This window comes from Hordeum vulgare, chromosome 5H (genome assembly GCF_904849725.1).
Source record: "Hordeum vulgare subsp. vulgare chromosome 5H, MorexV3_pseudomolecules_assembly, whole genome shotgun sequence".
Lineage (NCBI taxonomy): Eukaryota > Viridiplantae > Streptophyta > Magnoliopsida > Poales > Poaceae > Hordeum > Hordeum vulgare.
This window is the reverse complement of record NC_058522.1, coordinates 139313934-139386022: the sequence shown is the minus strand read 5'-3', so window position 1 is coordinate 139386022 and position 72089 is coordinate 139313934. Positions and strand designations below refer to the sequence as shown.

Genomic DNA, 72089 nt, shown 5'->3' with positions numbered 1-72089 from the left:
AATGTATTTGTCATACCTACTTGTTTATGTATACAGCTTGATTTAAAAGCATCGATTCTTGCCATTTTATGCATCAATTTGACTTAATATTTTAGCAATGTTGGGTTGCCTCGCTCCTGTGCTTACTCTCTATGTTCCAGATATGTTCGGCTAGAGGGTAAAGGCAGCACCGCTACGATTGTTACGACCGGTTCACCCAGATACGTACCTCAAATTGGTAAAGCCAAAAGCTAGCATTTCTTGAGATACAACTTGATTGGCTAAAATGATGCCCATCAACTTGGCAATTTCGCGTCGTAAAACTATTGGCTGTGTTGCACGGAGAAACAGAACTACCGACTAAAATATGTAGCAACCCAAAAAAAGGAACCCATCAAGGAACTATTTTTTCCGGAATATGTTTCTTACGTCTCGTCATAATATAACATAACCTATCTGTATATTTTTTCTATTAGTACCATATGGCCGGATTGCCTAGTTATCAGAAATTAATTCCTACCTTTATAGGATACAAAGTACGAGACACTGCCCAGTTGATAACAGGGGAGGTAGAAGTTGATGGCCGGTTAAAGACATAATTTTCAAAATATGGAGGAAGTGCCTTAACGCACAAATATCATTACATATGATCACACGCTTGGCGATTGGTCTAGTTGATCTATTATAGCATCTAACGTGCAGTCCTCCTGCGACAGGCATGCAACGGGCATCACTTGATCGTACACCGGGTGTAGCGGAATCTCCTTCCCATCTGGCCCCGCTAGTCCAACCCAGGCCATGTGCTCGGGATCTAGACGAGTAAAGCGGGACTTCACCATAGCCCACGCCTCCCGAGCTCCTTCTTGGCAGGATGAGGTCTTCCACAATTCAAAGCGACTTCAAGCTCCTTTAAAATGATCGGCAAGCTCGACCATCCCTTGTAGAGGGTTTTGGTTCGGCCATAAAGCTCGGACCATACTCCACATAGCCTTCTGAGCCTGCTCATGCACAATGGACAGTTCCTTCAATAGGCCCCCAAAGGAATTGACCTCCTCTTCAGGATGCCCAGTCAGGAGACCCGATAAAAAAGAAGCGCACATTTTCATGATCAGCACAATAAAACTTGGATCAGTTACAGGTCACAGGTTTACTTACAGAATAGACCACCTTTTAATTTCTAGTTCTCTTCTCGAATTTGCACCAACTAAGTTTTCAAAATCTCAACTTCCTCAACTTGTTGTTTATTCTCTTACTCGAGATTGTTGTTTTCCTCGCGACATCGCTTCAATACGCGATGACCGCCTTCAAGCTGAGATTCGGCATACCACTGAGACTCTCGAGAGGCATCCAGATCCTTTTGCATTGGGCCTATTGATTCACCTCCTATAGCAAAAAAATTGGTTATTAAAAAAATATTTCACAAAAAATAGTATATCACAAATAAACTCCCTTACCATGGGCTTCTCTGGTGAATTTCTTCACATCTTCAAGCTTGGCCCTACTAGCTTTTAAATCGGCCTCGCTCTATTCAAAATCTTTGGATAATCTTTCATTTTCCTGCTTTAAAGCCTGCAGATTAAAAGGTAATTATAGTCGACCCTTAATTCAGCTGCCCTACCCAAATTAAGGCTCGGGGGCTACTGGGTCCGAACAGTTGTTTGGATATAATGATGTCGATGACACACGTGTAGATGGGCAGACACCTGCCCGGTTACTTCTTTAAGGCTGACTCACGTGGCTCCGAGGTATACATCGGCCGAGTTGAGAGCATTAAACCCTTGCTCGGAAAATACAGGATGACGCAGTGACTCCTTCTGATGCCGGTGATTCATTGCACTCTCGTATTCGGAGTTAGTTACTGATAGTCCGTCTGAACCCTCTAGGAGCGGGACCGTGTTCGGGACTCCGGCGTCAGCCGACGCTCTTGGGTTTGGTTTACTACCCAATACCTCGACACCGTCCTCGGGCGAGGAGGGTTTCGCGCGTCTCCTACATCGGTCGGTCAAGGGTCATAAAAGTATAGAAGGACAGTTATTATCGTAAGGGATATAAATTGATTCGTGTACCTTTTGGGTGAAGGAGCGGTGGATGAGGTTTTTCTCACCACCTCTGGCTTGGGAATTCTATCCTTGCTTGACAGTACCCTGCCCGGTCTAGCCCGAGGAGTGGTCTGACGTGCACTCCAACGACCCCTAGGCACGACCCTCATCAAGCAGCCATTTTTCTCTTACTCCTTGAAGAGGGAAGGGACCTGGGGTTGTCGGCTATATGGGCCACCTTCTTCTCGTAGACGCCCTCTTGATAAAACACCCCATCCTCAAATATGATCAAAAGCTCCGGGTCTTCATGAAACTGAGGATCATCATTACGGGTAAAGTCTTCGGGCTAAGGCGCGGGACAGTTTACCGTCTCGATCCAGCGCTTCCATGGTTGCGAGGAAGGGGTAGGAGTTATAAATCAAACAATAATGGGCATGAACGCCCGAAAATTTGAACATGAATACACTTACCCATTCGACGGGGTTGTATGCCGAATAGCCGTCCTTGGGGATGAGGCGGGTAAAATCTTCTTTCCCCCTTGAAGAAATTGGCTAGAATGGTCGTTAAGGCCTTCTAGTCGTCTGGTCCTTGCCTTCTAAATCGGGTGGAAATGCTCGTCCCGCTATAATACCATAAAGGATGTGTGCAATGTTGGAGCGGTTGGATGCACCGGGTAATCACCGCGGCCATCACATTGTTGATAGTTAGCCCACTGTGAGTAAGCAGCCTAACCTTGGCGGATAGACGCTTCACTTCAGAGCTCTCCTCTTGGGAAGAGCTCTTCGGCCTCCAGCTGAATCACTTCTTTGAAGGATCCATAGAGTATTCGGAAAAGCCTCTCCGAATTGGCTCGAATAGTGGGAGATCCTCAATAGTAAACCACTCTGAGGGCCATTCATCAAGCTCCTTCTTCGGTGTCCCGATTAGGTATCGTGTGGCAGCTATGCGCCATACTTCGGCTTCGCCCACTTCCCAAACTATTGTTCATCTAGTTCAGGGGAAAATGCAGAAGTACTTTCTCCAAAGATCAAAGTGGGGCTCTCAACCCAAGAACATCTCGCATAAGCCCATGAAGCCTGAGATATGAAGGATGGAACCGGGGATGAGATTGTGGAGCTGCAACCCGTAAAACTCCAATAACCCCCTTAAGAAAGGGTGAATGGGGAATTCCACTCCCCGTAATAGGAAGGAAACGAAGCAAATACGTTCTCCCCTTTGTGGGGAAGGGAAGCTTTCCGCGAAGGCTTTCCCATCGATGGAAGTCACACTCGCGTGAGTAAGTGCAACATCCGATTGGGGAAGATATCCCTGCATTTCAAGCTCACGCAGGCGGAGTAGGGAAACGGGGCAACTGGCCCAGTCCCCCGGGAGGGGGTAGAGAGGGCGTGAGGAGGAACTTGCCATGACCCTTGAGGTGTTGAGAGCTCTAGGGTTTCTTGGCGGGGCTGAGAGGTGATGGAGCCTTGATACGTCTCCATCGTATCTATAATTTTTGATTGTTGCATGCCAATATTCTACAGCTTTCATATACTTTTGGCAACTTTTTATACTATTTTTGGGACTAACATATTGATCCAGTGCCCAGTGCCAGTTCCTGTTTATTGCATGTTTTTTGTTTCACAGATTATCTATACCAAACGAAGTCCAAACGCAAATAAAAACCTACGGGGATTTTTTGGAATATTTATGATTTTTGGGAAGAAGAATCAACGCGAAACGATGCCCGAGGGGGTCACAAGCCTAGGAGGCGCCCCCCCTAGGGCGCGGCTGGCAGGCTTGTGACCAATCCCTAAGGCGGTTGGGGTCCTTCTTTCTCTGCAAGAAAGCTAATATCCGGAAGAAAATCGTGTTAAAATTTCAGCCCAATCGGAGTTATGGATCTCCGGGAATTTAAGAAACGGTGAAAGCCAGAATCTGGAAGAGCAGAAACAGAAGGACACACAGAGAGAGATCCAATCTCGGAGGGGCTCTCGCCCCTCCGTGCCATGGAGACCATGGACCAGAGGGGAAACCCTTCTCCCATCTAGGGAGGAGGTCAAGGAAGAAGAAGAAGGGGGGCTCTCTCCCCCTCTCTGCCGGCGGCGCCGGAACGCCGCCCGGGACATCATCGTGTGACGGCGATCTACACCAACACCTCCGTCATCTTCACCAACACCTCCATAACCTTCCCCCATCTATATTCAGCAGTCCACTCTCCCGCAACCCATGTACCCTCTACTTGAACATGGTGCTTTATGCTTCATATTATTATCCAATGATGTGTTTCCATCCTATGATGTCTGAGTAGATTTTCGTTGTCCTATCGGTGATTGATGAATTGCTATGATTGGTTTAATTTGCTTGTGGTTAAGTTGCTATCCTTTGGTGTCCATCATATGAGCGCGCGCGTGGATCACACCATAGGGTTAGTAGTATGTTGATAGGACTATGTATTGGAGGGCAAGGGTGACAGAAGCTTCAGCCTAGTATAGAAATTGATGCATACGGGATTGAAGGGGGACCAATATATCTTATTCTATGGTTGGATTTTACCTTAATGAGCGTTAGTAGTTGCGGATGCTTGCTAATAGTTCCAATCATAAGTGCATAGAATTCCAAGTAAGGGATGACATGCTAGCAGTGGCCTCTCCCACATAAAACTTGTTATCGGTCTAGTAACATAGTCAATTGCTTAGGGACAATTCCGCAACTCCTAGCACCACTTTTCCACACTCGTTAAACTAACGTAATTGTTTCTTTATCTAACCAGCCCCTAGTTTTTATTTACTTGTTCTTTATTTTCTTGCAAACCTATCCTATCACACCTACAAAGTACTTCTAGTTTCATACTTGTTCTAGGTAAAGCGAACGTAAAGTGTGCGTAGAGTTGTATCGGTGGTCGATAGAACTTGAGGGAATATTTGTCCTGCCTGTAGCTCCTCGTTGGGTTCGACACTCTTACTTATCGAGAAAGGCTACAATTGATCCCCTATACTTGTGGGTTATGAAGACCTTTTTCTGGCGCCGTTGCCGGGGAGCAATAGCGTGGGGTGAATATTCTCATGTGTGCTTGTTTGCTTTATCACTAAATAGATTTATTTCATGTTCTAAGTTGTTCTCTATCTTTAGTTATGGATATGGAACACGAAAATACCAAAAAAATTAGGTGTACTTGCTACTCATGGAGATGGGGAACCTCCTAAAACCCTTGATGCTCGTTATGTGAAAAATATTATGCACTTCTTTAATAATCCTGAGAAAACTCGATTCAGTTATATAATGGGATACACGTTGGATCAACGTGAATACTTTAGGGATTATCGCTTGACTCAAAAAGGAAAACTATTATGGGATCAAATTCATATGTTGAAATGGTATGCTTGGGAGCTATGCTTGAGATATGATATTACTTATTGATCTAGGATGAAGGCTAAACACCTTCCCTTTTCTTGTAAATTTAATGCTAATGAAACATTGGCTTCTTATGCTAATGGTATATATGATTACTATGATGTGGAACAAATTGAAGAGTTTGTTGCTTTTATGGGTGCTTATGAAATTGAAGCTCTATTAAAGGGTGTGAAGATAATGATGATGTTGCTTACCGATCTGAAAATTTGGTTATGCTTCGTTATTGTTATACTAATTATGAATATAATGCCCATATTTATCGATTTATGGAGAAATTCTATGCTGCCCAAGAAGAGACTAATATTTTGCAGGAAACTATGGAAGAAGAAAATGCTGAAACTATGAGCTCATTAGATGAAAAAGATGACGAGGAGAGCGAAGAACAAAAGGAGGAAGAGCGGACTAGCTACCCGTGCCCACCTTCTAATGAGAGTAACTCTTCAACTCATACATTGTTTAATTTCCCTTCGTTCTTACCGAAGGATGAATGCTATGTTGATTGATATAATCCCTTGGATTCGTTTGAAATATCCCTTTTTGATGAACTTGATGCTTGCTATGCTTGTGGCCATGATGCCAATATGAATGATGCTTATGAAGATGAACTTGCTATAGTTCCTTATGTTAAACATGAAATTGTTGCTATCGCACCCACTTATGATAGTCCTATTATCTTTTTGAACTCTCCCAACTACACTATATCGGAGAAGTTTGCTCTTATTAGGGATTACATAGATGGGTTGCCTTCTACTATTACACATGATGATTTTGATGAATATAATATGCATGTGCTTGCTGCTCCTACTTGCAATTATTATGAGAGAGGAACTACATCTCCACCTCTCTATGTTTCCAATACGATAAAATTGCAAGAAACTGCTTATGCTATGTATTGGCCTTTACTTGATGTGCATGAATTGTTCTTTTATGACATGCCAATGCATAGGAAGAGAGTTAGACTTTGTCATTGCATGATATATGTTACCTTGTGCTCACTACTAAATTACAAATCCTTGTTAATTAAAATTGGCTTTGATATACCTTTCGATCCGGGTGGATCCATTAGTTGAGCACTTTATGCCTAGCTTAATGGCTTTAAAGAAAGCGCTCCCTCGAAGACAACCCAGAAGTTTTAGAGAGTCATTTATTTCTGTTGAGTTCTTTTATATAGTTTAAAAACAAAAAAATATAGAGGGGAACTCAAAACTTTTTCAAAAAGAGAAGCAATTGAAAGATGATGCATTGCGGAAGTGAGGGTCGACCTTGAACACTTGTGTTCATGCTCATGGAAACAATGTAGAATTTTTGATGGAAGTTTCTCGCAAAACTAATTATCCCCTTGTACAATTCCATTGTATTATAAAAATAATGTGCCAAGTAAAGCCTTTATGATTAGTTTGGGTGATAGTTGTTTGATCATGCTGAAAAAGACAGAAACTTTGCACTCACAAAATCATTTCTTATTTCTATGCAGAGAGTGATATTGAGTTGATTCTTCTTGCTGCTGATTGATATACAAATTGCCTTAATTATCATAATTGTTTCAGAATTTTTGGAGTATCAGAAGTATTGTATGTGTTCAGATTACTACAGACTGTTCTGTTTTTGACAGATTCTGTTTTCTATGCATTGTTCTCTTACTTTGATGAATCTATGGGTAGTATCGGGGGGTATGAACCATGGTGAAGTTGAATTACAGTAGATATAATGCTAATATGAATTTTTAATGAGTTCACAACAGTACTTAAAGTGGTGATTTACTTTATTATACTAACGGATCTCACGAAGGTTTTGTTGAGTTTTGTGTGATTGAAGTTTTCAAGTTTTGGATGAGACCATGCTGGATGAAGGAATAAGGAGAGGCAAGAGCCTAAGCTTGGGGATGCCCAAGGAACCCCAAGATAATATTCAAGGAAGACTCAAGCGTCTAAGCTCGGGGATGCCCCGGAAGGCATCCCCTCTTTCGTCTACAATCTATCGGTAATTTTACTCGGAGCTATATTTTTATTCGTCACATGATATGTGCAAATGCTTGGAGCGTCTTTTCTGTTTATTTTCCCTTTTTATTTAACGCATCATGCTGGTATGATTTAGTCCTTGGTGGCTTTATATAATGCTTCATGTGCTTCACTTATATCATTTGAAGTTTGGATTGCCTGTTTCCCTACACATAGAAAACCGCCATTTGTAGAATGCTCTTTTGCTTCACTTATATTTGTTAGAGCGGGGCATATATTTTGTAGAAAGAATTAAACTCTCATGCTTCACTTATACCTATTTAGAGAGTTAACAGGAGTTGGTCATTCACATGGTTAGTCATAAAATCCTACATAGAACTTGTAGATCACTGAATATGATATGTTTGATTCCTTGCAATAGTTTTGCGACATGAAGATGTGATATTAGAGTCATGCTAGTGAGTAATTGTGTATTCGTAGAAATACTTGTGTTAAGGTTTGTGATTCCCGTAGCATGCACGTATGGTGAACCGTTATGTGACGAAGTCGGAGCATGATTTATTTATTGATTGTCATCCTTCGTGTGGAGGTCGGGATCGCGCGATGATTAACTCCTACCAACCCTTCCCCTAGGAGCATGCGTGTAGTACCTTGTTTCGATGACTAATAGACTTTTGCAATAAGCATGTGAGTTCTTTATGACTAATGTTGAGTCCATGGATTATACACACTCTCACCCTTCCACCATTGCTAGCCTCTCTAGTACCGCGCAACTTTCGCCGGTGCATTACACCCACCATATACCCTTCCTCAAAACAGCCACCATACCTACCTATTATGGCATTTCCATAGCCATTCCGAGATATATTGCCATGCAACTTCCATCGTTCCGTTTATTATGACACGCACCATCATTGTCATATTGCTTTGCATGATCGTAAGATAGCTAGCATGATGTTTTCATGGCTTGTCCGTTTTTTGATGTCATTGCTACGCTAGATCATTGCACATCCCGGTACACCGCCGGAGGCATTCATATAGAGTCATATTTTGTTCTAAATATCGAGTTGTAAGTAAATAAAAGTGTGATGATCATCATTATTAGAGCATTGTCCCATGTGTGGAAGTAATAAAAGAGGCCAATGAAGCCCAAATAAAAAAAAGAGGCCAAAGAAGCCCACCAAAAAAAGGGAAAATAATAAAATAAATGGGAGAAAAGAGAGAAGGAACAATGCTACTATCCTTTACCACACTTGTGCTTCAAAGTAGCACCATGATCTTCATGATAGAGAGTCTCCTATGTTGTCACTTTCATATACTAGCGGGAAATTTTCATTATAGAACTTGGCTTGTATATTCCAATGATGGGCTTCCTCAAATTGCCCTAGGTCTTTGTGAGCAAGCGAGTTGGATGCACACCCACTAGTTTCTTTTTGAGCTTTCATACACTTATAGCTCTTGTGCATCTGTTGCATGGCAATCCCTACTCACTCACATTGATATCTATTGATGGGCATCTCCATAGCCCGTTGATACGCCTAGTTGATGTGAGACTATCTCCTCCTTTTTGTCTTCTCCACATCCACCATATTCTATTCCACCTATAGTGCCATGTCCATGGCTCACGCTCATGTATTGCGTAAAAGTTGAAAAAGTTTGAGAACACTAAAGTATGAAATAATTGCTTGGCTAAAACCGGGGTTGTGCATGATTTAAATATGTTGTGTGGGGAAGATGGAGCATAGCCAGACTATATGATTTTGTAGGGATAACTTTCTTTGGCCATGATATTTTGAGAAGACATGATTGCTTTGATAGTATGCTTGAAATATTATTGTCTTTATGTCAAATGATAGACTATTGCTTCGAATCACTCGTGTTTTAGTATTCATGCCATGATTAGATTATATGATCGAGATTATGCTAGGTAGCATTCCACATCAAAAATTATCTTTTTTACCATTTACCTACTCGAGGACGAGCAGGAATTGAGCTTGGGGATGCTAATACGTCTCCGTCCTATCTATAATTTTTGATTTTTTCATGCCAATATTCTACAACTTTCATATACTTTTGGCAACTTTTTATACTATTTTTGGGACTAACATATTGATCCAGTGCCCAGTGTCAGTTCCTGTTTGTTGCATGTTTTTTGTTTCATAGATTATCCATACCAAACGAAGACCAGCAATAAAAAACCTACAGGGATTTTTTTGGAATATTTAAGATTTTTGGGAAGAAGAATCAACGCGAAACGATGCCCGAAGGGGTCACAAGCCCAGGAGGCGCGCCCCCCCTAGGGCGCGGCTGGCAGGCTTGTGACCAATCCCTAAGGCGGTTGGGGCCCTTCTTTCGCCGCAAGAAAGCTAATATCCGGAAGAAAATCGTGTTAAAATTTCAGCCCAATCGTAGTTACAGATCTCCGGGAATTGAAGAAACGGTGAAAGCCAGAATTTGGAAGAACATAAACAGAAGGACACAGAGAGAGATCCAATCTCGGAGGGGCTCTCGCCCCTCCGCCGCCATGGAGACCATGGACCAGAGGGGAAACCCTTCTCCCATCTAGGGATGAGGTCAAGGAAGAAGAAGAAGAAGAAGAAGGGGGCTCTCTCCCCCTCTCTCACGGCGGCGCCGGAACGCCGCCCAGGACATCATCGTGTGACGGTGATCTACACCAACACCTCTGTCATCTTCACCAACACCTCCATCACCTTCCCCCATCTATATTCAGCGGTCCACTCTCCCGCAACCCGCTGTACCCTCTACTTGAACATGGTGCTTTATGCTTCATATTATTATCCAATGATGTGTTTCCATCCTATGATGTCTGGGTAGATTTTCGTTGTCCTGTCGGTGATTGATGAATTGCTATGATTGGTTTAATTTGCTTGTGGTTATGTTGTTGTCCTTTGGTGCCCATCATATGAGCGCGCGCGTGGATCACACCATAGGGTTAGTAGTATGTTGATAGGACTATGTATTGGAGGGCAAGAGTGACAGAAGCTTCAGCCTAGCATAGAAATTGATGCATACGGGATTGAAGGGGGGCCAATATATCTTATTGCTATGGTTGGGTTTTACCTTAATGAACGTTAGTAGTTGCGGATGCTTGCTAATAGTTCCAATCATAAGTGCATAGAATTCCAAGTAAGGGATGACATGCTAGGAGTGGCCTCTCCCACATAAAACTTGTTATCGGTCTAGTAACGTAGTCAATTGCTTAGGGACAATTCCGCAACTCCTACCACCACTTTTCCACACTCGTTAAACTAAAGTAATTGTTTCTTTATCTAACCAGCCCCTAGTTTTTATTTACTTATTCTTTATTTTCTTGCAAACCTATCCTATCACACCTACAAAGTACTTCTAGTTTCATACTTGTTCTAGGTAAAGCGAACGTAAAGTGTGCGTAGAGTTGTATCGGTGGTCGATAGAACTTGAGGGAATATTTGTCCTACCTTTAGCTCCTCGTTGGGTTCGACACTCTTACTTATCGAGAAAGGCTACAATTGGTCCCCTATACTTGTGGGTTATCAAGCCTCAGAACAAATTTTGATCTGGTTATAAAGGGTGTTACCCCCTCTTGCTATAGGGAACAGTTCGGTTAGGGATTGCTAAAGGTGTCTGCCTCTACAAAGTCATGTGAGAATCGAGAATTATTATTAATCTTTGTGCAGAGTTAAAAGTTGTGGCCCCCGCGATGTTTCGGTAATCGAGAATTGGCCAAGGACGAAATCATCATTTCTTGCTCGGAGGAAACAAAGGAACTTGCCTTGCAAACTGAACACTTTGGGCGTGATCACCCAAAGACCCTACACATCGGCATTGAAGGCTAGTTCGGGGGCTACTGAGGGAGTCTGGGATTAAGGGGTCCTCAGGTAGTCGGCTTACTATGAAAAGGTCGGCCTCATAGGCCGTGCTTGTGGGAGGTCGGGCTGTGCGGTCATCTCGTGTTCAAGGAGGAAAGCACCGAAGACCAGCATGATGTCCAAGTAAAGTAGTCTAGGTCGGTTGTGTGTAACCCTAGGTCCCTCGATGACTATATAAACCGGGGGTCCCCGTCCGTGTAGGCAGGTTGATTCACCTAAGGTTTAGTATACACAATCTCGAGGTAGACTCTGTAATCACTAACATCAATATAATCAAGCAGGGCATAGGGTTTTACCTCCTCGAGAGGGCTCGAACCCGGGTAAACATTGTCTCCCCCTCTTTCCTGCAACCCATCGATCTGATGTCCACAGTTCGGGACCCCCTACACAAAATCTCCCGGTTTTGACGCCGACACCTGCCTAACATCAACAACTTACCTTATCCTTTGTTTTTGTTCATGCAACAACAAGGTTCCTGACTTAACAAGAAACAAAGCTTCAACATTTAATAATACAAAATATGAACTTTTGCAACTTCTCCATTTCTGAAAAAGCATATTAATGTTCTCACATGGAAACAATAACACGAGATATTAAAATAGTCCATGTTATGAACAATGCAAATTGGTCGAAGGGTAAAATTAAAATGAACATGTAGGATTTTTAAGTCTAGAAGGTATGAAAATCTAGAGAGCAACACACAACATAGTACTTCACTGGATGCACGACCACACATATTTACGAACTTAGCTAGTGAATTGCATGATTAGATTCGTCCATGTAGGATCCTATTAAGTGTCAACAACCATTGGGCTACTCACATGTCTTGTGTTTTTCCAGAATACATGTATGATAGAACGATGGAGAGCTACATTTCGACCAAATTATTTCAATGTCAAAAATAATGTGAACAAGTTTTTGTCCTTGCAAATCGCAAGCACCTTACAAGAAACATATTGTTAGCTGGCCTACTCAAGCAATGCATCAATTTTTCAGCAAGCTAATCAACCAAGTAGCCCAAGTAGATAGCATTTCTCTACGGGTCATCATAGTTAACAATGCTAAGACACTTTCATGTTTAGAGTTCATACCAACAACACAAATTCCATATTCCATTATTTTAATATTCACATGGGGGACAAAATGGAGAACCACTAACAAAAAGGAGTATTTTCTAAACTCTACAAACAAGATTTTGGTCAACTATTCCTCATGACGGATGCTATCAAACATAAATAATAACACACATAGTTTAGTAAATCTATCTTGGTAGCTTCATCAAGTAAGAATCACAAATATTAATTGTTATCTACATAAATTTTGTGTTTGCGTAAGTGAAACTAGAGCTACAAGAACAACACCATAGGGTTGGCTATTGTAGCTACTATAAAGTCTCTGTTTTAGAGTTTTAGAAAAGATATACGAGTGATATATAACATAACTAGAGAGTGGATACTCTCCTATATGTCTAGTAAAGATAGGGATATAATATCATCATTTTCCTTTGTAAATAGGCCATCTAATATATTGGAAATTAAACTATAGTTCAGAGTTCCCCCTATACTTATGCCCCTGCCAACAACGCTAAGATTGTATCTTACTACACCAAAACCGTTCATTTCCTATACTATATCTACCGTCTCCTTGTATTACTGTTTGGTAATACCCTGGCTAAAGGAAACAATTATAACTCAACGGAAATATCACTAAATCCGCGATGTTGGACTAAAGTTCCCAGCTACAACTTACATGTAGCAACCGACTGACGTCTGCTCCTGCTCCACTGAGAGTCATGTTTCTGCCCGCCATCCCGGCACTCATCTCATGCGTAGGGAATGACGATGGTGCATTGATGTGCCCCACTCCTCCTTCTTCTCCTACACTTGTCGGCGTCGGTCGTGTCATTCCTGCTCATGAACCTCGACTTGAACTGATCCTACACCGGCAGGAGGGCGTGACGAGATTGAAGGAAGGAGAAAGAAAGGAATGCGGCCGAGCAGGATGCATTCTCGCAAGGGATTTGGGGGATGAGACGATCGAATTCAGATCGATGCACCTCGCCTCAGAAGTGTACTCGATGTGTCGAACTCCTATTTGGTGCCCTCACCGCTAGTAATATGCTCACCCACAAACTGGTGCACTCGCCCTCTCCGTTTTGGCCTTGACCCTTTTAACTTACTTTTTCATTTTATTAAAGTTCAAATATAATGCACGAGTTTAGATTCAAAATCCAAACCTCATGTTTTATTTCCAACGACGGGAGACCCGATACATATCACTTGTTGTGCCTACTTCTACTTTTTTTATCTTCTTGTTGTGCACATTATCGGTTCACGTACCCACTGTTTTCTGGGTCTTTTTTTTATTCGGTTTTTTCATTTTTCATTTTTTTTCACGAACTTTCTTTTGAATTTGTTCTCTTTTTTACTTGTGAACTTTTTTAAAATTCTTGAACCATTTTTCGATCCGCAAACCTTTTGCAAATTTCTGAACATTTTTCAAACTTGTACTTTTTTAATACTCATAAACATTTTAAAATTTGAATGGAGCAAATACTCACACATTTTAAAACTCGAATGCAGAAACAATTTTCAAGTTCACAAACATTTTTTCAAACTCGTGGACTTTTTTAATATTCATGAACATTTTAAAATCCAAATACAGAAATAATTTTCAAGTTCACAAACAATTTTTCAAACTCGTGAATTTTTTTCAATTTTGTGATTTTTTTGCAAATTTGTGATATGTTTTCTAAAATTCACTAACCTCCTCCAAATTTCATGGAGTTTTTTCCTATTTATGAACCTATTTTCTTTTTTTTTGTGATATTTTCATTTTTGTGAAGTTCTTTCAAATAACGAACTTTTTCAAGTTTTCCACTTTTTTCAATTCATTGATGTTTTTCATGTCCATGAACTTTTTGAAATCAATGATTTTTTTTCAAAATCGATGAACTTTTTTCGTAGCCGCAAACTTTCTTTCAAAATATGTGAACTTTTTTCATTTTTCATAAACTGCTATAAAAATTGTTTTTATAAATTCATGAACTTTTTCAAATTTCACAAACTTTTTCATAAATTCGTAATATTTTATATCTTTTTATGTACTTTATCAAATTTATATTTTTTTCTCAAATTCACGAAATAATACAATATACTATAGATACTAAGCAGGCTCTCCTCTCGTGCAATTTCAGCGGTAAGCGATGGACCCCTCCGCGTTGACACGTGTTTGCCTATTTTTCTTTTTTCCTTTGTTTTCATTATTTCATCTGACTCGGAGATATTACGGTTAGAGGCCATCAAAATATTTTCAGCCGGGCCCCATTATCCACCGTCAATCTTTCGTTCTTTCCTTATTCTTCTAGAGAGGGAGAGAGACAGGGACGTGGTGTTTCTGCAAGCGAGCGCACATGTGCTCGCTATCCGGGCGGCTCGTTCACGTCTTGAGATGTGGCGCATTCAATAACGCAGGAATATTCGAGAGACCAAATATTGATGGGAAATAGAGAATACGTACAGTTACCGTTACCTCGTCGGAGTTGATCCGTGGCTCGGGACGACCGCCGCCGTCCTGATCCGTGGAACAGGAAAAACTGTTTCCGTCTGCCGTCTGAGCAGCGGGCTTGGTTGCTGCCTTCGATCCATTCGCTCGAGGCCGCCGTGCCAAGGATCCGTGCCGGCGTGCGAAGGAGCATCTCGAAATCTGGCTCCTGGAGCTCGTGATGCAGCCAGTAAAAAGGTATGCGCCAAAAACATTGATGTGTTCCATCAATCTTGTTGACGTATTCACTGATTAGATCAGCGCTCCATTGCCATCGGAAAATCCCAATGCAGCCCGTCGATTGGATTTTTTTTTGTTTATCTGCTATTCGTCCGTCCTCGATCTTTCTTCATTTTGGTTGGATTGTTTCTTGTCGACACCAGATCCACTTTTGACGAAGGAGGCCGATGAAAGTACAACGCTGAAAGGACGTGTATGTCGCCTAGAGGGGGTGAATAGGGGCTTTAAAATAATTACGGTTTAGGTTTGAATAAATGCGGAATAAAACTAACGTTTAATTTGTCAAGCACAAAACCTAAAATAACTAGGCTCACCTATGTGCACCAACAACTTATGCTAAGCAAGATAAACAACTAAGTGATAGCAAGATATATGATAATACACAATATAGCTATCACAAAGTAAAGTGCATAAGTAAAGGGTTCGTGTAAGAGATAACCGAGCACGCGGAGACGATGATGTATCCCGAAGTTCACACCCTTGCGGATGCTAATCTCCGTTGGAGCGGTGTGGAGGCACAATGCTCCCCAAGATGCCACTAAGGCCACCGTAATCTCCTCACGCTCTCGCACAATGCAAGATGCCGTGATTCCACTAAGGGACCCTTGAGGGCGGTCACCGAACCCGTACAAATGGAAAACCTTGGGGGCGGTCACCGATACCCGTACAAATTGCTCGGGGCAATCTCCACAACCTAATTGGAGACCCCGACGCTTGCCCGGAGCTTCACACCACAATGATTGAGCTCCGAGACACCACCAAGCTTCTAGGACGCCAAAGCATCCACGAAGAACAATATCTAGGGTACTAAGTACCAAAGGTAATAAGCTTCTCAACTTCTCACTTCCACGTATCACCGTGGAGAACTCAAACCGATGCAACTAATGCAATGACAACAACACATGAAGTGGTCAAGTCCCTCACACTCAAAACCCTCCACAACAACAAAAGCTATGGAGAGATATGAGAGGAAGAACAAGGAGCTCACAAAGAACTCCAAGATCTAGATCCAAGGGGTTCCCCTCACATAGAGGAGAAAGTGATTGGTGGAGATGTGGATCTAGATCTCCTCTCTCTTTTCCCTCAAGGACAAGCAAGAATCATTGGAGGGATTGAGAGTAAGCAAGCTCTAAGAATGTCCACAATGGAGGTAGAACATTAGCTCAACGGATGGATAAGGCCAAGGGGAAGAAGACCCCCTTTATATAGTGGGGGAAGGAATCAGACCGTTACCCCCACTTACAGCCCGAGTCCAGCGGTACTACCGCTGACCCTCCAACGGTACTACCGCTGGCTGCTGCGGTACTACCGCTGAGCCCATGGTAGCGCAAAGATACTACCGGGCCAACCACCGCCAAGAAAGTCTTCGCAAAAAGTCCGACGTAGTACAACCGCAAAGATGACGGTACTAAAGTTCTGGAGCGGTTCTACCGCTGACCAGGGGCGGTAGTACCGCTGGGACAGCGGTACTACCGCCAGCTCTAGCGGTACTACCGCTAGGGTCAGCGGTACTACCGCCAGCTCTAGCGATACTACCGCTAGGGCCAGCGGTACTAGGTCCAGCGGTACTACCGCTCGCCACTGAAACAACCATAACTTTCGCATACGAGCTCCGAATCGAGCAAACCCATACTTGTTGGATTCAGGACGACAAGAGCTATCCAAACAGCGACTGAAAATCTTAAGACCATGCTGATATGAAAATGCCAATGATCTAGAGATGTGAGACCTCTATGAATGAAGAACCGGCAAAAGCTCCAACATCGAAAACATTATAGTAGATGCATATGGACTCCGTTTTCGATGAACTCGAGCTTGTCATGAAGATGACCATAAGCTCTAAAACTCACAAAGAGAAACACCAAATAAGAATCAAGAAGTATGATGCAAGGATGCACATGGTTTGAGCTCTCAACGAACGATACGATCAAGCTAATCACTTGAGAGCCCCTTTGACAGTACAAATTCTATCCTAAACAGAAAACCTATCAAGGGCAAACCTATACCTTGCACCTCGACCTCTTGAGCTAGATGATGATGATCTTGGCTTCCTCAAGATGGACCACCTTTCTTGATTGCGTTGGCTTGATGAGGACTAGTTGATTGCTCCCCCATACTCACTATGGGTGAGCCACTCTTCAGCATACCTTCACAAGTCCATTGCCACCACAATGGACGGCAAGTTTTAAGCACGATATATTCGTGCTGATCCTCTTGAACCTGCACACCGCAATCTTGATGACTATCACCACTTGACGTCATCCTTCATGGGTTGTATGAGATCTTCCTTTTGACGCAAGCCCATGGAAACACACCTAACCCACACATATAACTCTCACGAAGACCATGGGTTAGTACACAAACACGTAATGGACAATGCTTACCATACCATGGGATCACTTGATCCCTCTCGGTACATCTTGCACGCTTTGTGTGTTGCATCTTGATTTACTCTTTGTCTGAGATCTTGATCAACCTTGTGTCTCTATGACCATTCTTTGAATAATACCTTGAATACCATCTTGGTCATCATATAAACTCCTTGAACCAACAGATGGACTTCAAGAAGTGCCTATGGACAAATCCTATAAATATAACTTAAGGCAACCATTAGTCCATAGGAATTGTCATCAATTACCAAAACCACATATGGAGATATATGCTCTAACAAGCGCTGACGGCTCTGCCGGCTTTCGGGACGGCAGGCTCTGTGCGGGAACGTGATGAGACGACGGCCGTAGCCTTGACCGAAGGCCCACTAATCTGTGAAGAAGAAACAGGCGTGGACTCAAGATGGGAGGGCTGGCCACAGGTGCTGGAGATGTCGACCGACAAGATGAAACCAGCCACAAGCGCCAGGGGTGGGGGTGGTGCTCTGAACCAAAGAATACATTATGAGTTTCACAATCAGCGTAAATTACAAAATACTTGCATAGAACTATCATATTCTTCGTTACAATAGAGGTGTGAGTGAACTGATTTGTACAATTTAGTCATGAAATGGTGAACATGACCAACTTATAAGTGTGGATTATGGGTTAGTGAAGTGTTGGAAAAAACTAGTTGGGCTAATTGTAAATCTATGCCTTGATCTAATTTCACTCTATGTAATTTATGTGCAGTACGTAAAAAAATGTTTAATTGTTTGCACTGGTAATTTGCAGGCCAATCGAGTGCAGAACACACGTTCCTGTCGTTCGGAAGGTCCTGCTCTGATTCGGTTGCTAAGATCAGAGGACAATGGCTGGTACATCACAGAACATAGAGAGCCACAATTGTTCAATGTTCCAGGTGAGTCGTGGCTCATCATGTCGCGTAGCGTTACGAGCCGTGGAGCAGGAAAACCACTTTTCGGTTAGTGGGAGTTATTGCTTTGAGCAATGAGGGTGGTGGATGTTGTCGATTCGTTGGTGTAGCCGCTTGATTCTTTGATTGGTGACACAAAGGAGCTTGCAGCACAACTGTCTTGGGTAGGCGACTACGTCATAAAGGCGATGGAGTTCTTGATGCAACTAATTAAGAGGTAAGCCTTGGTTTCTCTTATCTGCAGTTGGGTCTAATGTGGTGTGACCTTCTCTGAGATCAATTTCCCCTGCGTGCACCTGTCATAGTAGATTCACTGTGTTGGAGGAGGTCAATGAAAGTGTGCCTCGATCTCGATGGCTCCGCTACATTTCTCTGTGGCTGCGTCCGTTGGCAAAGCTGGACCAAGCACCGGTGTCAGCCATTTGTAGGCATAAGCGGTGGTGGCTGCAGAAAGTGAAAGCTCGCCTCAATCGTCCAAGCAGTCCACCGACAAGATGAACCTGCAGGCACCTGGATAGACTCTTGGTATGTTCGTAATTACAAAATCCATTTTATGTCTTTTCAAAAGATGAACCTGCATGCACCTGGATAGACTCGTAGGTATGTTCGTAATTACAAAATCCATTTTATGTCTTTTCAGATGGTTAATTGGTGCTAGTTGCAACTGTGCTATTGGGTAGCGGTGATTCATTTAAAATAGAGTCTCCTTGTCCAAGATTTAGGATGCCAGGAGTTTGTTTTATGTTAGTCATTGGATCTTGGGTGGCTATTGCCCGATGATCGTTTCTCCACAATCTCACTCGTCTGTTGAAATTTGGTGCGGCTGGATGTTCTTTGTGTCGCTCTTTATCTGTTTCCGAGTCTTTAGTGTGTCGAGTTTGTGGGGGATATGTGTTCTTGGCCATACGATCCAGCACGGTTCTTGGAATTAGCATAATTATTGGTGGATTGTTGCATACTCGTGGACCCTTCTTCCTGCCTCATGTAATTACGGAGTTTCTCATTGAGGGCAAAAGGGGGATTTTCTAGTATATACTCCCTCCGTTCCTAAATATAAGACCTTTTAAAGATTACACTATATATTACATATGGATGCGTATAGACATATTTTAGAATATAGATTTACCCATTTTACTTTGTATGTAATCTATAGTGCAATCTCTAAAAGGTCTTATATTTAGGAACGAAGGGAGTAGAAAATTGTGTTGTGCTTGTTCTTGGTATAATCGGTTGACTTGGTAATGTAAAAAGAATATTCATGGCAAGAGAACCGACTGAGGCCCTGTTTGGAACCATAATAGATTATGATAATCTGGATTATGAAGATAGATTATATAATCTGGTTTATAAAAATAATCTAGGTGGACATGTTTGGAGGCCAGATTATATAAACTGTAATCCAGGTTTTACATTGCATAATGACTTGTATGCCCTCTGTTTTTTTTAAAGAGGAGGGTGGCGGTGGTAGGAATGTAATTATCTCCAATTTTACAAGGGTAATGGGTCATTAGCAATTCATAATCTAATTTTAGCTGATGTAGAGTAGATTATGAGTTTTTAATAATCTATCTATCTAGTTTTTATAATCTACATCATAATCTGTCCTGTTTGGAGACAAAATAGATTGTAAAAACTGGATTATATAATCTGGGTGGTTCCAAACAGGGCCTGAATATGTCTCGCCATTTTGTTGGATCTCACTCTGTAGTCGGGTGTTCTGATTTTCGCTGCACATTTTTCTTGTTTCCCTGTTCATTTTCTGCTATGTTAAATTAAATGGTGTCTGCTGAGTTGGTCAGCCTGATAAGCCATACTATGTGGGCTTAAAGAATGTTTCATTTTAATTAAAATGGAGCCGGACGTGAGCCTTTTGATCAAAAAAAGAAAATCTCAAAGATTATCAATATCTCATAACATGCGCATTTAAAATATCCTTTCAGGGATAGGATTTGTTATGCCGCACCACGACGAACATCTCGTTCTGAGGGGAGTTTGTCGGAGTTGGGGAGAGTTTGGCGACAGGGAAGGAGGAAGATTGATGGTGTGGTGGTGGTCCTGGTCGGTGCGCAGCACTAACGACGCTCGGGAGACAGCCCAGTAAGTTACATGGACGTCCCTCCTCGTCAGGTGTGATTTGAGCCGGTACGGGCGTGATGGAATCTGGGGCATTAAATGGGTTGTGGATGTGGGCCATGAGATGGGAATATGAGCATTTACGATGCTATATACAAACTGTAATACGGGAGGGAGCACGAATCTTGTAGAGAACGAGTGGGATGGATAAAGAGAGCATCTGTGATCGGGCTCATAAGAGCACTTTCCGAGAGACAGAGACGTACACAGAAAAAAGGGAGAACGCCATCCGTCGCCGCCTCCGGCACATCCCTCGCAGGCGAGCATCACCCATTAGTCGCCGACGTCCCTCGCTGTCCGTCGTCGACTCACCACCTCTCGGCTGCCCCCCGTCATCTATTGGTCTCCTCGGCCCCGACGGCGATGTGGTGTGTCGCTGCTTTCCTGGAGATGGCCGAGACGCGACAGTCACCGGAAGTGTCAGGCTTGAAGATGCAGTGCAAGGGCGGGAACATCTTCAGTTATCGGACGGCTCACGTTAACGCATCGGACGGCTCGCGTGGCTGGCCGTTACTATACCTTTTCCGTTGTCGTTACCATAGCGAAACCTGCCCTATTACCGTTGCCGGCGTGTGTGCCGTTTTCCTCTGTTAAGCTGCGGGCTTTAAAGCCGCTAGCACCTGGTCTGTAATCGGCATTGATTGATTATTATGCCTTAGCACTTTACTCAACACTTTACAGCAATACAACCCTAGTCGGGGCTACTTTCCCCTCCTTCCTCCCGATTTGAGATCGAGTTCTTCGCTGTTCTTGTTGATTTTTAGCTAGGGTGTGACAATTGGTATCATGAGCACAGTCTTTCCTCGAAGAAGAGATAGATCGGAGCTGCTGCAGTAGTTCCCACCCTTCCCTCCCTTTTTCTCTGGTGACGATGGTGGCGGGGTAGTTGAGCGCGACGGCGGTAGAAAATTCGACGGCAGCTCGTTGAGCGCGACTGGTTGGGGGAGCACCTCGCTCTTCCAGTAAAATCCCAGGTCAAGCGGCGGGTGGTGTTGTATCGGCGGCGACCTCGCAGGCGGCGGTGATATTCCAGGCCAAATCGGGTTACGGAGCAGTCCGGCAGTAAAATTCCCCTATGAGGTCTTTGCACCACGATGGGGCGCTCTAAGTCCAACTTGGAGGAGTCTGATGTCGCGGATCTACTCGCGATGAAGGGCGATTTCTTACTGCATCGTGAGGAGACAGCAGATCTGCGAGGAGAAGTAGATGACCTGCGAAAGGATGTCCACAGTATCAATCTGAAGCAAGACACCATGGTAACGGTCCTTGATGGAGTACAGAAGGTTGTGTCGACTCTCAGCTCGCAACTGTCTACCATGGCAGATGTGCTCAAATCTCTCCGATCCAGAGAAGCATCAAGCTCAGCACAACCGGGCAAGTCTTCACCTGATCAACCACAGCATGAAGTTGTAACTGGGGAGAGAGCCATGTCGGAAGAAACTCGCAGACGCCTCGTTACTGAACAGGAGAAAACAAGGATGGCCGCAGCTCAGATTCCAAACCACTTAGCTCCCATCCATGTACCTAGACCTGTGATTCCAACAGGCTTTGGAGCAAACCAAACAGCGGAACCACATTCGGGCAACTTTAGTTTTTTCTCTATCTAGAAGTGGAATAGAATAACCCGGTTGAAGGGTAATGATCATACGTCTGTAATGCATTGTATGGCCCAGAATAGGTCCTATTCTTCTACCTTTTCCAGGTAGTCGATGGCTATTCACAGCTACCACCTTAACACCAAAGAAGAGTTCGACCCAATGCTTTATTTCTGTCTTAGTGAATCCCGATTCGACATTAAAAGTATGTCACTCCTATGGCAGCATACAAAACTGCCCGCACTCCTGGATTCCATGGGTTTCAACCACCAGTAATATGTCAGAGTTAGTAATATGTCAGAGTTGGGACGATTTTCAGAAGCAGTATGATCAGGAAATGTGCACCCAATTTTTGAAGAGCATCACCAAAGGCCCACGCATTGATTTTCCTCGCTTTGATGGTGATAACCCTGCTGGATGGATCCGACAGTGTGAGAAGTATTTCCAAATGGCTGGAGCTCCTACTGAATTCAAAGTTAACCTGGCACAGTTATATGTAACAGGAAGAGCTGATGTGTGGCTGAGACGCTCTGGCATTTTAAAGAAGCAGTTAACATGGGCACAATTCTGTGAAGAAATATTGCGCAGATTTTCCTCAGCTAGTTCATATGAGCTCACTGATAGATTTAACACCCTCAAACAGGGCACTCTCTCTGTGTCAGAATACACTGATCAGTTTGAAGAGCTAATGGCTAAGGTGCAAACAGATAATCCTATAATGTATGAAATCTGGTTTGTAAGGTGCTATGTGAATGGCTTACGTTCTCAGATCAAATTTTAGGTGAGGGCTCTTAGACCCTCTGGTTTGACAGAAGCATATTGGCTAGCAGTAGACTTGGAAAAAGGAGCAGCTGAGAAGAAAGCTTCCACTAGCTATTCTGGCAATGCCAAATTTTCTTGTGGTTACCAGAAGTCCACTACTACCACATATGAGAAACCTGCTGAGTACAAACCTGCTCCAGCAAACCAAAGAGCTAGAGAACCTCGTAAATGCTGGAGGTGTGGTGATGCATGGTTCCATGATCACAAATGTAAGTTGGCTCCCGTTTTGAATGTCCTCACTCGAGAAGATCCCAATGAACAAGCAAAAGAGCATGAGGAAATGAAGGAACAAGAGGAGGCAGAACAACCACCTCAAGAGGAACTTTGTATGACACTTTCTTCCCAAGCCATGAAATCTGATAATGCTAATACAATTTCTATTCTAGTTCAGATTGGGGGAAAGCAAGGAATTGCCTTAGTTGACTCTGGAAGTAACTCCACTTTCATCAGCCTCAAATTTGCCTTGTCTACTAACTGCACTATATTAAAAGACACTTCAAGAGCAGTCACTGTTGCAGGAGGAGGAACACTTTGGTCAGGCTCTTATGTCCCACCCACAACTTTTACTGCAGGCAACACCAAGTTCACACAACAGTTCAGAGTTCTAGACCTGCCTGGACATGATATAGTACTTGGTAATGATTGGATGGAACAACATAGTCCTGTGGCTTTTCACTACAACCCAAGACAAATATCAGTTATGTTAGATCAGCAGACTCCAGTGACAATCAAAGCATGTAATACTCTAGCTGATGCCACTCAGATAGAAGCACCTGAAGTGGACAAACTTTTAGCTCTGGGAGCACCTGGGTATGTCCTGCATCTTATCAGAGATACTGCAGTAAAACAACCAACCCCAGAGGAAGTTCCACCACCTGTTCAAGAGGTTCTCCAACAATTCCCTGAAGTCTTCCAAGAACCAAAAGGGCTACCTCCAAAAAGAGCACATGACCATAAGATTCCTCTCAAAGAACAAGCAACCCCACCTGATTCCAGGCCCTACAGAGTACCACATATGCAAAGAAATGAACTGGAGAGGCAAATTGATGCTATGCTCAGGGACAAGATCATTAGAGCTAGTGGAAGTCCATATTCTTCCCCTGCTATTTTGGTCATGAAGAAGGATGGCACTTGGAGAATGTGCATTGATTACAGAAAACTAAATGCTGCAACTATCAAGAATAAATTTCCAATACCTGTGATTGAGGATTTGCTGGATGAACTACAGGGAGCTACCTATTTCACTAAGTTGGACCTGAGATCTGGTTACCATCAAGTGAGAATGGATGAACAAGACATTCCTAAAACTGCATTTAGAACATATTTTGGACACTATGAATTCCTGGTTATGCCTTTTGGGCTTGCTAATGCACCTGGGACTTTCCAAGCTCTCATGAACAGCATTTTTGGCCCTTACCTAAGGAAGTCTGTGCTGGTATTCTTTGATGGCATCCTCATATTCAGCAAAAATCTCTGTGAGCACTTGGAGCACATACAGATTGTTCTTCAGATTTTAAAGGAACACCAGCTCTTTGTTAAGCTCTCTAAGTGTATGTTTGCTTCCACACAAGTGGACTACTTGGGCCACATCATCACTGGGGAGGGAGTGTCAACTGACCCTGCAAAAATCACTGCTGTTACTGATTGGCCCATACCTACTACAATTAAACAACTCAGGGGTTTCTTGGGTCTTTGTGGTTACTACAGGAGGTTCATCCAGAACTTTGGCACTATTGCTAGGCCATTACATGACATCCTAAAGAAAGACAGTTTCTGTTGGACTGAACTTCAAACCACTGCTTTTAACAATTTGAAACAGGCTATGATTAAAGCACGAGTGTTAGCATTACCAGATTTTTCTGAACCCTTCACCTTGGAAACAGATGCCTCTAGAGTGGGACTAGGAGCAGTTATGATGCAGAAGGGTAGACCTCTAGCTTACTACAGCTCCACCCTATGTCCAAAAAATGCTGCACTTTCAACATATGAAAAAGAAGCTCTTGCTATCATTGCTGCTCTCAACAGATGGAGACACTATTTTCTGGGGAATGATCTTATTATTAAGACTGATCACCAAAGCTTGCAGTTCATGACTGACCAAAAGATCACCACCAGCATCCAGCACAAACTCATGCTCAAACTGCTGGAGTTCAACTTTACATTGCAGTACAAGAAAGGCAAAGAGAATATTGTTGTTGATGCTCTTTCTAGGAGGAATTCTCTCATGGCCATGTCTGTAGTGACACCCCAATGGATCTCTGTAGTGGAGCAATCTTATGCTCAAGACAGTACTTGTCAGTCATTATTAGAAAGGCTCTTACTATCACCAACACATGCTGAGAACCAAAACACTTTACATTCTGGAATTATCAGGCACAAAGGAAAAATCTATGTGGGGAAAGACTTGGAGTTAAGAACAAGGTTGTTAACAACTCTTCACTCCTCTGCTATTGGGGGCCATTCTGGAAGAAAAGCAACTTACCATAGAATCAAGCAAATCTTTTACTGGCCAGGGCTTAAACAAGCAGTGGACAATTTTGTAGCTACATGCCCAGTATGTCAGAAAAACAAGGGTGAGAACTGTTCCTATCCAGGATACTTGGATCCACTACAACTCCCAGATATGGTGTGGACACATTTGAGCATGGATTTCATTGAGGGACTACCAAAGTCAAATGGATATGATGTGATCTTAGTGGTAGTGGACAGACTCTCAAAATTTGCCCATTTTATTACCATGTCTCATCCTTACACTGTCCAGACTGTAGCACAAGCATTCATTGATAATGTCATCAAACTTCATGGCCCTCCACTGGCCATTGTTTCTGACAGAGATCGTATCTTCACCAGTCAGCTATGGCAGGATATTTTCATGGGCATGGGAATCCAGTTGCGTTACAGCTCTGCTTATCACCCTGAATCAGATGGTCAAACAGAACGAGTCAACCAGTGCTTGGAGAATTACCTTCGATGTCTCAGCTCCATGCAACCCAAACGATGGGCTAAACATTTGGCCATGACAGAGTATTGGTACAATACAGCCTACCACAGCTCTCTCCAGAAGACACCATTTGAAGCAGCATATGGATATCCACCTCCCAATATTTGCGAGAATATCTTGCCTGACAACATGACTGAAGATGCCCAAAAAAAATTCACTGATCGAGACGCACTTCTCCAGCATTTGAAGGAAAACCTCACTGCTGCCCAAGCTCGCATGAAGAAGTATGCGGACAGAAAGCGTACAGAGAGAATTCTGGAAGTTGGAGATATGGTGTACCTCAAAATGCAGCCGTATCGTCTGAATGCCTTTGGATTGCGCACCCACATCAAGCTCCAAAGCAAATTTTATGGTCCTTTTCGCATCATCGCCAGAATAGGGCAAGTTGCTTACAAACTCCTTCTCCCAGAGAGCACCGGCATCCATCCTGTCTTCCATGTTAGTCAATTGAAAAAGCACGTGGGACCTAAAGCTATCCCCTGTTCGGATCTTCCTTTGGTATGATCGGATGGGCTGATCCTCACTGAGCCAGTCATGGTGTTGGAGACACGACAGATTCCTCACAACAACTTGCCGGTTGTCCAATGGCTTGTGCAATGGGCTAATCTACCTCCTGACGAAGCTTCCTGGGAAGACGCCGCGTTCATGAAGAAGACGTTTCTCGCTTTCTTTACGGCAACCATCGATCGGTGGTTTGGTCATTGATCTCCTTGAGGACAAGTTCGATTGATCTCCTTGAGGACAAGTTTGATTTCTCCAGGGGGCATTGTCAGCCTGAAGATGCAGTGCAAGGGCGGGAACATCTTCAGTTATCGGACGGCTCACGTTAACGCATCGGACGGCTCGCGTGGCTCGCCGTTACTATACCTTTTCCGTTGTCGTCACTGTAGTGAAACCTTCCCCGTTACCGTTGCCGGCTTGTGTGCCATTTTCCTCTGTTACGGGCTTTAAAGCCGCTAGCACCTGGTCTGTAATCGGCATTGATTGATTATTATGCCTTAGCACTTTACTCAACACTTTACAGCAATACAACCCTAGCCGGGGCTACTTTCCCCTCCTTCCTCCCGACTTGAGATCGAGTTCTTCGCTATTCTTGCTGATTTCTTAGCTAGGGTGTGACAGGAAGTCGGACCGTACATGGAAGCAGCTCCCTACCGGCGGTGTGAGCACCCACGAGGTATGCGTCTTAGGGCCCCATCCGTTGTACTGCGCCAGTGGCCGTCTCGCGCGAAACCCGTCAAGTCTTGTGCAGGGGTCGCCCCCGGCGTCCACATACAAGAACACATCATACGGGTCTGCGGTAATGGGCTAATGGCAGACTTGAAGTCCAGCAGGATCCGTTTCCAAAGCCTATTGTGGCGATGCATCCGGAGGGTTTCTTCCATGGCGCTCGAGCACACACAACGAGTGGCAGCTTGAGGTGCGTGAAGTTTGTCTGTGGCTTTATTTGTGTTCATCTCATGCCCCCCTGCTCTTTGGTATAATGCTGAAAATCAGTGCACTCTAATTTAACTTACCAACATGTATGCTATTTCAAAATTTCTCTAAGTTTGGTGAATTTCGGTCTGTGTTTCTAAGATTCTCCAGGGTATGTTGGTGTGTATCGCAGGAAATAGCAGTTTCGTATTTCATTAATGCTCTGATCAAAATTAGGTGCAACCAAGATGGGTTTCCCCAGTGGATAGTAGATTGCAATTTCCTGGTATCATCTAGAATGCTTTTGTTTAGAATGTTCTGATCTAGAGTAGTTCAATAATCTATTTAAGAAGCTGGAGTTGAGGAATTATTGACCACATTTGCAAAACTAGATGATTATATGTGTACGCTTATGTTTTAGTTTTGTAATAACAATATATATGGCAAGGCAATGGGCTATACCAGGTCGTCTGAGATGTCTATGATATGTATATATCTGCAAAGATAAAAGCGTGTAAGCTCTTCTTTTGCACGCAACTTACCGAGGCAAGATCCGATGTTTTTTGCTTTGCACTTAGTTTTTAAATTCCTCTTTTTTGGTCGAGTTGGGCATGGGTGCGGCGACTATATAATGGAGTGTTAGTCGACTCCATACATTTGGTGGTCGTTAGTGACTTGGTTCAACCTGGTCAGCTTGTGTGTGGGACGGATGGGACGATTATTAATTAGGGTTTAGGGGACTATTTGTGGATTAGGCATGTGGTCGACTTAGTGATTGGATTTGGCTGAGTTGGATGTGCGTGTGTTGACTATATTGTGGGATGGTAGGCGACTCTTGTATGTGAGGTGGTCGTGGGCGAGTTAGTTCAAACCGGTCGGCTCATTTTCTAGGATGGGCGGGCGACTATGTATTGGGGTTTAGGAGACTTCATCTTTGGATTAGGCATGTGGAAGACCTAGTGTATTGGATTTATTCGTGTTGGGCGTGGATGATAGGTGACTCCGTCCGTACGGTGGTCATGGGTGACTAAGTTCAACACGGTCTGCTTGGTTTGTGGGATGGGTGGGGCGACTATGAATTGAGGTTTAGGCGACTTTGTCCGTGTATTAGACATGTGGGCGACTTAGTGTATTAGATTTATTTGTGTTGGGCGTGGATGATAGGTGACTCCGTCCGTTCGGTGGTCGTGGGTGACTAAGTTCAACACGGTCTGCTTGGTTTGTGGGATGGGTGGGGCGACTATGAATTGAGGTTTAGGCGACTTTGTCCGTGTATTAGACATGTGGGCGACTTAGTGTATTAGATTTGATCAAGTTGGGCGTGGGTGGTAGGCGATTCCTCATGGGTGCATTGGCCGTGGGCGGCTTAGTTCAACCCGGTCGGCTCAGTTTGTAGGAAGTGCAAGTCAACTATGAATTGGGGTTTAAGCAACTTCATCTCTGGATTAGCATGTGGGCGACTTAGTGTATTGGATTTGGTCGAGTTGGGTGTGGGGTGTGGCGACTATATAATGGGTTGGTAGTCGACTCCATGCATTTGGTGGTCGCGGGCGACTTGGTTTAACCCGGTTAGCTTGGTGTGTGGGACGGGCGTGACCACTATTAATTAGGGTTTAGGGGACTCCATTAGTGGACTAAGCGTGTGGTCGACTTAGTGATTGGATTTGGCTGAGTTGGGCGTGGTTGTGGTGACTATATGGTGGGATGGTAGGTGACTCCCATGTGTATGGTGGTCGTGGGCGTCTTAGTTCAACCTGGTTGGCTTGGTTTGTGGGAAGTGCGGGGCAACTATGAATCAGGAGTTTAGGCGACTCCATCTATGGATTAGGCATGTGGACAACCTAGTGTAGTGGATTTGGTAGGGTTGGGTACGGATGCAGTGACTACATAATGGGATGATAGACGACTTTGGCGTTCGGTGGCCAAACTAGCCCAATATTAAGCGAAAAATGCCCGAGAGACATCCTTCCTCCCTTTCCCGTCACCACTATGGTCTCCCTAAACAACATTAACACATGGCCAAAAACTAGTGAAAAAGATCCCGCATCCACTAGCCGAAACCATGGAGGTGACTCACCTTGTGATATCCAAGATCTGAATCCTTTTGCTCCATAGTTTTTTTGTGCACACGGTCGACCATCACGCCGTGCACGCATTTGTTTCCTCTGTTGCGCCTGTCGATGCATACAGAGCAGAAGTGATGCATAGAGAACATAATGGTTCACGTTTTTACCTCGGTGTTTCAGTTTGCCTCCTTGGGCGACTGCTCGTATTGGCTGTCCCATCTGGATTCATTCATGCCTCAGGCGAGTGCATCTCCTCCCCCCCCCCCCCCCCCCCCCTCCCAATCACCCGAATGGAGTCAGTCATCTGTGCAGAGAAAGGAAAACAGGCATTCTGGTGTAGAAAGCATCTAATGTCTAGTTTTGAAAATAAGAAAAAACAGTAGAAAATGTCTTCTCTGTCTAGCGCATAATTGCCTGACTGATGCATGTAAGATTGCAAGCAAATTTCAAATAATTTTTTTTCCCGTATGATGACTGAAAATGCTCCTGCTCTATTACCCCTGGACTGATTAGCTGATATGTCATTTACAAAGTCATCTCACCTGTGTACTACTAGTATATAACCGGTGAAATTTACATTGCATGATCAACCAATATCATGCACTTAAAAATGTACTATCCCATCAGAGATGTCTACTAGTACCACGCCATGGTACTTAAATCTGTAATACTAATCCAGTCTAACAACACTAATCCGGATTAACTGACGCTGCTGCTGCCTGAAGGCAGATTTCATGAGCGTCGAACTGTCGAGGATAAGCGCCAACTACATCGCCTTGTTCAGTTCAGTTCCAGACAAGCTTGTTCTTACCCAAAAGTGTCATCTTGACAGGAAAATACCATCTATTTAGTATACATAATTGCCTTAACTGATGCATGTAAAATTGCCACACAAAATCAATAAAATAGTTCTTGCATGATAAACAAAAAATGTTTATTCGTTGCATGCAAAAATGTCTTATCTCTTAATCCTCCCATGAATCCACATGGTTACACCCTGTCTGAATTCCCCACAAAATTTCCCAGCCCACCACAAAATCCCCTGTGACGGATCGGTAACTCGCCTCTCAATCCTTCCTGTGGATCCACGTAATTGACTAGCTACGTGAATGCCCCTCAAATTAGCAATGCAAACAAAATCTGCCGTGATGGATATGAAAAATTGCCTCTCAATCTCCACATGAATCCACATAACTGCCTAGCCCCTAGTTTTTGTTGGGACTTACCTTGCGACTGTTGATTATAAGCGGCTTAGCTCTGTCGCCGCGCTGACTTGCCTTCTCCCCTGCCGCGGGCGCTCGAGCTTCTGGCGGCGAGCTCCGTCACCACGCGGATGCGCCTCCTCCCTGCGCGGTAGCACGGCGACCTCCTCTGCTACAACTATCGATATCGAGCGGCCGGAAACCCGCCGTGGATCCACCTCGGCTCCTCCATACCTCACCACTGCCGCATCAACACCGATATGCGGCGAAAATCTTACCACTGTGGCGGAAAGAGGAAAAGGGCTGGAGGAGGAGGACGAACAGATGGGTGGGGAAAATGGAGTTTCGGAAGGAAAAAATCCCAAGGAAAACGACAAACCCTGCCGTTTGGGTAACTGTTGTATCACGTCGCGCCTGTTTGTCTCGTACAGATCCTACGACTCTTGTGCGGCCGCTCGGAGTAGAAGGATCGCGCACGTGCACTCCTTAGGACTTGGGAAAAAATAAATCAAAAAGGAGAACCGCCACACACGTCCACTGGTCCACGTCACCGGTAGGCAATTTTGGCTTTCTGAGTTTCTTCAGCAATGTTAGACGCATGGTTAAGCATGTGATTTTGGTTCTGGCTAGCTTGATCACCCGTCATGTGTGATGATGCACAACGCCCAATGGAGTGCCTCTACTTGTCAATATGCTTTTTGGAAGTTAATTTTGCATGCGCCCCTAATTTCTTGCTTAATGTGATCAATTAGTTTTTGTTGTATGTTGCTTTTGATGAATGCATCAGCTTTAAAGTTGGATTGACTTTTGTATGAACTTGAAGTGTACTTGTCAGCTGCCTTGGAAGTTGGAACTCATCATCCTTGAATTTTTTTCCTGAAGAATTAGAACTGCATGCGAACTTTGAGTCTGCCTCCTCTATCATCAATTCATCATTGGTGCTGACCCAGACGATGTTGTTGCACAGGTTTGCTACCACCTCTCTGCCCATGGTACAACGACTACGGATTATTGCTGATGGCTTGACGGACTAGGAGACGGAGGATGAGGACGGCCTGTCCCTCAGCGCAACATCACTATCATACCATGAATTATTGCTGGTTAATGTCGCTAAAATTCAGGATGAAGTCTTTTCCTATCTCTTGCATGTCACAACACATGTGCGGCCTCTCTGCTGTAGCTGAATATTTGCATTCCCTACTTGGTAACATTATTCCCACTTTCTAACTTTCTTTGTACTTAATTAATTAATTTTCATGGTTATTCATTTCTCTTTGTTTTTTTTCATGAGCAGAGCAACTTCCTTGTGGATGACAAAAGAAATCAGTCCGCAGAATATTTTAAATCCATTCTTTATATCTGGTGCAAGGAAGCCTGCTTTCACTTGTGCAACCTGCTACTAAGAAGTTTCACTTTTTTGCTAATGCACATCAATTGGTAAGGATAAAACAATGCCAACTTGCTTTACGTTGGTTTTCTACTAAACATATCCATTTCATAAAGACACCGCCTTCAAACAAATCCAAATATCTAAATTGAATGTAAATCAAGGAAATTATGTAGCTCCTTGGAACTTCTCTTTTAGTATTAAAATCTAAATCCTTGTTGCATTTGTGTAGACAATGTGTTAAACATGGTTGTTAGCTTATTGAATCTTGAAGAAACTACATTGCACTTGTATAGTAACTTTAGTACCTACATGCGCATACTCTGATATGTTAGATTTAGGAGAAAGAGTTATTTTATTAACCCACTCATCTCTCTATGTTTTTTTATAATGCCGATCTGTTTTTTCATCTTCCGATCTACTCCCTCTGTAACTTTTTATAAGACGATTTTTGACACGAGGGAGTACTTTGCTGCAGTTGTGCTTTTGCTACTTTGTTTGCAGCTCCGCGGGACTGAATTTTTCGTGCTAACATGAGTCATATTAGTAGGCCGGTGGGACACAGAACTTGGAGCCCCCCTAGCAGAACAAAATTGAAATAGTCCCATCCTCCTATGCATGCTTATCTTAAAAACTTGGCCTGAATTTTTGTTCCTGTTAGAGTTATAATATAAGCCATGTACCCTTTTGTATTTATCCCAATATATAAGAGGTTTCCTGCATATAGTCCATCACATGTACATGTATATATACTGGCCTATGGCCTCATGGGAATACAAGTTGCTTATTCCTAACAGTTCCTACCAATATCATTCCATGGCTACTATTTTGCAAACATGCTTTAGCTAATGCAATGGCATAAAGGCTCATCCGAGCCACCGCCAAATGGTCATTTTTTCAAATTCTTGCTCTGATGTTCAAAGAGAAGAGTTAGGATTGCTATGGTTTGAGTTGTAAATAATTTATGTTGTAGCCTACTACCTTTCTACTCTTGTGTACAATTTTAATTCGGTTCAACTCATTTAGCTGGACTGTAATTGAAACTGGATAAGATACGCATCGGTTTATCGAAATACACATTGGTTATCTTATGAACGATTGTATCTATCACTAGAGTACAAGCAAATATCTTTTTCATAAAGCAAACTCATATTATATCTATCACATTTTGATATTGGATGTCAACTTGAATAAATGGTTACTATAGTCTACACATGTCCTTAGCACTTGCATTTAATGTTCTTCCTAATTTTCCGATCAAAAAACCGAGGTGACATTGTGGTTGTAGAGATAGGAGAAAGCAATATATATTTGGACTGAGCTTAGTTTGCTTTACAATTTTATTCAAATTTATTGACCCTTTATAGTGTGTGGAGTAGTATAGCCAGTCAAGCATCAAGACATTGGTTTTTAGTTTCAAAACTTTTGGCTTCTAAGATACACAAATGCTCAGTTCAAATAGGGATATGTTCTGAATAAAGAAGTGGGCCTTCAGAAAGCTTCTCTACTTGCTCACTGAAACTTTCATAGTTGTTCATATGCTGAATAATTCCTTGCCATATCTTGGTAAACTGTGCTTGAATTTGTCAATCACAGTTGGCATGCGACAGGCTCACCTTTGAACTGAGAATGTCAATAGTGACATAGCCTGAGACCATGCAGAGTGTAGATTATGTACACTCTGCACTATATATGATTGATGAGGAGGAATGGATGGGATTTTTGCATATAGATCTGTGTTTGATGCAATATGCATTTAGATGAAACCTGTGAATCTAGAATATCATGTTATTTCCTCGCGATTTTCACTGCAACAATTACTTCTCTATGAATGTGGTTTAGCTGTGGTCAGGTCCATGTGCTATGGATGCTAAATCTTGAGTTGTGATTTCAACATGTTTATTAGGCGAATGCCACGATAGTTGCCCGTACTATGGCGGTGATCATTGATCCGTGTAACTGATACTAAGACGGTGTATGGTTCTTGAGGTGTGTCCTTTGTCCCCAGTGTAGGCTTGTAGGGGCGTCCCAAACTCGCTGACAGCAATAAGGTGCTAAGTGAAGTGATTATGTTCTCTTCCAGGAGACGGGCTCCTTCTTATGTCTCTTAGTGGGCGGGTTATGTTGGATTTGTGTGGGGGGCCCGACTTACGAGTCGAGATCGCCGAATGATCGTGCTCAGTGATCCCAGAGATCAATGCTCACCGAACACACAGAAACTGAATAATAAGAGTCTTACATCCATACATACCGTTTGATACAATAAATTACCATTGCGGCCGAGTCTTACATATATAGGGCCTTAAAGGCCAACACACGAAATTGGACCAATAGCGGAATTATTGGTTGATAGCGTGAAACCATGCCATCAGCCTTAACCTACAGGCATTCTGACTGGGAAGCATCCTAGCTCGCAAGAACGTCACTGTGTTACCCTTCACCATTCCCTGATCTTTTATACCTGGTCAATGAAATAACGAGTGGCAAGCCAATGAGTACCTTTGATTGTACTCGCAAACAGCCCATGACATGAACAATGGAAGTGTAGGATAACATTGACATGCATCTGGTGGATTTCATCATGGTGGAATGATCATGAAGTATGCATCAATTTAAAGAATTACTTTTGAAGAACAGGTTATAGACATCAATATATCTGTCGAGGGTTGAACCATCCGGGTTCACCCTATATGCCAAGTCACCGAACTTGGTCATATCATTACTTTCATAACAACACTTTTTTTAGTCAGCACACACACTCAGCCACACTTGGTTTATGCGGAAATAGCTGGACGTAGTTTAAGCAGGATTACCCAACTGTCCTTGACCGCGGACACGGCTATTCGAATAGTTTTACACTCTGCAGAGGTAGTACGCTGGACCCACGAGGTCCGAGAAACTTCCGTGTCATCCACGACTCGCGGTATATAACATACCCGAGCTAAGTACCCGATCAATGCCTTTCCCCTGACGATACTAGACAAAGAGGTCCACTCGATTGGTACCCAACCCACATGTTGTACGTCTTACGAGCACCAACTCTGGACAGTACCAACCATGCGGGGACCAACGGTGTGACTCGAACTCATAAAAATGGCATAGTCGTCCTACCTGGCATGACCCCATCACGAGAGTGACCACACATCACTCCCGTCACTAGTAATGTGGCTCTTTGCTAGCACCGACCAGAGTAATTAACATAGCCCCGTCCCATAAGGGGTAACGTGGTCGTACTGGTAAGGTTGGGACGGTCGACACATCATAAATCTAATCCCATTTCCGAAACCATACTCACACAAATACCGGGTGCATCACTTCACCAAAAGTGACCACCCTACTCATCATCACCCTCGGGCATTAGTGGCACCCGACGGGGTTTTCATAAATCTTTGTTTTATACCAACAACATGCTCATGCTATTTACTCTAGCATTACTTGTCAACATGATACTAGCATGATCCTCAAAGGGTAGGATCAAGCTCAATGCATGTGCTCCGAAGGAGCCATCGGTAACATCATCTCGAATGATTTACCGACACTTATGATCATATGCAACGAAAATACTTGCTATCTTAACATGCAATATAACATATGCTCAGTCATGGTCAAAGGGTTGCTTGCCTTTGCTCACAGAAGTCCTCGGGTCTTCGAGGTCTTCCGCTCCACTCCGAGTACTCCGTCTACCCATCAACTATTGTCGGAAACAACCACGGTAAGTCATACAGCAGGCAGAAATAAAAATGCCACAAAAATAGAAGTTATATTTTTCTTGGACCTCTCTGGTCATAAGAAAAATACCTAAAGCTTGCCATAGGAGGTTTGGATCATCGAGGATTTTTGAATGGATGAAAAGAGGAATAGGTGATTATTGAAGAAGCCTACAGAAATCATTCTCTTAAAAATGAGTGGAGGTACTCAATAAACAGAGCATGATTTTAGAAGTATTTAGGAAGTTGTTTCACTGGATTTGGAGTTTATATGAATATTCTAGAGATTTTATAACACTGGATAAATAGAAAAAAGGTGGCTATTTATTTTATGCAACAGAGTAAAGCTTGATAAAAATGTTGACCAAGGCTCTAAAAATAGGATATGATATAAGAAGGCTCTGGAAATTTGAATCACTCCATTTGGAGTTGATTTGGATCCTCTAGGAATTTGCAAAGGCGGTGTTTAAAATATCTAAATGGGCATTTAGATATTAATATCACAGGAAAGTATTTTGGAAAAAGGTGCAATGCTCAGATCTGGATAGAACAGGATTTTAGAAACGTGCAGAATTTTGAATCATCAATTTTGGAGTTAGAATGGATTTGATATTGATTTTCGAAATAACTGATATAATAAAAAAAGGAGAACCTTCAGAGGGTAGAACGCGCTCGGCTCGCTAGACAGACAATGGGCCGGTCCAGCTGCTCCACCACGCGGGCAGGCCGGCCACGTCGAAGGCGTAAACCCTGCTTTACGCCTCCAGCACGGAGAGGCGCAGCCCGGTTGGGCGTCTCCACTTACAGGGCTGGGCCCGACCTGGCTGTCGCTGACGGGCGGGGCCCAACCGCCAGGTTCGTCTCCCACCTCCCGCTCGAGCTGGGAGAGTGGAGAGGCGGGACAGGGCAGTGCCTGGCGTGGCTCCGACGGCTCCGGTCGTCCCTTGGCGTCGCTGCGGCCACCAGCGCGTGCGGGGCGACGAGGCCAGCCCGCCTGGCTGGTCGTTCTTCGTCGGGGAGCTCCGAGGCGCGCGGGATCTCTCCGTAGAGGAGCCGGTGCCGGCGACCGGAAAGAACGGCGCACCGGCCACTGGAAGGAGAGACAGCGATGGGAGGGCCCTTGCGGACGAGCTGGGGCGCTCTGGAGATGCTCTAAGAGGAGAAAGGGTCCGGGGGGGACGCGACACCCGATTCATGGTGGCGGCCATGCCTGCCAAAGAGAAAAGAGGAGGAGAGGAGGCTCGGGAGAGAGAAGGGGAGCTCGAGAGGGGTTCCATGGAGAGAGGGAGAGGGTTATGGAGGCTCAGGGCGCTCGGGGGTAGCCATATGGAGAGGGAGGAGAGAAGAGAGAGCTCGGAAGCTCCTGGAGCACTCGTGGGCATGGATGCCACATGTCCGAGAGGAGCCTTGGAAGCTAGCTAGTGGGGTGAAATGGTTTGAACGGTCAACATGAGGCTCTGAGACATACTGAGACATGCTGGTTCGGCTAGAAGTGGTTTGGGGAAGGAGACAAAGTGCAGAGCACCATTTTTGCACTCCAGGGAGGTGGTCACCACCCCACTTGATGTCCTGGGCCTCTCCTTGGCCAGGTCAAGGTGTCAAACATGCAAGGCATGCATGTCACACTGCACTGGTGAAGTTTGGCCCCAAGTGAGCTGGTTTGAATAGGCTTTGACTGGGGTTAAGTTTGCAGCAGCAAACCTAAGGCTGCTAATGAGGGCACTAACAGGAGAGATAATGAGGGGAAAGCATGTCTAGCAGCTTTAGGCATGGAAGGACTACATTTCTGCAAAGTTTCAGCTCAAGCAAGGAAGTGTAGCTAGCACTTGTTGTACAAAGCTACCTTTCAGCCATAAATCAATATGAGGATGTGCTGCTCATTTTCTCCACATGAGCATGCCATCCATTGGTTTGAAATGAAGCATTGACATACTAGAGATGCAATGGAAAGAATTGGGGGCTTTGGGTTAAGCAGAAGTGGGGCAAGAGGGGTAAAATAGTGACTCCAAGGGTAAAATAAGAGATAATTACATAGGGTCTCTCTCCAATAACTGACCAGTGGCCATGGGAATGTTACTGGAGGTAAAATGTAACTATGTGAGGCTGTGGTAGAAAGTTGAGCTCAAGGGTAAAAGTGGAAGGGGTCAAAGAAGCCAATTTAGTGACTGCACACAAGGTGTTTGATCTGTCGTTAGGCCATCAGATGAATTCTAATCGCTATGAAACCTAACAGGATCAAATGATAGATGAAAATAAGCTTGCACACCAAATTTGGGATTTGCTGGAGAAGTTTTCCAATGTAGACTTGGAAAACCCATGAAATGGGCAGAAATGGCTTTCTGCATACAAAACTATTCAAACCAATTGCCACAAATCCAATATTTGGTTTGGGGACATTATTTGAGCATTTAGGCATGCCCAAAGAGTTTGGGGTCAATTGGAGAAACTTTATAATGTAAAGTTTCCCAAAGTCCACCAAATTTGAGCACAATTGGAGACACTTCACAATGTAGAGTTGCTCAAATTTGAATCTGGACAGATAGGGTTTTAGAATAATTAGAGGAGTCAAATCAACTTGGATTGAGATGAAACTTGGCAAGATCATCAAACATATCATAGGTGACATGCTGTAATTTTACTGGAATTTATTGAGAATATTTCTTCAAAAGATTGAAATAGGCAGGAATGGTTTTGGAGGGGTTTGACCAATATTTTAAACATGACAATGTATTGAAATTCATATATATAGAATAAATATATCCATTGAGTTTCCTTAAATTTTCTTAAATATTTTGAAAGCAATAAAATAACTTTCCTTCATAAGGGACCATTTCTGGTCTCACAGAAAGGCATTTAAATAAAATACTCCCTCCGTCCCAAAATAAGTGTCTTAAGCTTAATACAAATTTGTACTACAGCTAGTATAAAATTGAGACAGTTATTTTGGGACAGAGGGAGTAATAAAATAACTTTTAAAATAATAATATTGTGGTTTTTGGAAGACATTTTGATAATAGGTTTTAAATAAAATAAATGGTGCCAAATAAATTCCCTAATTGGAGGACTTGCAGTACAATCTCATCTCAGGGGTTTGAAAAGTTTTTAATTCAAAGAAATGCCTTTTGGTGAAAATAATATTTGGCAAAAATAGTTGCTGGTCCTAAACACATGGCATGATCATTAGGCTGGAGTTTTGGGCTAGGGAGGTGAGTTGGAGTGTAGCAAGGAGTATTGAGGATCAACACAAGCATACCAGCAAGCAAACAATAGCCACTTTAGTATCACAAGTATTCACAATTTTTTTAATTGGTCCTAATTTTTGAAATAAGTTATTTAGTCAGAAAGCTAAACACAGGGTGTTACAATTTGGTATGTTGATCGGTGGAGATTTAGCATATGTGTGTTTAATAGTGTGGTTGTTTTTGTCTTTCACTCCAACAACTCGTGTTGTGCCCTTTGCATCTAATTTTTGACTGAATTTTCTAATTAATTAGAAAATCTTCCTTGCCCCTTTCAAGGTGCTATATGAAAAAAATCGAAATATATTTCAATAGTTTTATATACCTTCTAAATTACAGGGATGTTCAATCGAAATTTGTATGTCTAATTTTATTTGCCCGTGGCAACGCAAGGGTATTCAACTAGTCAGTCTACACACTTCAACGATGGATCGTGCACTGTAGTAGCTGGTATTTAGGCTATTGATATTTTTGCTTACTCAGGGGATAATTCTTGATGCTTAATTTTCAGACCATTCTATCTGTTGCTAACACCACCCTGTCGGAGCAACATGTAACAAATAAGAATGTTACAGTTTATTGACCGGGCAAGAAAGTTTGTATGTGCTATGTATAGTTTGGAAAGATTATGCATATTTCACATGAATCTATTATCTTTGGTTTGTTTGTATATATTTTCTCCCTCTGTTGACTCTTCAGGTTACATGACCAAAAGCTTCCTTAACACTTTGCTTAAATATTTCCTTTGACGTTCTTCTGTTCACCTATAATATATTTTTTGGAGAGACTTGCTGAAAGAACTGTTGTTGGGTATGTTGTGTCATTTAGCAATATAAGTGGATGTTGCACAAAATTATGGATCACTCTGTCACCATCCGTTATTGCTGATTTATCAACATCTACAAACTTGCAAGGCAATCTTTTATTGCTATTCAATATATACATGTGTTTATCTAGCTGCCCGATCTTCATTAGGTCCCATAGTTCTGCACATGGTAGACGCCAGATGGGCATCACCAATGTTACTTGAGAATCTTGCTCCGAGAGTTGATCCCTCCATTTTTCTTGGTGGTTCTGAAATTACAGTATATTACATTGTTTTGTCTTTAGATATGTTTTGTCTGGTTTGCACTTGTTCTGCATGGTACATTGTATGTTGTGTTGTATACCTATTCTGATGTGAAACTATATTTTTGCACAATCATGCCAGAAATCCAACAGGGATACCATCCTCTCTGCCCTCGGGCAAACTGGGACGCGCCTGATGCACCAGCAACACAACAGCATGTTTACATGGAGCCTGGAGCTTATCCTGGTGCACCACCATAGTATGGCCAGCAACCTTATGGTACAGCAGCTTCCCTTGGCACTGGCTATGACTACTATAACCAACAGCAGCAATCCCAACAATAACAGTCTGCCACTGGAACTGTTGTGCCTGCTGGTGCTAGCAGGTACAGTTACAGCCAGCCTGCTACTCATGCTTCACAAGGGTATGGTACTGCACCGAGCTACGGTGGTCCAGGTGGAGCTGGTCAAGCATCTTCAAGGCAGCAAGCTTCAACTCCAGCTACTGGAGGCTAACTGGGTTATCCTAATCAACCACCTATACTAGTGCTGCTGCATCAAGCTAAACGGCGCAAGGTTTTGCCCCTCAATATGGATACGTTGCTCCACAGACACAGCCTGGCTATGATATGCAGCCACCACCACTGGGCACGTATGGCCAGGGTGCTTATGGGTAGCCTCCGCATGCTCAGAAGTCGCCTTCATCTGCTCCGTATGGACAGGCACCGCCTACTAAGGCTGGTTAGGGGCAGTATGGATACAGTCAGCCACGCTATCGCTAGTAGCAGTCATACTGTGATTGTTATGGTACTGGTAGCTATGGGCAGCCTACAGCGTATTCTACTGAAGTTATAACACCTGCTGCATCCCAGGATCAATCCACCGCCGGACCTGCGCCTACCACAACAACTGCCATTCCTGCTCCTGCTAATAGTGCCCCCCCAAACAAAAAAAACCTCTCTGAATTAAGCTATCTGCTCCTGCTTCAGCTGCATTCTGGTTTCCTTGGTGCAGCCACTTGAAGTAATATCCTCTAGTTTGTCCATATAATATTATTTGTTATTGCCTGATTGTGAACTTTATATATTGTTCGATTATCCTGGTTTTGCTGCTCATGTGTGGCTTGTGTGATCGCCCCAATGCAGGTTTAAATCGGCGCATAAGTGAAGGTGTATTTCTCCTTAATGACTTCGACGTCGACCCCCTTCCCTGGTGCATCACTGTTTAATCAGGAAGACCCGTTCTGGCCCACAATACTATTTCTCTTTTTCTAAAATCCATGGTACTTCCAGAATTCATCTAAAATTTCCCTCTTTCCAATGATACTACTTCCGTACATTTTCGAGCATTTTGCACATATTGTTTATTGATTGTGTGTTAATTTTATTTTTCCAATCAATAGAAATCATTATCTTTCATAACCTTGAAAGATTCAAGGACGCTCGAGGAATGACGAGAACCATTGAAGACTTTGTTGAGCAAGGCAATCAACTTACTTTGATCATGTTGAACCCATATTTGCATTACACCTAGAATTATTTTTCATGCATAAAGTCTTATTTACTAGTATTTCTATGTTAAGTAAATTAGCTAGGGTTTATCTATGCCCTATGTGCTTGATATTGACTCCCCTTTCACATTCTTATGCTAAGTAAATTAGCTAGGGTTTAGCAATGCTTTATGTGCTTGATATTGACACCCTCCTTCGACATTCTTAATATCCCTCCTTTCTAAACATGTAGTGGTGAGAGATAAACTTGGGTCATATGTGCAAGTTTAATAGTAATGCTTAGTCATGCTAGTCGCATAAATCATAAGACTTGGGAAGAATCTTTGTTACTCATAAAAGTTATACAGAAACCTAAGGGTGTCACTAATGCCCATGGGATGATTCTGAAAATATGGTTTTACAAAATGAAGATGTAGTGGAGATTAAGTTAGGTGATTGTGATCTTGACGAGATATTCAAAGATGTTCGGTGGATTATAAAATTTATGTCTAGTAAATGAGCATGGTGGTTACCATATTGGTGAATACATGGATCTTTAATAAACATAAAGCAATTTGGATTTAGTTAGGCAATTGTGATCTTGAACCAAATTTCATGGTGAATTACGAGATTTTGATACATTTATTTCGTTCATTGTGATCTTGAGGAGATAGTCAAAGATGTTTAGTGGACTAGTTAGTCTTGGTTAATTTAGATTTAGTTAGGTGATTGTGATATTGAACCGTATTTCGTGATAGATTATGAGATTTTTTTTTCTCGAAAAAACGCAAGAGATTTTGCGTTTCGTTGCATTGAAAAGATAGAGTTTGGTTACAACCCTCCTAGGAGAGCAAGTTCAGGAAGGGACATGAATATGAATTTAATGTACATCCCAGGTGGTAGGCAAGATGACTTTAAGGCCACGTGCACCAGCGCGTGCCCATTCTTCGGCTTTGTCCTTGATCTTAGACACCAGGACATGGACGAGGGGATTTAGTTACGTGATTTAATCTTGAGAAGATAGTCTAAAATGTTAGGTGGATTAGGAGATTTTAGATATGATATATGACCATGGTGATTATTATATTGATGGATAAATAGATCTTTAATTTTGTTTGGAACATTTTGTTTTTAGTTAGGTGATTGTGAGCTTACATCAAATTTCATGATGGATTATAAGATTTTGGTTGAATTTAGTTAGGTGATTGTGATCTTGACGAGCTAGTAAAAGACAACACACATAGCAACCCACCACCAGGCAACGGATACACATCCGGATTTACCAGGAGCGGAGGTGGACACAAAAGTGGATGTTGGGCTCCATAGGAGTCTCAAGAGTGTGCTCATCACAGCATCATGAGTAAGAAGATCCTAGATATACTTCTCTTAGGAAATAAAGATGCCATTAGAGATAGAAGAAACCTCAGTCTCCAAGAAAGTAGTGACTTCTTTAGTAAACATGGAACAATTTGGATTTAGTTAGGCGATTGTGATCTTGAACAAATTGCATGATGGATTACGAGATTTTTCAATGGATTTAGGTGATTGTGTTCTTTAGGAGATAGTCAAAAATGTTTGGTGGATTAATTGATCTTGAACAATATGGATTTAGTTAGGTGAGTGTGATATTAAACTATTTTTTCGTGATTTATGGGATTTTAGTTGGATTTAGTTAGGTGATTGTGTCTTGAGATGATAATCAGAGATGTTTCGTGGATTCTGAGATTTTAGATCTAGTAGATGAGCATGGTGATTATTATATTGGTGGGTAAACATATGTTTAATTTAGTTTTAAACAACTTGGATTTAGTTAGGTGATTGTGATCTTTTAACCTAATTTTACGGTGGGTGTTTTGGTTGGTTTTAGTTAGGTGTTTTTAATTTCGACGAGTTAGTAAAATATGTTCGGTGGTTTATGTAAATTTAGGTCTAATAGGTCTAATAGGTGAGCATGTTGATTATTATATTGGTAAATAAATAAATAAATGAATCTTTAAGAAATTAGATTAGGCGATTGTGGCCTTGAACCAAATTTTATTATGGATTATGAGATTTTTTATGGATTAGTTAGTTGATGGCAATTTGGAGGAGATACTCTAAAGATGTTTGGTGGATTAATTAATCTTGGAAAATTTGAATTTACTTAGGTGTCCGTGATACTAAACCCAATTTCACGCTCGATTATGAGATTTCATGTGGATTTAGTTAGATGATTGTGTCTTGAGAATATAGTCAAAGATGTTTGCTTGACTATGAGATTTTAGGTATAGAAGATGAGAATGGTGATTTTATATCGTGGATAAACAGATATTTAATTTAGTTTAAAACAATTTTGATTTACTTAGGTGATTGTGATCTTTAACCAAATTTCTCTTTGATTTATGAGATTTTAGTTGCATTTAGTTAGGTGATTGTGTCCTATGAAGATAATCGAATATGTTTGCTGGATTATGAGATTTTAGGTCTAATAAATCAGCATGATGATTATTATATTGATGGATAAAATGATATTTGATTTGGTTTAGAACAATTTGGATTTAGTTGGGTGATTGTGATCTTTTAACCTAATTTTACAATGGATTATAAGGTTTTGGTTGGATTTAGTTAGGTGATTATGATTTTGACGAGCTAGTAAAAGATGGCCGGTGGATTATATGAATCTAGGTTTAATAGATGAGCATGTTGATTAATATATTGGTGGATAGAGATGAGAGCTACACAAGTGACTCAAGGCGATGATGCCACTACTGAAAATAGCTCACAAACAAGGCAAGAGAGGTGGAGAGACTGGGGATAATGGCAGCAGATGGACTTTATCCAGCATCCCACGTTCCCGTGCATTCTTTGTTCCCCGTTTATCCGGCTTGATGTCCTTGTCCTGTTTGCGGTATTGTGTCACGCACTTGATTAAGCATCCCACGTTCTCCGACTGTGCGTCCTTAGCCTTGACGATAGGTATCACGTGTTCTCAGGCGCATCCCGTGTATAAAATCCAGGTATGCGCCACTTGTCCTAGCTCTTGCTCGCCATTGGTGGTGCTTGAGCGTGCGATTACGATGTCGACCAGCAAGGGAACACGGGATGTGGGATCAAGACAGCACACATAGCAACTCGCCACCAAGCAATGGATACACATCCGGATTTACAAGGAGCGGAAGTGGACACAAAAGTGGATGTTGAGCTCCATAGGAGTCTCAACAGTGTGCTCATCACAGCAGCATGAGTAAGAAGATCCAAGATATAATTCTCTTAGGAGATGCCATTAGTGATAGAAGAAACCTCAGTCTCCAAGAAAGCAGCGACTTGTTTAGTAAACATGGAACAATTTGGATTTAGTTAGGCGATTGTGATCTTGAACAAATTGCATGATGGATTACGAGATTTTTCAATGGATTTAGGTGATTGTGATCTTGAGGAAATAGTCAAAAATGTTTGGTGGATTAATTGATCTTGAACGATATGGATTTAGTTAGGTGATTGTGATATTGAACTATTTTTTGTGCGTTATGAGATTTTAGTTGGATTTAGTTAGGTGATTGTGTCTTGAGATGATAATCAAAGGTGTTGGGTGGATTATGAGATTTTAGGTCTAGTAGATGACCATGATGATTATTACATTGGTGGATAAACATATATTTAACTTTGTTTGAAACAATCTGAATTTAGTAAGGTGATTGTGATCTTTTAACCTAATTTTACGGGTGGTGTTTTGGTTGGTTTTAGTTAGGTGTTTTTGATTTCGATGAGTTAGTAAAATATGTTCGGTGGATTATGTTAATTTTGGTCTAATAGGTGAGCATGTTGATTATTATATTGGTAAATAAATCAATCTTTAATAAATTTGAAACAATTTGGATTTAATTAGGCGATTGTGGCCTTGAACCAAATTTTATTGTGGATTATGAGATTTTTTATGGATTAGTTAGTTGATGGCGATTTTGAGGAGATATTCTAAAGATGTTTGGTGGATTAATTAATCTTGGACAATTTGAATTTACTTAGGTGGTCGTGATACTAAACCGAATTTCACACTGGATTATGCGATTTTACGTGGATCTAGTTAGATGATTGTGTCTTGAGAATATAGTCAAAGATGTTTGCTTGACTATGAGATTTTAGGTATAGAAGATGAGAATGGTGATTTTATATTGGTGGATAAACAGATCTTTAATTTAGTTTGAAACAATTTTGATTTAGTAAGGTGGTTGTTTTTTTCAACCAAATTCATGATGGGATTTCGAGGTTTTGTTGGATTTAGTTCGATGACTGTGATCTTAAAGAGATAGTTCGAGATGATTGGTGAAATATGCTAATTTAGGTCTAGTAAGGGACCACGGTGGTTATTATATTGGTGGATAAATGGATCTTTAGTAAACATGGAGCAATCTGGATGTAGTTAGGCAATTGTGATCTTGAACAAATTTCGCGATGGATTACATGATTTTCAATGGATTTAGTTAGTAGATTGTGATCTTGGGGAGATGTCAAAGATATTCGTTGGATTAACTAATTTCGAACAATTTGGATTTAGTTAGGTGATCGCGACATTGAGCCAAATTTCTCGGTGATTTATGAGATTTTAGTTGGATTTAGTTAGGTGATTGTGTCTTGACGAGATAGTATAAGATGTTTGGTGGATTATGTGAATTTAGGTCTAGTAGGTGAGCTTGGTGGTTATTATATAGGTGAATAAGCAATTTTTCAATAAACTTAAGAAAATTTGGATTTAGTTAGGCGATTGTGATCTCGAACCAAATTTCATGATGGATTATGAGATTTTAGATGAATATAGTCAGCTGATTTTCATCTTGAGAAGATACTCAAAGATATTCGATGGATTAATTAATCTTGAACAATTTGAATTTAGTTAGGCTTTTGCGATATTGAATCGAATTTCATGATGGTTTATGTGGATTTAGGTAACTTATTATGATCTTGAGAAGATGGTCAAAGATGTTCGGTGGATTTTAAGATTTTAGGCCTAGTACATGAGCATGGTGACTATTCATTGGTGGATAAACTGACCTTTCATTTAGTTTGAAACAATTTGAATTTATTAGGTGATTGTGAACTTTTAACCAAATTCATAGTAGATTTTGATGTTCGGGTTGGATATATTTAGGTGACTACGATCTTGGTGAGGTAGTTAAAGATGTTCGGTGGATTATGTGAGAATTTATGTCTAGTAAGTGAGCATGGTCGTTATTATATTGATGGACAAATGGATTTTTAGTAAACTTGGCGTAATTTGGATTTAGTTAGGCGATTGTGTCTTGAGAAAGTGAAAATGTTGGTGGATTATGAGATTGTAGGTATGAAAATGAGCATGGTGATTATTATATTGGTAGATAATCAGATATTTAATTTAGTTCGGATCAGTTCTGATTACTTAGGTGTTGTGATCTTTAACCTAAATTTAGGATGGATTATGAGGTTTTGGCTGGATTTACTTAGGTGATTGTGATCTTGATAAGATATTCAAAGATGTTCGATGGATTAATACCTCTAGTCAGCAAATATGATGATTATTATATTGGTGGATAAGTGGATCTCTAATAAACTTGAAGCAATTTGAATTTAGTTACGATTGTGATCTTGAACCAAATTTCATGGTGGATTACGAGGTTATGGATGGATTTGATTAGTTGATTGCGATCTTGACAATTCGGTGGATTAATTAATCTTGAATAATTTGGATTTAGTTTGGTGATTGTGATATTGAACCAAATTTTTCAGTGATTTATGAGATTTTAGGTGGATTTAGTTAGGTGATTTAATCTTGAGAATATAGTAAAACATGTTTGATGGATTATGAGATTTCTAGGTATGGTAAATGGGCATGCTGATTATTATATTGATGGATAAACAGATCTTTAATTTAGTTTGAAATAATTTAGATCTAGTTAGGCGGTTGTGATCTTGATGAGCTAGTAAAAGATGTAAGGTGACTTATGTGGATTTAGGTTTAGTAGGTGAGCATGTTGGTTATTCTACCAATAAATAAATGTTCTTCCAAGAAACTTGGAAAAAATTGGATTTAGTTAGGCGGTTGTGATCTTGAACAAAATTTTATGGTGGTTTATGAGATTTTTTATGGCTTTTGTTATTTGATTGTGATCTTGAGAAAATAGTCAACGATGTTTGGTGGATTAATTAATCTGGACCAATTTGGATTTAATAAGGTGGTTGTGACACTGAACCAAATTTCATGAGGGATCATGAGATTAGGTGGATTTAGTTAGGTGATTGTGTCTTGAGAATATAGTGAGTGATGGTTGTTGGATTATGAGATTTTAGGTTTAGTAGATGAAAATGGTGATTATTATATTGGTGCATAAATAGATATTTAATTTAGCTTGAAACAATTTGGATTTACTTTGGTGACTGTGATCTTTGACCAAATTTCTCTTTGATTTATGAGATTTTAGTTGCATTTAGTTAGGTGATTGTGTCCTATGAAGATAATCGAATATGTTTGGTGGATTATGAGATTTTAGGTATAATAAATGAGCATGATGATTATTATATTGATGGATAAAAAGATATTTGATTTGGTTTAGAACAATTTGGATTTAGCTCAGTGATTGTGATCTTTTAACCTAATTTTACAATGGATTATAAGGTTTTGGTTGGATTTAGTTAGGTGATTATGATTTTGACGAGCTAGTAAAAGATGGCCGGTGGATTATATGAATCTAGGTTTAGTAGATGAGCATGTTGATTATTATATTGGTGGATAGAGATGAGAGCCACACAAGTGACTCAAGTCGATGATGCCACTAGTGAAAATAGCTGATAAACAAGGCAAGAGAGGTGGAGAGGCTGGGGATAATGGCAGTAGATGGACTTTATCCAGCATCCCACGTTCCCGTGCATTCTTTGTTCCCCGTTTATCCAGCTTGATGTCCTTGTCCTATTTGCGGTTTCGTGCCACACACTTGATTAAGCATCCCACGTTCTCCTACTAAGTGCCCTTGGCCTTGACGGTAGGTATCGCGTGTTCTTGGGCGCGTCCCGTGTATAAAATTCAGGTATGCGCCAATTGTCCTAGCTCTTGCTCGCCATTGGTGGTGCTTGAGCGTGCGGTTACGGTGTCGACCAACTAGGGAACACGGGATGTGGGATCAAGACAGCACACATGGCAACCCGCCACCAGGCAACGAATACACATCCGGATTTACAAGGAGCGGAGGTGGACACAAAAGTGGATGTTTAGCTCCATAGGAGTCTCAACAGTGTGGTCATCAGAGTAGCATGAGTAAGAAGATCCTAGATATACTTCTCTTAGGAAATAAAGATGCCATTAGAGATAGAAGAAACCTCAATCTCCAAGAAAGTAGGAACTTGTTTAGTAAAATGGAACAATTTGGATTTAGTTAGGCGATTGTGATCCTGAACAAATTGCATGGTTGATTACGAGATTTTTCATTGGATTTAGGTGATTGTGATCTTGAGGAAATAGTCAAAAATGTTTGGTGGATTAGTTGATCTTGAACAATATGGACTTAGTTAGGTGATTGTAATATTGAACTATTTTTTTGTGCGTTATGAGATTTTAGTTGGATTTAGTTAGGTGATTGTGCCTTGAGATGATAATCAAAGGTGTTGGGTGGATTCTGAGATTTTAGGTCTAGTAGATGAGCATGATGATTATTATATTGGTGGATAAACTTATATTTAACTTTGTTTGAAACTTATATTGGTGGATTATGAGATTTTTGATGGATTTGATGGCGATTTTGAGGAGATATTCTAAAGATGTTTGGTGGATTAATTAATCTTGGACATTTTGAATTTACTTAGGTGGTCGTGATACTAAACCGAATTTCACGCTGGATTATGAGATTTTTCATGGATTTAGTTAGATGATTGTGTCTTGAGAATATAATCAAAGATGTTTGCTTGACTATGAGATTTTAGGTATAGAAGATGAGAATGGTGATTTTATATTGGTGGATAACCAGATCTTTAATTTAGTTTGGAACAATTTTGATTTAGTAAGGTTATTCTTTTTTTTTCAACCAAATTCATGATGGGATTTTGAGGTTTTGTTGGATTTAGGTAGATGACTGTGATCTTAAAGAGATAGTCACAGATGATTTGATGGAATATGCTAAATTAGGTCTAGTAAGGGACCACGGTGGTTAATATATTGGTGGATAAATGGATCTTTAGTAAACATCGAGCAATCTGTATGTAGTTAGGCAATTGTTATCTTGAACAAATTTCGTTGTGGATTACGAGATTTTCAATGGATTTAGTTAGTAGATTGTGATCTTGGGGAGATGTCAAAGATGTTCAGTGGATTAACTACTTTTGAACAATTTGGATTTACTTAGGTGATCGAGACATTGAGCCAAATTTCTCAATGATTTATGAGAATTTAGTTGGATTTAGCTAGGTGGTTGTGTCTTCAGAAGATAGTCGAGGAAGTTTGCTAGATTATGAGATTTTTGGTTTACAAGATAAGCATGAGGATAGTTATATTGGTGGATAAACAAATATTTAATTTATTTAGGAAAAAATGGATTTAGTTAGGTGATTGTCATATTTTGACCTAATTTTATGATGGATTATGAGGTTTTGCTTGGATTTAGTTGGGTGATTGGGATCTTGACAGAGCTTGTAGAAGATATTGACACCCTCCTTTGACATTCTTAATAGCCCTCCATCCTAACCATGTAGTGGTCGCAAATAAATGTGGTTCATATGTCCAAGTTTAATAGCATTGTTTAGCCATGCTAGTCGTGTAAATCATAGGACTTGGGAAGAATCTTTGTTACTCATAGATGTTTTATAAAAACTCAAGGGTGTCACTAATGCCCATGGGATGATTTTGAAAATAAGGTTTTACAAAATGGAGATGAAGTGGAGATTTAGTTAGGTGATTGTGATCTTGACGAGATAGTCAAAGATGTTCGGTGGATTATGAAAATTTATGTCTAGTAATGAGCATGGTGGTTACTATATTGGTGGATAAATGGATCTTTAATAAACTTGAAGCAGTTTGGATTTAGTTAAGCAATTGTGATCTTGGACCAAATTTCATGGCGGATTACGAGATTTTGATGCATTTATTTAGTTCATTGTGATCTTGAGGAGATGGTCAAAAATATTTAGTGGATTAATTCTTGGAAATTTTTGATTTAGTTAGGTGATTGTGATATTGAACTGTATTTCATGATGAATTATGAGATTTTAGGTGGATTTAGTTACATGATTTAATCTTGAGAAGATAGTCTAAAATGTTAGGTGGATTATGAGATTTTAGGTATGATAGATGAGCATGGTGATTATTATATTGGTGGATAAATATATCTTTAATTTTGTATGAAACATTTTGGATTTAGTTAGGTGATTATAAGGTTTTGGTTGGATTTAGTTAGGTGATTGTGATCTTGACGAGTTAGTATAAGATGTTTGGTGGATTATGTGAATTTAAGTCTAGTAGGTGAGCTTGGTGGTTATTATATTGGTGAATTGGTGAATAAGCAATTTTTTAATAAACTTAAGAAAAAATGGATTTAGTTAGGCGACTGTGATCTTGAACCAAATTTCATGATGGATTATGAGATTTTAGATGAATATAGTCAGTTGATTTTCATCTTGAGAAGATACTCAAAGATATTTGATGGATTAATTAATCTTGAACAATTTGAATTTAGTTAGGCTTTTGCGATATTGAGTCGAATTTCATGATGATTTATGTGGATTTAGATAACTTATTATGATCTTGATAAGATGGTCAAAGATGTTCGGTGGTTTTTAAGATTTTAGGCCTAGTACATCAGCATGGTGACTATTATATTGGTGGATAAACTGACCTTTCATTTAGTTTGAAACAATTTGAATTTAGTTAGGTGATTGTGAACTTCTAACCAAATTCACAGTGCATTTTGATTTTTGGGTTGGATTTATTTAGGTGACTATAATCTTGGTGAGGTAGTCAAAGATGTTCGGTGGATTATGTGGGCATTTATGTCTAGTAAGTAAGCATGGTCGTTATTATATTGATGGACACATTGATTTTAAGTAAACTTGGCGTAATTTGGATTTAGTTAGGCGATTGTGGTCTTTAACCAAATTTCATGGTGAAATACTAGATTTTAAATGGATCTAATTAGTTGATTGAGATCTTGAGGGAATAGTCAAAGATGTTCGGTGGATTAATTAATCTTGAACAATTTGGATTTAGTTCGGTGATTGTGATATTCAACAAAAATATTCGGTGATTTATTTGATTTAGGTGAATTTAGTCAAAAATGTTGGTGGATTATTAGATTTTAGATATGGAAATGAGCATGGTGATTACTATAGTGGTAGATAATCACATATTTAATTTAGTTCGGATCAGTTCTGATTACTTAGGTGTTGTGATCTTTAACCTAAATTTAGGATGGATTATGAGGTTTTGGCTGGATTTACTTAGGTGATTGTGATCTTGATAAGATATTCAAAGATGTTCGATGGATTAATACCTCTAGTCAGCAAATATGATGATTATTATATTTGTGGATAAGTGGATCTCTAATAAACTTGAAGCAATTTGAATTTAGTTACGATTGTGATCTTGAACAAAATTTCATGGTGGATTACGAGGTTATGGATTGATTTGATTAGTTGATTGTGATCTTGACGATTCGATGGATTAATTAATCTTGAATAATTTGGATTTAGTTTGGTGATTGTGATATTGAACCAAATTTTTCACTGATTTATGAGATTTTAGGTGGATTTAGTTAGGTGATTTAATCATGAGAAGATAGTAAAACATGTTTGGTGGATTATGAGATTTCTAGGTATGGTAAATGGGCATGGTGATTATTATATTGATGGATAAACAGATCTTTAATTTAGTTTGAAAGAACTTAGATCTAGTTAGGTGGTTGTGATCTTGACGAACTAGTAAAAGATGTTTGGTGACTTATGTGGATTTAGGTTTAGTAGGTGAGCATGTTGGTTATTATATTGATAAATAAATGTTCTTCTAATAAACTTGGAAAAAATTGGATTTAGTTAGGCGGTTGTGATCTTGAACAAAATTTTATGGTGGTTTATGAGATTTTTTATGGCTTTTGTTATTTGATTGTGATCTTGAGAAAATAGTCAACGATGTTTGGTGGATTAATTAATCTGGACCAATTTGGATTTAATAAGGTGGTTGTGACACTGAACCAAATTTCATGAGGGATCATGAGATTAGGTGGATTTAGTTAGGTGATTGTGTCTTGAGAATATAGTGAGTGATGGTTGTTGGATTATGAGATTTTAGGTTTAGTAGATGAAAATGGTGATTATTATATTGGTGCATAAATAGATATTTAATTTAGCTTGAAACAATTTGGATTTACTTTGGTGACTGTGATCTTTGACCAAATTTCTCTTTGATTTATGAGATTTTAGTTGCATTTAGTTAGGTGATTGTGTCCTATGAAGATAATCGAATATGTTTGGTGGATTATGAGATTTTAGGTATAATAAATGAGCATGATGATTATTATATTGATGGATAAAAAGATATTTGATTTGGTTTAGAACAATTTGGATTTAGTTCAGTGATTGTGATCTTTTAACCTAATTTTACAATGGATTATAAGGTTTTGGTTGGATTTAGTTAGGTGATTATGATTTTGACGAGCTAGTAAAAGATGGCCGGTGGATTATATGAATCTAGGTTTAGTAGATGAGCATGTTGATTATTATATTGGTGGATAGAGATGAGAGCCACACAAGTGACTCAAGTCGATGATGCCACTAGTGAAAATAGCTGATAAACAAGGCAAGAGAGGTGGAGAGGCTGGGGATAATGGCAGTAGATGGACTTTATCCAGCATCCCACGTTCCCGTGCATTCTTTGTTCCCCGTTTATCCAGCTTGATGTCCTTGTCCTATTTGCGGTTTCGTGCCACACACTTGATTAAGCATCCCACGTTCTCCTACTAAGTGCCCTTGGCCTTGACGGTAGGTATCGCGTGTTCTTGGGCGCGTCCCGTGTATAAAATTCAGGTATGCGCCAATTGTCCTAGCTCTTGCTCGCCATTGGTGGTGCTTGAGCGTGCGGTTACGGTGTCGACCAACTAGGGAACACGGGATGTGGGATCAAGACAGCACACATGGCAACCCGCCACCAGGCAACGAATACACATCCGGATTTACAAGGAGCGGAGGTGGACACAAAAGTGGATGTTTAGCTCCATAGGAGTCTCAACAGTGTGGTCATCAGAGTAGCATGAGTAAGAAGATCCTAGATATACTTCTCTTAGGAAATAAAGATGCCATTAGAGATAGAAGAAACCTCAATCTCCAAGAAAGTAGGAACTTGTTTAGTAAAATGGAACAATTTGGATTTAGTTAGGCGATTGTGATCCTGAACAAATTGCATGGTGGATTACGAGATTTTTCATTGGATTTAGGTGATTGTGATCTTGAGGAAATAGTCAAAAATGTTTGGTGGATTAGTTGATCTTGAACAATATGGACTTAGTTAGGTGATTGTAATATTGAACTATTTTTTTGTGCGTTATGAGATTTTAGTTGGATTTAGTTAGGTGATTGTGCCTTGAGATGATAATCAAAGGTGTTTGGTGGATTCTGAGATTTTAGGTCTAGTAGATGAGCATGATGATTATTATATTGGTGGATAAACTTATATTTAACTTTGTTTGAAACTTATATTGGTGGATTATGAGATTTTTGATGGATTTGATGGCGATTTTGAGGAGATATTCTAAAGATGTTTGGTGGATTAATTAATCTTGGACATTTTGAATTTACTTAGGTGGTCGTGATACTAAACCGAATTTCACGCTGGATTATGAGATTTTTCATGGATTTAGTTAGATGATTGTGTCTTGAGAATATAATCAAAGATGTTTGCTTGACTATGAGATTTTAGGTATAGAAGATGAGAATGGTGATTTTATATTGGTGGATAACCAGATCTTTAATTTAGTTTGGAACAATTTTGATTTAGTAAGGTTATTCTTTTTTTTTCAACCAAATTCATGATGGGATTTTGAGGTTTTGTTGGATTTAGGTAGATGACTGTGATCTTAAAGAGATAGTCACAGATGATTTGATGGAATATGCTAAATTAGGTCTAGTAAGGGACCACGGTGGTTAATATATTGGTGGATAAATGGATCTTTAGTAAACATCGAGCAATCTGTATGTAGTTAGGCAATTGTTATCTTGAACAAATTTCGTTGTGGATTACGAGATTTTCAATGGATTTAGTTAGTAGATTGTGATCTTGGGGAGATGTCAAAGATGTTCAGTGGATTAACTACTTTTGAACAATTTGGATTTACTTAGGTGATCGAGACATTGAGCCAAATTTCTCAATGATTTATGAGAATTTAGTTGGATTTAGCTAGGTGGTTGTGTCTTCAGAAGATAGTCGAGGAAGTTTGCTAGATTATGAGATTTTTGGTTTACAAGATAAGCATGAGGATAGTTATATTGGTGGATAAACAAATATTTAATTTATTTAGGAAAAAATGGATTTAGTTAGGTGATTGTCATATTTTGACCTAATTTTATGATGGATTATGAGGTTTTGCTTGGATTTAGTTGGGTGATTGGGATCTTGACAGAGCTTGTAGAAGATATTGACACCCTCCTTTGACATTCTTAATAGCCCTCCATCCTAACCATGTAGTGGTCGCAAATAAATGTGGTTCATATGTCCAAGTTTAATAGCATTGTTTAGCCATGCTAGTCGTGTAAATCATAGGACTTGGGAAGAATCTTTGTTACTCATAGATGTTTTATAAAAACTCAAGGGTGTCACTAATGCCCATGGGATGATTTTGAAAATAAGGTTTTACAAAATGGAGATGAAGTGGAGATTTAGTTAGGTGATTGTGATCTTGACGAGATAGTCAAAGATGTTCGGTGGATTATGAAAATTTATGTCTAGTAATGAGCATGGTGGTTACTATATTGGTGGATAAATGGATCTTTAATAAACTTGAAGCAGTTTGGATTTAGTTAAGCAATTGTGATCTTGGACCAAATTTCATGGCGGATTACGAGATTTTGATGCATTTATTTAGTTCATTGTGATCTTGAGGAGATGGTCAAAAATATTTAGTGGATTAATTCTTGGAAATTTTTGATTTAGTTAGGTGATTGTGATATTGAACTGTATTTCATGATGAATTATGAGATTTTAGGTGGATTTAGTTACATGATTTAATCTTGAGAAGATAGTCTAAAATGTTAGGTGGATTATGAGACTTTAGGTATGATAGATGAGCATGGTGATTATTATATTGGTGGATAAATATATCTTTAATTTTGTATGAAACATTTTGGATTTAGTTAGGTGATTATAAGGTTTTGGTTGGATTTAGTTAGGTGATTGTGATCTTGACGAGTTAGTATAAGATGTTTGGTGGATTATGTGAATTTAAGTCTAGTAGGTGAGCTTGGTGGTTATTATATTGGTGAATTGGTGAATAAGCAATTTTTTAATAAACTTAAGAAAAAATGGATTTAGTTAGGCGACTGTGATCTTGAACCAAATTTCATGATGGATTATGAGATTTTAGATGAATATAGTCAGTTGATTTTCATCTTGAGAAGATACTCAAAGATATTTGATGGATTAATTAATCTTGAACAATTTGAATTTAGTTAGGCTTTTGCGATATTGAGTCGAATTTCATGATGATTTATGTGGATTTAGATAACTTATTATGATCTTGATAAGATGGTCAAAGATGTTCGGTGGTTTTTAAGATTTTAGGCCTAGTACATCAGCATGGTGACTATTATATTGGTGGATAAACTGACCTTTCATTTAGTTTGAAACAATTTGAATTTAGTTAGGTGATTGTGAACTTCTAACCAAATTCACAGTGCATTTTGATTTTTGGGTTGGATTTATTTAGGTGACTATAATCTTGGTGAGGTAGTCAAAGATGTTCGGTGGATTATGTGGGCATTTATGTCTAGTAAGTAAGCATGGTCGTTATTATATTGATGGACACATTGATTTTAAGTAAACTTGGCGTAATTTGGATTTAGTTAGGCGATTGTGGTCTTTAACCAAATTTCATGGTGAAATACTAGATTTTAAATGGATCTAATTAGTTGATTGAGATCTTGAGGGAATAGTCAAAGATGTTCGGTGGATTAATTAATCTTGAACAATTTGGATTTAGTTCGGTGATTGTGATATTCAACAAAAATATTCGGTGATTTATTTGATTTAGGTGAATTTAGTCAAAAATGTTGGTGGATTATTAGATTTTAGATATGGAAATGAGCATGGTGATTACTATAGTGGTAGATAATCACATATTTAATTTAGTTCGGATCAGTTCTGATTACTTAGGTGTTGTGATCTTTAACCTAAATTTAGGATGGATTATGAGGTTTTGGCTGGATTTACTTAGGTGATTGTGATCTTGATAAGATATTCAAAGATGTTCGATGGATTAATACCTCTAGTCAGCAAATATGATGATTATTATATTTGTGGATAAGTGGATCTCTAATAAACTTGAAGCAATTTGAATTTAGTTACGATTGTGATCTTGAACAAAATTTCATGGTGGATTACGAGGTTATGGATTGATTTGATTAGTTGATTGTGATCTTGACGATTCGATGGATTAATTAATCTTGAATAATTTGGATTTAGTTTGGTGATTGTGATATTGAACCAAATTTTTCACTGATTTATGAGATTTTAGGTGGATTTAGTTAGGTGATTTAATCATGAGAAGATAGTAAAACATGTTTGGTGGATTATGAGATTTCTAGGTATGGTAAATGGGCATGGTGATTATTATATTGATGGATAAACAGATCTTTAATTTAGTTTGAAAGAACTTAGATCTAGTTAGGTGGTTGTGATCTTGACGAACTAGTAAAAGATGTTTGGTGACTTATGTGGATTTAGGTTTAGTAGGTGAGCATGTTGGTTATTATATTGATAAATAAATGTTCTTCTAATAAACTTGGAAAAAATTGGATTTAGTTAGGCGGTTGTGATCTTGAACAAAATTTTATGGTGGTTTATGAGATTTTTTATGGCTTTTGTTATTTGATTGTGATCTTGAGAAAATAGTCAACGATGTTTGGTGGATTAATTAATCTGGACCAATTTGGATTTAATAAGGTGGTTGTGACACTGAACCAAATTTCATGAGGGATCATGAGATTAGGTGGATTTAGTTAGGTGATTGTGTCTTGAGAATATAGTGAGTGATGGTTGTTGGATTATGAGATTTTAGGTTTAGTAGATGAAAATGGTGATTATTATATTGGTGCATAAATAGATATTTAATTTAGCTTGAAACAATTTGGATTTACTTTGGTGACTGTGATCTTTGACCAAATTTCTCTTTGATTTATGAGATTTTAGTTGCATTTAGTTAGGTGATTGTGTCCTATGAAGATAATCGAATATGTTTGGTGGATTATGAGATTTTAGGTATAATAAATGAGCATGATGATTATTATATTGATGGATAAAAAGATATTTGATTTGGTTTAGAACAATTTGGATTTAGTTCAGTGATTGTGATCTTTTAACCTAATTTTACAATGGATTATAAGGTTTTGGTTGGATTTAGTTAGGTGATTATGATTTTGACGAGCTAGTAAAAGATGGCCGGTGGATTATATGAATCTAGGTTTAGTAGATGAGCATGTTGATTATTATATTGGTGGATAGAGATGAGAGCCACACAAGTGACTCAAGTCGATGATGCCACTAGTGAAAATAGCTGATAAACAAGGCAAGAGAGGTGGAGAGGCTGGGGATAATGGCAGTAGATGGACTTTATCCAGCATCCCACGTTCCCGTGCATTCTTTGTTCCCCGTTTATCCAGCTTGATGTCCTTGTCCTATTTGCGGTTTCGTGCCACACACTTGATTAAGCATCCCACGTTCTCCTACTAAGTGCCCTTGGCCTTGACGGTAGGTATCGCGTGTTCTTGGGCGCGTCCCGTGTATAAAATTCAGGTATGCGCCAATTGTCCTAGCTCTTGCTCGCCATTGGTGGTGCTTGAGCGTGCGGTTACGGTGTCGACCAACTAGGGAACACGGGATGTGGGATCAAGACAGCACACATGGCAACCCGCCACCAGGCAACGAATACACATCCGGATTTACAAGGAGCGGAGGTGGACACAAAAGTGGATGTTTAGCTCCATAGGAGTCTCAACAGTGTGGTCATCAGAGTAGCATGAGTAAGAAGATCCTAGATATACTTCTCTTAGGAAATAAAGATGCCATTAGAGATAGAAGAAACCTCAATCTCCAAGAAAGTAGGAACTTGTTTAGTAAAATGGAACAATTTGGATTTAGTTAGGCGATTGTGATCCTGAACAAATTGCATGGTGGATTACGAGATTTTTCATTGGATTTAGGTGATTGTGATCTTGAGGAAATAGTCAAAAATGTTTGGTGGATTAGTTGATCTTGAACAATATGGACTTAGTTAGGTGATTGTAATATTGAACTATTTTTTTGTGCGTTATGAGATTTTAGTTGGATTTAGTTAGGTGATTGTGCCTTGAGATGATAATCAAAGGTGTTTGGTGGATTCTGAGATTTTAGGTCTAGTAGATGAGCATGATGATTATTATATTGGTGGATAAACTTATATTTAACTTTGTTTGAAACTTATATTGGTGGATTATGAGATTTTTGATGGATTTGATGGCGATTTTGAGGAGATATTCTAAAGATGTTTGGTGGATTAATTAATCTTGGACATTTTGAATTTACTTAGGTGGTCGTGATACTAAACCGAATTTCACGCTGGATTATGAGATTTTTCATGGATTTAGTTAGATGATTGTGTCTTGAGAATATAATCAAAGATGTTTGCTTGACTATGAGATTTTAGGTATAGAAGATGAGAATGGTGATTTTATATTGGTGGATAACCAGATCTTTAATTTAGTTTGGAACAATTTTGATTTAGTAAGGTTATTCTTTTTTTTTCAACCAAATTCATGATGGGATTTTGAGGTTTTGTTGGATTTAGGTAGATGACTGTGATCTTAAAGAGATAGTCACAGATGATTTGATGGAATATGCTAAATTAGGTCTAGTAAGGGACCACGGTGGTTAATATATTGGTGGATAAATGGATCTTTAGTAAACATCGAGCAATCTGTATGTAGTTAGGCAATTGTTATCTTGAACAAATTTCGTTGTGGATTACGAGATTTTCAATGGATTTAGTTAGTAGATTGTGATCTTGGGGAGATGTCAAAGATGTTCAGTGGATTAACTACTTTTGAACAATTTGGATTTACTTAGGTGATCGAGACATTGAGCCAAATTTCTCAATGATTTATGAGAATTTAGTTGGATTTAGCTAGGTGGTTGTGTCTTCAGAAGATAGTCGAGGAAGTTTGCTAGATTATGAGATTTTTGGTTTACAAGATAAGCATGAGGATAGTTATATTGGTGGATAAACAAATATTTAATTTATTTAGGAAAAAATGGATTTAGTTAGGTGATTGTCATATTTTGACCTAATTTTATGATGGATTATGAGGTTTTGCTTGGATTTAGTTGGGTGATTGGGATCTTGACAGAGCTTGTAGAAGATATTGACACCCTCCTTTGACATTCTTAATAGCCCTCCATCCTAACCATGTAGTGGTCGCAAATAAATGTGGTTCATATGTCCAAGTTTAATAGCATTGTTTAGCCATGCTAGTCGTGTAAATCATAGGACTTGGGAAGAATCTTTGTTACTCATAGATGTTTTATAAAAACTCAAGGGTGTCACTAATGCCCATGGGATGATTTTGAAAATAAGGTTTTACAAAATGGAGATGAAGTGGAGATTTAGTTAGGTGATTGTGATCTTGACGAGATAGTCAAAGATGTTCGGTGGATTATGAAAATTTATGTCTAGTAATGAGCATGGTGGTTACTATATTGGTGGATAAATGGATCTTTAATAAACTTGAAGCAGTTTGGATTTAGTTAAGCAATTGTGATCTTGGACCAAATTTCATGGCGGATTACGAGATTTTGATGCATTTATTTAGTTCATTGTGATCTTGAGGAGATGGTCAAAAATATTTAGTGGATTAATTCTTGGAAATTTTTGATTTAGTTAGGTGATTGTGATATTGAACTGTATTTCATGATGAATTATGAGATTTTAGGTGGATTTAGTTACATGATTTAATCTTGAGAAGATAGTCTAAAATGTTAGGTGGATTATGAGATTTTAGGTATGATAGATGAGCATGGTGATTATTATATTGGTGGATAAATATATCTTTAATTTTGTATGAAACATTTTGGATTTAGTTAGGTGATTATAAGGTTTTGGTTGGATTTAGTTAGGTGATTGTGATCTTGACGAGTTAGTATAAGATGTTTGGTGGATTATGTGAATTTAAGTCTAGTAGGTGAGCTTGGTGGTTATTATATTGGTGAATTGGTGAATAAGCAATTTTTTAATAAACTTAAGAAAAAATGGATTTAGTTAGGCGACTGTGATCTTGAACCAAATTTCATGATGGATTATGAGATTTTAGATGAATATAGTCAGTTGATTTTCATCTTGAGAAGATACTCAAAGATATTTGATGGATTAATTAATCTTGAACAATTTGAATTTAGTTAGGCTTTTGCGATATTGAGTCGAATTTCATGATGATTTATGTGGATTTAGATAACTTATTATGATCTTGATAAGATGGTCAAAGATGTTCGGTGGTTTTTAAGATTTTAGGCCTAGTACATCAGCATGGTGACTATTATATTGGTGGATAAACTGACCTTTCATTTAGTTTGAAACAATTTGAATTTAGTTAGGTGATTGTGAACTTCTAACCAAATTCACAGTGCATTTTGATTTTTGGGTTGGATTTATTTAGGTGACTATAATCTTGGTGAGGTAGTCAAAGATGTTCGGTGGATTATGTGGGCATTTATGTCTAGTAAGTAAGCATGGTCGTTATTATATTGATGGACACATTGATTTTAAGTAAACTTGGCGTAATTTGGATTTAGTTAGGCGATTGTGGTCTTTAACCAAATTTCATGGTGAAATACTAGATTTTAAATGGATCTAATTAGTTGATTGAGATCTTGAGGGAATAGTCAAAGATGTTCGGTGGATTAATTAATCTTGAACAATTTGGATTTAGTTCGGTGATTGTGATATTCAACAAAAATATTCGGTGATTTATTTGATTTAGGTGAATTTAGTCAAAAATGTTGGTGGATTATTAGATTTTAGATATGGAAATGAGCATGGTGATTACTATAGTGGTAGATAATCACATATTTAATTTAGTTCGGATCAGTTCTGATTACTTAGGTGTTGTGATCTTTAACCTAAATTTAGGATGGATTATGAGGTTTTGGCTGGATTTACTTAGGTGATTGTGATCTTGATAAGATATTCAAAGATGTTCGATGGATTAATACCTCTAGTCAGCAAATATGATGATTATTATATTTGTGGATAAGTGGATCTCTAATAAACTTGAAGCAATTTGAATTTAGTTACGATTGTGATCTTGAACAAAATTTCATGGTGGATTACGAGGTTATGGATTGATTTGATTAGTTGATTGTGATCTTGACGATTCGATGGATTAATTAATCTTGAATAATTTGGATTTAGTTTGGTGATTGTGATATTGAACCAAATTTTTCACTGATTTATGAGATTTTAGGTGGATTTAGTTAGGTGATTTAATCATGAGAAGATAGTAAAACATGTTTGGTGGATTATGAGATTTCTAGGTATGGTAAATGGGCATGGTGATTATTATATTGATGGATAAACAGATCTTTAATTTAGTTTGAAAGAACTTAGATCTAGTTAGGTGGTTGTGATCTTGACGAACTAGTAAAAGATGTTTGGTGACTTATGTGGATTTAGGTTTAGTAGGTGAGCATGTTGGTTATTATATTGATAAATAAATGTTCTTCTAATAAACTTGGAAAAAATTGGATTTAGTTAGGCGGTTGTGATCTTGAACAAAATTTTATGGTGGTTTATGAGATTTTTTATGGCTTTTGTTATTTGATTGTGATCTTGAGAAAATAGTCAACGATGTTTGGTGGATTAATTAATCTGGACCAATTTGGATTTAATAAGGTGGTTGTGACACTGAACCAAATTTCATGAGGGATCATGAGATTAGGTGGATTTAGTTAGGTGATTGTGTCTTGAGAATATAGTGAGTGATGGTTGTTGGATTATGAGATTTTAGGTTTAGTAGATGAAAATGGTGATTATTATATTGGTGCATAAATAGATATTTAATTTAGCTTGAAACAATTTGGATTTACTTTGGTGACTGTGATCTTTGACCAAATTTCTCTTTGATTTATGAGATTTTAGTTGCATTTAGTTAGGTGATTGTGTCCTATGAAGATAATCGAATATGTTTGGTGGATTATGAGATTTTAGGTATAATAAATGAGCATGATGATTATTATATTGATGGATAAAAGGATATTTGATTTGGTTTAGAACAATTTGAATTTAGTTTGGTGATTGTGATCTTTTAACCTAATTTTACAGTGGATTATAAGATTTTGGTTGGATTTAGTTAGGTGATTATGATTTTGACGAGCTAGTAAAAGATGGCCGGTGGATTATCTTGATATAGGTTTAGTAGATGAGCATGTTGATTATTATATTGGTGGATAGAGATGAGAGCCACACAAGTGACTCAAGGCGATGATGCCACTACTGAAAATAGCTGATAAACAAGGCAAGGGAGGTGGAGAGACTAGGGATAATGGCAGCAGATGGAGTTTATCGAGCATCCCACGTTCCTGTGCATTCTTTGTTCCCCGTTGATCCGGCTTGATGTCCTTGTCCTGTTTGCGGTTTTGTGTCACGCACTTGATTAAGCATCCCACATTCTCCTACTGTGCGCCCTTGGCCTTGACGATAGGTATCACATGTTCTCGGACGCGCCCCGTGTACAAAATCTAGGTATGCGCCAATTGTCCAAGCTCTTGCTCGCCATTGATGGTGCTTGAGCATGCGGTTACGGTGTCGACCAGCGAGGGAACACGTGATGTGGGATAAAGATAGCACACATAGCAACACGCCACCAGGCAACGGATACACATCCAGATTTGCAAGGAGTGGAGGTGGACACAAAAGTGGATGTTGAGCTCCATAGGAGTCTCAACAGTGTGCTCATCAAAGCAGCATGAGTAAGAATATCCTAGATATACTTCTCTTAGGAAATAAAGAAGCCATTAGAGATAGAAGAAACCTCAATCTCCAATAAAGTAGCGACTTCTTTAGTAAACATGGAACAATTTGGATTTAGTTAGGCGATTGTGATCTTGAACAAATTGCATGATGGATTACGAGATTTTTCAATGGATTTAGGTGGTTGTGATCTTGAGGAGAGAGTCAAAAAAATTTGGTGGATGAATTGATCTTGAAGAATATGGATTTAGTTAGGTGATTGTGATATTGAACTATTATTTTGTGATTTATGAGATTTTAGTTGGATTTAGTTAGGTGATTGTGTCTTGAGATGATAATCAGAGATGTTTGGTGGATTATGAGATTTTAGGTCTAGTAGATGAGCATGATGATTATTATATTGGTGGATAAACATATATTTAATTTAGTTTGAAACAATTTGGATTTAGTTAGGTGATTGTGATCTTTTAAACTAATTTTACGGTGGGTGTTTTGGTTGGTTTTAGTTAGGTGTTTTTTATTTCGACGACTTAGTAAAATATTTTCGGTGGATTATGTGAATTTAGGTCTAATAGGTGAGCATGTTGATTATTATTTGGTAAATAAATGAATCTTTAATAAATTTAAAACAATTTGGATTTAATTAGCCGATTGTGGCCTTGAACCAAATTTTATTGTGAATTATGAGATTTTTGATGGATTGGTTAGTTGATGGCTATTTTGAGGAGATACTCTAAATATGTTTGGTGGATTAATTAATCTTGGACAATTTGAATTTACTTAGGTGGCCGTGATACTAAACCGAATTTCACGCTGGATTATGAGATTTTACGTGGATTTAGTTAAATGATTGTGTCTTGAGAATATAGTTAAAGATGTTTGCTTGACTGTGAGATTTTAGGTTTAGAAGATGAGAATGGTGAATTTATATTGGTGGATAAACATATCTTTAATTTAGTTTGGAACAATTTTGATTTAGTTAGGTGATCGTATTTTTTCAACCAAATTCATGATGGGATTTTGAGGCTTTGTTGGATTTAGTTAGATGACTGTGATCTTAAATAGATAGTCAGAGATGATTGATGAAATGTAGTAAAATTTAGGTCTAGTAAGGGACCATGATGGTTATTATATTGGTGGATAAATGGATCTTTAGTAAACATGGAGCAATCTGGATGTAGTTAGGCAATTGTGATCTTGAACAAATTTTGCGGTGGATTACGAGATTTTCAATGGATTTAGTTAGTAGATTGTGGTCTTGGGGAGATGTCAAAGTTGTTCGTGGATTAACTAATTTTGAACAATTTGGATTTAATTAGGTTCTCGGTGATTTATGAGATTTTAGTTGGATTTAGTTAGGTGATTGTGTCTTCAAAAGATAGTCGAGGAAGTTTGGTGGATTATGAGATTTTTGGTCTACAAGATAAGCATGAGGATTATTATATTGGTGGATAAACAAATATTTAAGTTAATTAGGAAAAAAATGGATTTAGTTAGGTGATTGTCATATTTTGACCTAATTTTATGATGGATTATGAGGTTTTGCATGGATTTAGTTGGGTGATTGGGATCTTGACGAGCTTGTAAAAGCTATTGACACCCTCCTTTGACATTCTTAATAGCCCTCCTTCCTAACCATGTAGTAGTCGCAAATAAATGTGGTTCATATGTTCAAGTTTAATAGTAATGCTTAGCCATGCTAGTCATGTAAATCATAGGACTTGGGAAGAATCTTTGTTACTCATAGATGTTTTATAAAAACTCAAGAGTGTCACTAATGCCCATGGGATTATTCTGAAAATAAGGTTTTACAAAATGGAGATGACGTGGAGATTTAGTTAGGTGATTGTGATCTTGACGAGATGGTCAAAGATGTTCGGTGGATTATGAAAATTTATGTCTAGTAAATGAGCATGGTGGTTACTATATTGGTGGATAAATGGATCTTTAATAAACTTGAAGCAATTTGGATTTAGTTAGGCAATTGTGATCTTGGACCCAATTTCATGGTGGATTTCGAGATTTTGATGCATTTATTTAGTTCACTATGATCTTGAGGAGACGGTAAAAAATGTTTAGTGGATTAATTCTTGGAAAATTTGGATTTAGTTAGGTGATTGTGATATTGAACTGTATTTCATGATGAATTATAAGATTTTAGGTGGATTTAGTTACGTGATTTAATCTTGAGAAGATAGTCTAAAATGTTCGGTGGTTATGAGAGTTTAGGTATGATAAATGAGCATGGTGATTATTATATTGATGGATAAATATATCTTTAATTTTGTTTGAAACATTTTGGATTTAGTTAGGTGATTGCAATCTTAAATCAAATTTCACGATGGATTATAAGATTTTAGTTGGATATAGTTAGGTGATTGTGACTTGACGAGTCAGTATAAGGTGTTTGGTGGATTATGTGAATTTAAGTCTAGTAGGTTAGCTTGGTGGTTATCATATTGGTGAATAAGCATTTTTTCAATAAAATTAAGAAAAAATGGATTTAGGTAGGCGATTGTGATCTTGAACCAAATTTCATGATGGACTATGAGATTTTAGATGAATATAGTCAGTTGATTAATCCAGATACTACGTACTACTCACTAGCTTGTCCCGGGAAAAGAAATGCTGCTTAAATTGATTGTTTTTGAAAATCCCATAAATTGACAGTTAAAGTCCACTAAAATGCCTTAAGATATTCATTTTAACATGTTCTGGGTATCCCTCGTAGATTCCATGTTGATTAAATTTACCCATTCTCTACATACAATTGGCAATTCCTTATTCACATCTTTGTTATACAAGCTCATCATGTTCTTGGAAGGGAATTTGTTTTCATTTTAGGTGCATAACATTTTGCATGTTTGATGGATGTTTACTCCTTTTGTATAATATGGTTACCTGAATCTCCCATACTAGACTACCAATGGTGTAGATTTTTTATATTGAGGTTTAGAAAATTAACTTTGGTTAGCTACCTTATGGAGGGTTGTTTTTGGAGGAAAAGAAGACAAAGATCGACGGATCACCGTATACAGCCTGCTAGTAAGCACAGCTGGGACAAACCTGATGATGAACATCACTATTTTCCTGAGAAGGTTATTCATCGTTTGCTGCTTACTATATTGCATATGTGATGTTGACACTTAATATTGTTATTCATGACAGATGTGCTTGTCCAGGATCCAGCATGTTGAACCGAAAAAAGATGGTACTATAATTGGCCAGTGACTAAGTTGTACCATTCCTTGAACAAACTTATATTCGCTCGCGATAAGACGTCTATGGCTCATCTACAAGATGGGAACAAAAGGAACAGCTTCAGCATAGTATGCTATCTTAACTGCCACTGTACCTATCAACCAGATGAACTAGTTTGAAGAATGCAGTCCACTGAAAAAATTAAGCCTCTGTAATATAGGGAGTCTCAGTGATGAACCTTTGTGTGTTCTCGATTTTTATTTTGAGAGTGTTGCTTATTTGAAATGACAGTGGGGTTCTTGCTCCTCCCCAATGCCAAACTCCTCATGTAACTATATGCTACTCTTTGTAACTGCTTGATGCTGTGATAATATATGTTCAGGCCGGCGTAAACCCACCGTTGTGATAAATGCTCTATATTATTCTTATTCAGTCAAAAACTGTAATTAGGAGTCATAAACTGTAGCTGCTACACTGCTCACATTGATCTTCTTATTTGGTTTCCTTGTGTATATTCAGTTTTTTATGTACAAAAACTACAACGAACCCTATTCAGTTTTGATGTTCAGGTGCCTACTAATTTCACGAGGCAGTGTAACTACCATGTGCCTAAAACTGACCCTGCATAGTTTTTTTATTGCTCAACTAATCTAATTTTATTTCGTTGTCCCTTGTTTTCTATTTTTATTTCAATCACTCCCAGATTACAGTCTTAATTAGTGGGATGAGGAGAAAGTCGAAGCAATTTATTGTTGGTACATTCTTCTGCGATTTGCACCGCGCTATTCCGAATAAGGAGATGCATCAAGTTTAAAGCAACAAATGCGTGTCTATATATAAAAACAACCCGGATTAAAAATTAATAAGTTAATTTTGTTGCTATCTGTTCCAATGAAATCTTGGAATAGATTTGCTTTCACATACACAACCAATCATGAATGTAAGCATACCCATCTTAATAGCCCTACAGAATTATTTATTTTCTGTTGTTGGACAAAGTTCTCTACAAAATCATGCTACTATGTACTACATGTTTTAATTTTCTTGTAGATGGTAGGTAGGTCCATGGATCGAGTGTCTATCTGGTTTTGGAGTACACTACTACAGGAGATGATGAGATTAGAGCAGCAGGAGATGATGGAATTTTCTTAAAGTTGTAGACTGAGATGTAGATTACTAAATTTATCTTAGTTGATTACTTCAGTTTTGGTGATTTGGATACCGTATATGTTTGATTGAATCAGTGCTCATATCGTCCATCTCATTTTGAAGCAGCTATATGTGCATTAGTTGTAGTTATGTTATCATCGATATGCAAATCAATCAGACTTCAGGTTGAGTCGTTCATATGATTTTCTATTTCACCTTTCGATCATAGATTCCTTGCTTTTATGTATTACAATCACATAGTATCAATTGGCCCACCAAAGAAGCCATTATAGCTGTTACTAGGTTACAAATATACCAAGTTAATAGGGAACAATTATTCATAGTTATTCAGCTACAACATATGCCATGAACTGACTTAGTGAAATCCGTTTACTTTGGGGTACTTAATTAAACCATGATTAGTAATGGAAGGATAGATATGGTTGTGTTGCCACACCAGCTTGAGGAAAAAAAATCGGCTGGAAGAGGGGACATCAGGGGGACCAGAAGCTAGAGAGTATGATGCTGGATATGCTGGCCTGCGGCAGCGCGACTATGCCATGTACCATCCACACTCGAAGGGATCTAAAAATAGTACGATCTAGTCAAGCCTCTTTCACTTTCAGCCCAAGCTTCAAGTGCAAGCCAGCAGTTTTTCTTATTTACTATCCAGCTGAGTGGGAGGTGTTCTGAACTAACGATTGCAGTTTCAATCAGACTCGGTGGCCGCTGGCATCCATGAGGCTGCGACTAAAGGAACTATGGCGGGTTGTTGTTGAACCTACTGACATCTTTGATATTCTTTGACAGTCCTTCCTAGGCCCACTCAGCAGGCAAGTAATTCCACATCCTTAAAATTATAACCCGACCTACTCATATAACTATCTCTAATACCCTATCCTAAACGTTGATGTTACATGCAAGCTTCGTAAAGCTAGATATTTTGGGAGTGAAGAGCATACTGAAATGAATTTGGATGGATTAACTCGAGTTTTTCAATCAAGTTATTTTACAACAGTTTTGAACCGTATGTAGTTCTAAATTTTTTGGCAAGAAATATGTAGTTTCTAATTTTCATATGCCTGAAATATGTACAGTAGACATCATGGTTCGAGTCGACTAATGAAATTACACAAGCTCGGTTGTAGCATGTCGATAGTCAAGATGGTGGCAGCATGCTGGGTCAAGCCGGCATGAACGATCAAGACCGTGCACATGCACAAGGACTCTAGATTGATATTTTTGACATGTTTGTGCGTTGGCAGTTCTGTCGACGCTTCACATGGTTGCATCTTACAGGTTTGTGACGCCCTCCGTTTAATTGTACGCTAATCATACATGTAAATGCATACGATCAAATTCAAGGACTCACGGGAAGATATCACAACACAACTCTAGACACAAAATAAAACAATATCAACTTCATATTACAAGCCAGGGGCTTCGACGGCTAGAATACGGAAGCTCGATTAACACACGAGTCAGCGGAAGCAACAATATCTGAGTACAGACATAAAATGTGGGGTGCCTTAGAGAAGGCTAGCACAAAAGATAGAACGATCGAACGAGGCGATGCCTCCTGCCTGGGAGCCTCCTAACTACTCCTGGTCTTCAGCGGCCTCCACGTAGTAGTAGGCATCATCGGGGTAGCAGTCGTCGGCGGCGGAAACCTCCATCTCCTGGGCTCCATCATCTGGTCGCAGCAACGGATCAAGGAGGCAAAGGGGGAGCAAAGCAACGGTGAGTACTCATCCAAAGTACTCGCAAGTCTTACATCAGAACTATTCTAAGTATGCATCAGTATCAAAGAATGGGGTTATATGTGGACTGACTGCAGCAATGCGAGAATAGAGAGAGAAGGCCTAGTCCTATCGCAGACTAGCATCTTCAGGGTCTTGCAGCAATAGACGAGAGTAGAACAGGTGTAACACAAATATTATAGTCATATTGTTGCAGCAATATTAATATGAGGTCACGCCCAGAGATCCTCCCTCGACTCCCTGCGAGGAAGCAATCCCGGGGCAACAAATCAAGTTAAGTAACCATTGTAGTTGTATAAGATCAGGACACAACTCCAAGTCGTCCTGTAACCGTGGACACGGCTATTCGAATAGATAAGTTTTTCCCTGCAGGGGTGCACAACATATTCCCCGACGCGCTAGATAACACTTTGGCCGGACACACTTTTCTAGGTCCTGCCCGGCCTTGGAATATCGACACGTCGCAGCCCCACCTAAGCTCAGCAGAGAGGCCAACCCGCCGGTCTAACTCCTAAGCACAAAGGGTTCATGGGCCCACTTGCCCTCCGCGCTCGTGCACGATGCGAGGGCGGCCGACGTCAGTCCTAGCACCCCTTAATACAAGAGTGATGCATCTCGGGACCACTCGGGCGCGCGCCGCTACATCGCTGACGTCTGAAGAGCTTCGGCTGATACCGCGACGTCGAGTACCCACGCAGACGGTTAGTGCATAATAAGGCCTTCCGACCAACCCAGATCAAATACCCAAATCCATTATCATTTTAATTAAGGTCATCGACACAAACACGCGGGAATCCACCCGCCTAACAACTAATCACCAATGATCCCAGTAACATGGTCGAGTAACTGTGTGGTTGTAACATCGGGGGGAATCCGAGTTATCACCCTCGTTGGATTTCGAACGATGTATCCGTCAAGGTGGACTTAGAGGAATCACCCTCGGGGGTCCCACACTTGAGGGGTTGCACGACAGAAGCATCGTCGGGAATGGTGAAAGAGGAATCACCCTCGATAGCCACGACCGACTAGCTGTACTACAGAGATATCAAGGAGTACTTCGCGGGGTGTCACCCTCGGTACCCGATAGTATCTCTGTAGCGCCGCACAACTAAGGGGGGTGTAAGTACAATCTCGGGTCTGGCTCGTCGATCAGGGATCGAGATTTGAAAACAAAGCGGGGCAACTGGACTACGGGGTCAGAGGGGAAGACTGCTCCACCTATACTAAACAGTTTAAAGGTTGCAGTACTCAAAGTAGCAGTTCATCAAAATTAGGCTATGCATCAAATATAGGAGCTAACTACAACAGTAGCAAAATTCTAATGCAAGCAGGAGGAAGAAAGACATAGGCGATATAGGGATGATCAAGGGGGTTTGCTTGCCTTGCTGCTTTGCGACAAAAGGCTGGTCGGCAGGGTCGTAGATGTACCCGACAGCAGCGTCAGTCTCGGGGTCTACCGGTAAGAAGAGGGGGAAGAAACAATAAATAATAGCAACATGTGCAACACTAAGCATGACATGGCAATATGCACACTAGGCATGAGCTAACGCAGCAACATCCGTCATAGACGGGTCGGAAGAATATCTGACGATATTTTCCGGGTCTCGGGCTACTACCGATCAGACTGAAAACGATGGAAAAGTTCCACGTTTGCTATGCTAGGGACGCGTGACAGACGAATGGACCGTGCATCCGGGTTCGTCTCGTTCTGGTGGTCAACTTTCACGTTAAAAATATTTTGATCTGACTTACGGATTATTTTATATTAATTTCCAAAGTTTTATTCCATATTTAGGAATTAAAAACAGATTTAATTAAATTGATTAAATGCAATTATGACATTAGCATGATGTCATGCTCACATCAGCAGTTGACTGGTCAACTGACGAGTGGGTCCCGTGTGTCATAGACACAAGTTTTTAATTAGGTTTAATACTAATTAATCAGGTTAATTTAGTGGGGGACCCACGTGTCATATTCTAATAGGATAATTATTTATCCTAATTAACAGATTAGCTTAATTATCTATTTAACTAATTAACTAACTAATTAAATAATATACCTAATTAATTAATTAATTATTTTATTAATGAAACATATATAAACTTTTCTTTTTCTTTTTCTTTTCTCTACATACATGCATACATATCCAATACATACATATATACGGGCATCTAATACATACATACATACATCTTTTATTTTATTTTTTCTCTAACACATCTTTGTGCACATCTGTGTGCGAACTCTCTCACTTCTCTCAACACACTCAAAGGAGACAACTCCAACTACACCTACACGAGCACAACGACATCGGAACGAAGCGGTGATTGCCGGAACGGAACC

General features: G+C 39.9%; 1 protein-coding gene and 2 long non-coding RNA genes across 3 annotated transcripts; all 3 read left to right on the top strand.

The window, feature by feature from the left end:
• Positions 1 to 14489: 14489 nt before the first annotated feature.
• On the top strand, positions 14490 to 31767 carry LOC123400097. Its single transcript, XR_006610482.1, has 5 exons — positions 14490 to 14976; positions 18183 to 18541; positions 18633 to 18849; positions 20265 to 20421; positions 31527 to 31767. It is a non-coding gene; the product is annotated as an uncharacterized LOC123400097 (long non-coding RNA).
• Positions 31768 to 31906: 139 nt separating this feature from the next.
• On the top strand, positions 31907 to 45657 carry LOC123396423 (the record flags this gene model as incomplete). Its single annotated transcript, XM_045091362.1, has 4 exons — positions 31907 to 31996; positions 40103 to 40983; positions 41106 to 41242; positions 41363 to 45657. Coding segments are annotated over 2 exons (495 nt in total), but the record flags the coding sequence as incomplete, so codon positions are not given.
• Positions 45658 to 49067: 3410 nt separating this feature from the next.
• Positions 49068 to 67229, top strand: LOC123400096. Its single transcript, XR_006610481.1, has 3 exons — positions 49068 to 59979; positions 65041 to 66731; positions 66802 to 67229. It is a non-coding gene; the product is annotated as an uncharacterized LOC123400096 (long non-coding RNA).
• The last annotated feature ends 4860 nt before the right edge of the window (positions 67230 to 72089 follow it).